The sequence below is a fragment of the Neolamprologus brichardi genome, chromosome 11, assembly GCF_056152115.1.
Source record: "Neolamprologus brichardi isolate AB-2024 chromosome 11, ASM5615211v1, whole genome shotgun sequence".
In the NCBI taxonomy this organism is placed as follows: Eukaryota; Metazoa; Chordata; class Actinopteri; order Cichliformes; family Cichlidae; genus Neolamprologus; species Neolamprologus brichardi.
The window spans coordinates 17,825,235-17,876,792 of record NC_142114.1 but is presented as its reverse complement, the minus strand read 5'-3'; the positions used below and the strand labels follow the sequence as shown (position 1 = coordinate 17,876,792).

The window sequence follows — 51,558 nt, the reverse complement described above, 5'->3', positions numbered from 1 at the left end:
AGGATAGGCGAGGAGGTAAATTTGTGCTTTACATCGGGCCTTTGGTGTGCTCAGCCAACATCCCATTCAAGCAACTTTAAATTAAACATCTCTAGTTCACTGGCGGGTTTCTCCTCTGGTTCCTCCTCCTAACCCGTTGACACCGGCAGCTATTATGACAACCACAAAGGCACAGGCAGATCCCCCCCTAACCCAGCCCTGCTTTGCGGCCCACACGCTAATGCATAACAGCCTGAGCTCACAGTTATACCGGAGGCCAGGGAGAAATGTGTTACACAGACCACCGGCGTGTGCGTGTATGTCAAACGAGAATGATTGTGGACAGCTGGCCCGGGGGGCTCTATCTGATACACTAAGAACATTATCACTGGGTGGCGGGCAGTGTGAGAGATGCATACGTTGTCCCGGTCGCAGCGCGACCTGAGCACAGCGGACTAGTGGGGAGCCAGTTATACTATACCTGAGAACGGAGGGGGACAGGCTGAACGCCGGGAACAACACACACAAACACAGCAACAAGGAGGATCAAATGGAGCGGAGCATGCACAGGAGCGGCAACAGTGTACATTTGAGCAGAGGGCCTTGACTTTACGGATGCAACATGATCTAAACCTGTGCATAAAAGCTGTCATTGCAGAAAATGCAAATACAAACACAGCTTTAAGAACAAACACAGACATTTTTTGTTGTTTAAAACCCACAGCCTTTTATTATACTCAACATTTGGCAGTAATTAATATTGAAGTCTCTCCTGCCCCCTCCCCACCCTACATCACATCACCCCACATAGCACTTCAGCAGAGTTTGGCAGCAAAACGTCTCATTCTACAGGAAAACTATCCTCTTATAACAGTCCAATCTTTTCCTCTCCTAAGTTATGTTTCTTAATTATTAAAACTAAAACATAAGTGGAGTGAGCACGCTTCAGACCAGGGTCAACTCTGCTAAGACTGCCTCATACACAGGATCTTTAAAATCATCCCTTTACTGATAGTTAACAATCAATACTGTTTCAACCACTGTGTCCCTCACTGCAACACTGCTGTAACTAAAACAAACTTTGCCTGGTCAGTTTTCTTTTCTTTCTGGGAACCATAAATTCTGGAGCAGCTTTGAGAAATACTTTGTTTGGAGGCGTGCCAGAGACTTATAATATGCTATGAAAGCAGCACCATGGTCATAAACTTATCCAACACATCATCCTCAGCTGGCACAGGCTTTTTTTAAATGGAAGACACTTTTTTATGTGTTGTGCATCGATTATAGTAAAATACAATGGCGAGACTGACTAAATATGCAGCTCCTATGCAGGAACAAACACTACAAGTAAAATGTGTAAAGGTTCATACTGTCTGTAAGTGACCCTACATGTAGCACCAGACTGCACTCCACCACCCTGACAGAGAAATTTACTAAATATCAGTAAATGTCATCATTAATTTAAAGTGAGAAAATAAACTTCATACTAAAGCTGCCCTGTAGGTGTTGTTCTTTTCGTAAGGCAAACTATGTGAGGAAAAAAAAAAAATCATATATTCTAATTTAATAGTTCAAAAACTCTACTGTTTAATTTTAAACATAGCTGTAACCATGGCTGCCATGACAATAAAGCTCTTCTTCAACTGAAGGAGATGTTAATATTGATGAAATCGAGATGCTGAAATGCATTTTGCTGCGCTGCCCCCTGCCTGTCACTATGTTAATAACAAGAAATGTTCATAACATTTAACATACATTATGTACAAATATAAGAATGGGCCTTACAATCCTTATAAAAAGAATTCCATACAAAATAAAGCCACAAAAATAGATCTGTGTACAAAATACATTTTAAAAAGAGGCTTGTGAAAGCTCAAAGTAGCTGTGCAGTTTGACTGCAAAGGATTAACATCTAAACCCTCTAACTGGCATAGACACAGACACACAAATATATACATGAGCACATTGTATGCCAATAGGTTGCCCATTTCCATGTACATGTAGATTAACAGAAGCTCGCTCCTTTTTTCTTTCCAAGATTTGTGTATGTGTGTGTGTGCTTGTGAATGTCTAGTGGTTTGAATGGACAAATCAAAACCACTAGACATTTGGATGTCAAGTTGTAACAGGGGGGAATGTGTGAGTGTGTGGTGTGCAATAAACAGCTGTGATGCCCTTACTCCAGGCTTCAATACAAGGAATGATCTGTGTGTGTTAATGTGCATATTAATACTGGGGCTGGTGCTTGGGGAAAAAGTAGAGGTCTTTGCACAATGAGCTGGTGAACTCTGACATTTCTTTGCAGCGGTGGTGGGCAGTACCTGGGGCGTAGCCCTCCCTCTCCTTAATACGACTGTTCACCTGGGAGAAAAAGAAAAAAAGACATGTTGGTTTCAAAAATGTATTATATATCAAAATAGCAGTTTGTAATCTGCAACTGCAGTCTGAAAAAACATGTTTACCTGCACCAATATGTCCGCAAGGTGGGTGTCTCTGGCGTGGAGGCGGAGTGCTGAATTGAGTTCCTGGATAAACCAGGATCCTCTCTTAGTGTTTCGCATGGCTGCTGTGCCTTGAGGAGGAAAAGATCAAACAGCAGAAGTGTAATACATCAAGATGAGACACATAAAGACAGAGCAAAGGTGTTGTCTGGTAGAGCTTTACATAATAAAGCTTTACATAATAAAGCTTTACATAATAAGAATCAATTTCAGAACCACTTTTGATTCGCTTGTGCACAAAAAACCCCTCTCAAGCAGACATTTTAATTGCACTGCACAAAAAGCAGAAATAATGATTAGGGCCAAAGATAATTAAAAAAAAAAAGAATTACAAAACCATTACTGCTGATCTCGATGGCCTCATTAGTTTTCCTCTTACACCAGTGTTTCAGTTAATGAATAAAATATCATAAATAAACCCACCCCAGAATAACAAATTAGATAAACTTACAAATTCTCTGACCTTTGAGAGACGCAAAGCCACAGATCATGTCCGACCGCTGGGGAAGTTTAATCCTGGGTCTTCCTGTGTCCCCCCTCTGTCTGGAGTCTGCATCCCCCTGTCCCTCCCTGCCAGCATCCCGCTGTTCACAGCTTGGTGAGCACGTCCTCTTTGGCCCGTCTATCTGCTCCACGCCACAGTCCATCTCCTCTGGAAGACAAGTAAGTTTCAATTAGGTCCAAAAAGATCTAGCAGCGATATTAGTGCAATAACTGGGTTGGATTACTGCAGTTTTTAGTTATTTGTCTCAAATATTCTTTAATAATGAATGCAACTGTCCACCAAAGGGGCAAAGCATTTTATTGACACTATAGGCCAGTGAAAACAAACCAAAGCAGAAGAGATTAAAACTGAAAGATTAAAAAAATGCATGTGTGATTCAACGCTGCACTGTAACACCACCTGAGCAGACATAGATGGAGCAATGAAGCTGTGCCTGCTCAGTTAGCATGCTTCTCAAGCTGTTGCCCTAGTCTTAAAAAAGCTAAACAGCTTGAACTCAATGGGTTTCCTGCAGCTCTTTGATAAACTCAAGTATTATTCCAAATTAATTCTGGAAAAGGTCTGAAAGCGAAGCTATCACTGGCATTTAGCATGAGCCCTGGTTGAAATGTTTTTCTCAACTTCTGAACGGCAAAAAACGAAGAAATCTTGCACTGAAATTTACATAGCACTTTTCTAGTCCTCCTGACTGCCCCCAAAGCACTCTACACCACAAGCCACATTCACACAGCACTACGCCGCAGGCACTTTGAAGCCTTTAGCTATCCATCCATCCATTTCTTTAACCGTTTAAAGGACTCAGGGTCACAGGAGAGCTAAATCCTATCCCGGCTAACATTGAGTGAGGAGTGGGTTACACCCTGGACAGGTCTCCAGGCTATCACAGAGACATTCACACCGGCGGCCAACTGAGAATCACAAATTCCACTAACATGCATGCCCTAGACTGGTGGAGGATCCCGGGTTACTTGGAGGGAAAACCATGCAGGCACACAGAGAACATGTATATTCCACAAAACAAGGACCCTCTTGCGATGACCTCACAGTGTTAACCACTGTGTTGCAAACAACACTTACTTATTTTTCTTTCTTACTAAGAAAAACTGGCAGTATACAAATGTGTCCATGAACACTCTAAATAAGCAATATCTGAATTTCACTGCAGCTATTTCCAGAGTTGCTAAGCACATCTAATAGCCTTTCAGCAGCACACCTGTGTTGGGCTCTGTGTGCAGCGAGGGAGTGTGGGAAGTAATTAGGTTTGCTCCTGAGGGGTCTAAGGATCTGTCATGAGCATCACTGGGTGTGCAGTCAGGCCATAACCTCCGTCACAGACACAGAACAACTGACTTGGAGCTTGTTAAGCCACAGATTCATTTTATTTTTATTGTGCTGAATTTGTTTGAAGTTTCATCAAAATATTATAAAGAAGATGAAAACTGACACAAAACTGAGATTTTGGCACAATCCACAGCTGGAACTGTAGAGTAAATGGGCGATTCTGAAACTGCCACCCACTGTGATTCTCTCAGTGGGCAAGACAATGACAGCAGACGACATCTGGCCATGTGAAGGGGAAGATTGGTACCACTATTTCATAATGCTGCATGGCTCTAAGAGATTTTACCCAGGTGGTTTCTCAGAACTGTGGACAGTGCAGTCCCCAGAACATGTTTACCGTATAATTATTTTTTATTGCTGTGCTGCACAATCTCATTCATCTTACCTCCTCTGCAGGCCTGGATGAAAAACATCTTTGGTTTGTTTTGTAGAAGTGGACAGTGTGCATTGTCAAAGGCCTCAAACACCCAGTCCAACTGAAAATGACCAAGTTAAACACAATTAGCATTAAATGTCAGAAAAAAGCAGTTGAATCTTTGTTATTGAATGACATACCATACATCTACACAGTAAAGTGTCAGACAAACTGACCTGGAGGAGTTTGCCATCTGTACCGTACACTGCCCCTTCCACTCCGTGGGAGAGCAGACACACCACACAGCTGTCCACTGTCCGGTGCTCTGGCCGTCTGGAAAAGTTCTCAATGCAGGTCCTCATACCCTACACAAGAATACGAACAAGAACAAGCATCAGCATATGTGGTCAAAGTCAGCGTTAACACAAACGCAACAATCTTTCAGTCCAAATTTCACAGAAGCTGTATTCAAACATTTTCATTCTCACTAATGGAAACACTCAACTTAGGGTCTGACTTAAGTGTGCAGGATGACACCCCCTCACTAGCAATGGATTCATTAGACCATGATGTGCAGTAAACAATCAGGTTCAAGGCAGGATATGTGCATCTGGACTTAAATTAATTAAACGTGAAGTGTGTTTACTTTGCGACAAACCTCCCACCTTCCTCAGACAGCAGTGAAAGTGGGCTAACCAGAACAAATCCTACATTAAAAAAACCTTTCTACACCATATCCCCAGTCTTTCTTAACTTAAACATTTCAGACAAGTGACTTTCTCCAAACTGTGTCAAGTGAAGAGGTTGCTGAGGTGCTTATCTAACATCTTCTTTTGTTTGGCCCAAACTTCCTTTCTTTAGGTTTATCAATAAATAAGATAAAAGTGTCACATTTCAAACATCCTGCAAAATCCATCATTTTACCTGAGCAGTGAGGTCTCTGTGCACAGCAACAATGTAATCCAGCTCTGTAAAAACCTTCCTGAGGACCTCATCATCCACCTCGCCGCCTTTTCTAGGGTCAAGGTCAGGGGCAGCACAAGGGTCAAAGGTCACATTACTGATCACCAAGCCAAAACCACGAGGCGATGACCTCAACCTGTAAGACTGAATAAGAATGGATTGACCTATATAAGAAAATTCATACACAATAAGGTTTTTTGTTTGAATCCGTTTAAAACAAAAAACCTTAACAAAGTGACAAAACCCAAAGATTAAATTTGTAATTTTTATGCTTGTTACATAAACATAGCTAAATGCTGAAGACGTGCTTTTTTAGGCGGTCGCAGTAAATCCAAACAAAACTGAGCCCCTTCGCATGGGCTCAACTGACCCGCTGATGGGAAAACAAAATCGTACCTGCTGGCAGCGGGAGAGGTAAAAGTCAGGCGTGCAGGGTAGGACCGGAGTGTTGATGGGACTGTCAGCATCCAGACTAAACTCCATGGATTCTGCAGCACATACACACAAACAATCACAAACTAATACAAACTGAACTATTCTTAGTCCTCATCACTGAATGGAGTTGTCTAACAGCAGAGTATCATGTTGTTAATGAGTCATTCTTGGGGTGTGGTGCCTGCAGGTAGAGACAGTAGGTACCTGCTAGAAAAACAACATTTCTACACTTTTCTCTATGATGTGTGTTTATAACAGTTCAAATAATCAAAGGCCAAAAGTGGTCAGTGGCTACAGAATGGTTTTTTTTTGTGACATATATATATTAAATTGTCTTAAAAATGAACAACACATAAAGCCTTTTGTTGAGAAACAACTTCATGTCTCCAGGGAAACAAGACTGACAACAACATTACACACACTGAAACCCATTTTGAAATGAACGCATAGACGCTCTGCAGCACCGCTCACCATGTGTCCTTGCTCTCTTGGCTGCAATTTCCTCCTGAGTTGGAAGTGGAAGAGAAGAGTCCGTAGACCTCTGAAATTTTAAATGATACACAAATTATTAAAGACAGACTGTACAAAAAAGATAATGAAGGATTTTGTTCTATACTGTGGAAGCAGCTGTTGTTTTTGTGGGAATATGACATCTGCAGTCCTAGATTAAATATTTGGGAAACTCCTGCCTGCCTTCTACTTCAGGTGGGCCATCTGGATATATATAATGAGATGGATGCATTTTGTGATTCTCACATCTGTCTGCATATCTGCTCCTCGTTTCTTTGTCCTCAGTCTCTGTTTGTTCCTGTCCTCAGCCCTGACTGGGGGTAAGTCTCTGACTGATGACTCTGAGCCAGGCCAGCTATCTGATGCCTGGACTGGGAATGATGAGGTGCTGCTCACCTCATACATTTCCTCTCTGTCTTCTGAAGATGCCTGCCAAACGTCATGTTACTGAAGCTTACAATTCCCAAAATATTACTCTATATAATGTTAGCATTTATAATTAAAGAAAAATCTATTAAAGAGGCATGAAAGGCATTCAATGATGTAAAGTTTTCTACTTCAAAAACGCCAAGAGTGACATTGCCTTCAATAATCATAGGCAAGCTCACCTCTCTCTTCTTTTTTGTTCTTTCCATAACCAGCTGCCCTGCCTTCTCCTGTGGCTCCTCCTCAGGCTGAAAACTCTGTGAGCAGAAAGCAGTCTAAGAACTGCACTAAATCTGCTGTGTATACTGCTGCTGTGTGACATGTGTATGGTTGATGTCAAGTACACACTCACATCTGTGTGTGTCTCTCTGCCATCTTTCTCTGGTGATTTTATGAGCAGGTCGTAGAGGTGTTTCTGATCAGTTTCTTGAAGAGCTGAGCAGAAACTGCTGAAGGCTCTGGGTCCACGTTTTGGTAAGAGTAGAAGCAAACGCCAGCTGCGTTTCTGAGACGTTTGCTCTGCCTGGAGTAGAAGAGATCACATCGGAAACATAAAATTTACTAACAATGAATTAATTAAAAAGTACATTTGGTTTTACTTTTTTTTCACCTTATAAACATTATAACATTTGATTGTGATTTCATCCAGACACCTTAAACTTTAGATGTGTAAAGGTGGTCCTCAGACAGGACAGTCAGAAGTAAAGATTTCAACCTTGAGGGATTAAATCAAAACTCTCACAAATGCCTTTTCCACCAAATATAAGCCTGTTCTATGTGGATGCCTTTTGAGGAACAGTCGACAATTTGAAAGGTTACTATGCTGTAATTATTAGAAGTTGCAGTAAAATCATGGCAGACACAAATTATTTATTATAATAATAATAATAATAATTATTATTATTATTACGGCATCTCCTCTGACATTAGCCTGGCAATTTGTGGTGCTGTGCCAGTGCCAGCTTTCTGGCATTAGTTCTAGATTGGTAACCAGCATTGTGCCGGTGGAAAAGGGATATTAATGTCTCTGAAGGACGTTGCCCTGTGGTTCCCAGCTGGGTTTCTCTGGTAAACCTCTAAAATAGTGAGATCCCTAAGTCTTTGGATAGTGAGACACTAGACTCTCCAGTCTAGACTTTCAGTTTAAATGCATAAGGTTTAGCAAAAGTATTTTGTTAATAATTTAGGAAAGCAGCCATTTCTTGCATTGTTACACATCTTTCACATGCTTGAAGTATTTAGAACAGGTGTGGCATGTTCCCTAATTATTTCAATTACCAAATCAAAATAATAAAAAGCATGTAGAGATTTTAAGTGCTGACTTTGCAGTTAGTCTATATATGCATCCAATGATAAATAAATATGAAGGCTTTTATTAGGCTGTAAAAACATTACATAGCTATTAAAAAAGCTAGCAGAATAACAGAATTAAAATGTGTTCCATTTTCATAATTATATTTTCCATTTCCGTGAGTCCGCTCAGGTCTGAGCAAAGTAAATTTTGTCATCAGATGGGGAGCGTGAGTGGCCACGTGGACAGCCACGTGCCTGACTGCATTATGTGACTATGCAGAATCATCTGAGGAGAATTTACATTACAGTGAACCAACTATGTAAATACCTGAGGTGACAGACTTTAAAGAAGAATAAGAGTATACAGTTAGATTATACTTACATTATATAGACATTATATATATTATATATAGACATTATACAGAAAACCCAACTGTGGGACAAAAACTTCTCTGGGACAGATAAACTAGTGTACCTAAATCACAGCACAGAAGATGAAGGCCTCATTCAAAGCACAACTACTCATCACTGAAGAGGCAGTGTTGATAATTTGCTGTGATAATAGATGTAGAAGGATCCATCAATCACATCATGACTGCTTTATTTCTAATCAAAAGCGTTAGCATGCTGAAAGAAAAATATTATACTATACTATAAACTATATAACTGTCTAACTTTATGGATTTGACTGTGAGAGATATTTTTAATTGTAGAATTAATCATCTACTTTATTAACTACCTATCTAACTCATGTTTTCTCTGCCACTGGAGCCTATACTAGCTGCCAGAGTGCAGAAATGGTGGTAGTTCCTGTAAAACTGCAGGAAACATTTCTGTAGTCACCTTTTACTTAACAGCTATTTCCTGGGAGGATTAGAGGTTCTGACTCCCACATACATTTAAACCACAAGCTAAAAACTGACCATAACCTTCAGCAAAGTTGCTGACAGCCAACTAAAATTCAGTTAACTTCAATTTAAGCAAACTGGAGGAAACTTAAAGTCCCATAACTGTTAAGAATCAGCTGCCTCACTGTTAATATAGTAGTTATTATCCACATACCATAATGCTCTCTGCCATGCTCTCCGTGAGGATGTCGCCTGCCTGCAGAAACTGAATGAGCAGCTCATCCACCACCAGCTGTCTGCACAGGATAGCCGAGTTTCTTCGGAGAGCCTGTCTGTCCCGCTCCATCATGCCACACTCCAACATTTTTCCCCTCAAAAACTGTATCCAGAGCAGGTAACAAGATACACGAACATTGTGAACAATACAAGCATATGGACGGTTTTGTCCAACACTGGGAACAGTCACTTTATTAGCTTGGTTCCTCAGTTACACCCTTATAACAAAATACAACACAAGCGATAACGTTACCATGAGGCACTCTTTGAGCCAGCAATAATAAACCAGTAACAACAGAAGCTGAACAATACAATGGTAAACTCAGTAAAGTATCTACCAAATAATAAGATAAAGAGGAAAATAATGGAAGTATAATATTAGCTATGTAAGTTTACTATGCTGAGTTACAATAAAAGAGAAGTTACGCTAATCTAAATGGTGTTGGCTGATGGTGATAAACGCTAGCTAACTAGCTAGCTAACTTCGACTTTCTCTGCACTGAAGTGGGTTTAATATGACTCCCCGCATTCCCACTACTTACCTCTCTTCTGTTCCTGCAATAGACTATCAACACACCCTAAAAATGAGCAAAATGTCTCCGTAAGTCCCTTTACTAAACGCAAATTAACAACATCCCGTCTACACGCCACAGACGAACTTCCGCGGGGTAAACAGACCATCAGACTCTTCGAGTTGGATTCTGACCAATGAGAGCGGTGTACAGTTTGAGTGGCGTTTTAGTGAACCAATCGTTTCTTCTTTTCTTCTTAATGGCATTTTAACCGTACAGTAAACTGCTGTGTGAACAACAGAAATAAGGGTATTTTGAATTTGAATCTCATTTCAGTTAATAAGTAACCAATTGATAAGAAGGCAGGCACAAAGGCCTCTCGAATAGAGAGCTATTTAAAAAGGAGTAGTGTAAAGACACTTAAAGGTCACATATTTGCAGTAGGGTTGCTGTACACTCTCTATATGCTCATGTAAAGCTGAGGAGCACGAGCCAAAGAATTTCATTATGGATAAATGTGGCTACACTGTTTATCTGTACATGACAATAAAACTTGAAACTTGGGTTTAATATTTGAGTTTGTAAATGAGCAATTGCAGGATAAGGTGTAATGTAAGGTCCTGCCTCCAGTTACAATCTGATATTTAAAACAACCTGATGGCAATTTTTAGTATAAAGGGGAAAAACAAGCTCCATTGATATTTAACAAATGTTAAAATACCAATAAAGATAAGAAATAATGAATTTATCCCAGATTTGGGAAATTATTTTGTTATAACAGTTCAGTTATTACAGTTCTGTTCTTTTTCAAACAAACAAACAAAAATACAAAACTTTCTTCTAGCCACAACAAGAGGAACAGGAAATTTTGAAATATGATAAGGAAATTGAGACACGTTTGCAGTGAGGGGGAACAAAATAAGTGTGGGACACACTAATGATAAAAGGTAGAGTGGACTTTAATCATACAGGGTGACAAAATGTGGTATGAAATTATCAGTCCGTAAGAGGAGGTGATTTGCTGCCTGTCCAGGAAGTGGTGCAGAAGGTGGTCATGATTGATAACAGTTTGCTCAGTGACTTCCACCACAGCTTCAGAACTGTCCAGTTCAGTGGAGGTGCATCTTTTTCTGTCAGTCATATCCCTTATACTTGAGTACTCTATGCTTTTTACTCCACTATGATTACTTGATAGCTAAACCTATCTGTTTAGCTGTTTAAATATATAAAATTGACATTTTAAACAGAGCATTCTTGTATACATTGCAAAGTTTGTGTGCGAAAGGAAGCCACCTGTTTTCCTTTTTAAATTATTCTTTAATGTTTGCCATTGCAGTTCCTTCAAAGAGATATTTCACTTAAATGTCATAGCTTTATTTGAGCTGGTGATTGAAATTTAGAAAGTTGGTCCATCTGCTCATGAAAAAGCAATACTCAGAATAAAGTTTACAATTTTGAATCCAAATTGTTGTACCAGAGGTTTCTTTTCTTCTTTCCCAGTTCAGTAATAATCTTACAAGCACCAACGTTGAGAACCATGAACTAAAATAACTGTAAATACGAAAATAATTAGTGCAACAAAACCATACTAAATAAATCATTTTAATGAATAAAATATGACAAATCACATAAAACCAATGGAGGAACATTTCTGACACAATTTATTCTTACTGGGTGTATTTTACAATAAGGTATCAGAGTTACACACACATTATGACAAACACAGAGACAGACAGCAACCATTAATGCATTAGAACCAACAGGTGAGTGCTTTGCATTGCATGTATTCCTGCCTTTCTGTTTTTCTCGCATTCTTACTTCCTTTTCCATCCCTCTCTCTCTCTGTCACTCCCTCCTTCAACCTCCCCTGCTGTCTATCTCCTCACCCTCACTGTGTGACCTGTCAATAATTGATGATTCTCACTGACTCAAAGGGTAGCAGGTCCGGGAGAAAATGTCTCACTCATTTCTTTATTTATTTACACGCCTATCTTTAAGCTCAGCCGGTCTGTGAAACCACCACAAGCGTTCACTCGGGATCGATAGCGCGAAGCAGCGTGGAGCACCTGACCGTGTCCATCTTACAGTTAGCGGCGGCGGCGGCTGCACCTGTGACCACGAGCGGGTTAATGCTGCCTGTCTGGCTGACAGCAGGACAGAGGCAGGAAAGGGAAGCTTAAATGAGTGAATGGCAGGGGGCAGAGGAGGAGGAAGAGGAGTGACAGAATGATAGAGTGAATTAATTCAACCTTAGCCAGCCCTGATTGACTCAGCACCAAACTGGCATGTACAAACATTCACAGTGACACCAAAGGCATGGAGAGAGAAAAGAGGAATGATATGTCCTACTCTAGAAAGAGAAGTTTCACTTTTGGGGCATATGGCAGGTAAGTAAAGACACTGTTAGTCTTAAATTAGGACTGGCATTGTGCACAAAACAAGTCCTTGGAGCAGCGGCACAACCTGAACAAACGGCACTTCTTTTAGATTTAAGTCATCTTGTCTGTTTATGCAGAAGTTGCTGAAAAGCTCTTACTTCCTTGTTTACAGTGTGGATAGATTCACATGTGGGGATGAGACGGGGTGAGGCTTTATTTTCCTCTCTGCTGCAGCTTTTTTGAGTTAACATGTTAACCTTTCCTGTATAATGTAAGGAGTTACTAACTGTGCTGTCTTGCTGTGTAAACCAACCTGTTGCTGCAGACCTGAATTCGTGCAGGACAAAAGTCTGGACACCCTGGATTCTCCTACCAGTGAGCGCAAGCCTTTCCGTTCTTCCAGCAGCAACCAGAAGGTGACATCCTTATCATTTTTAGTGTGTACTTTCTCGCTTTAATTTTAATTCACTCTAAGGGATGAATATCCATGTTCTACATTTCTAGAAGTCCGTTTAGAGAAAGACTGAAATATGAGTCGTGTTCCTCTTCCTCACCCGTGCTTCTGCTTTCCTTTCTCTCTACTTGAATTTCACCTTCTTCTTTTTTTTTAATGTTAGGAATCAGAGCTGTTTGAAATCATTGAGAAGCTGCAGGTGAGTTACAGTGTCAATCATTTTGTGCAGTGTGTGCATCCATCAACGCCTGAGCAGCAGATGTTTGTAATCACTAAAGCTCTTGTCCATCAGGGCAGCAGGATCGATGAGCAACGGTGTGAATTCCCCCTTCCTCTCAAGGTTTCTCTACTTGATAGTAATAATAAAAAAGTGACTCAGGCTCTGTACTGATGATAACAGGTGTTTCCCCAAACAAACATCAGCCCAATCAGATTCTTCTTTTTTGTGTCTATCAGTCTCCACTTTCTACAACTGGGAGAGAGCTGCCGCTTATCCTTCCTTCGAAACTGGGAGGCTACTGGATAGACCCCCCTCTGGACAGACTGGTAGATGTGAGTCCCACCTCTTCCCATTATGCCATTGACCCAGAGAGCTATGACATCATGGAGAGAGATGGTGAGGCCAAAATCTATCACGAGTTCTTCCGCTCACGAGTAAGTAGACTTTAACTGTGAAATCTATAGGAATATTCTTTCTGCACTGATATTAATGTTTTTGACCCTTTTGCCACGCAGTACCATCACTCTTTCACAGCAGTGGATCCAACTTTGGGCTCGCTGGTTCTCTCTGTGTGTTTGGAGGAAGAGGAGAATAGGCTCAGGGTGATTCTAAGGTGGAGATCTTTGGCTATTTTGGCTTACTGTGAGACATCTTTTATTCTAAGCTACAATGCAGCCAAAAATGTTTAACAGAAAATTGTGCTTCTCTGTAAGTGCCCCCTCAGCTCCAAAATGTCTTTCTCCTAGGGTTATTGTGTAAACTTTCAGATTCATATGCTGAAAGAGGAATATTTATCTGACTTAAATCTGATGTGAAGGTGTCATGGTACAAGCAGAATTTCATTTTAGAAATCAATCCTGGTTTAATATGCAACTTTTACAAGCGTAACAAGGTCATTTAAAACTTCCCGTGTGCATGCTGTGCATCACAAAAGATCTTAAAGTATCTCTGAAAGGAATCTTTAAGGTGTCTTTGTTATAGTTTATATGTAGAGCGTGGTTGATCGATTATTACAAGAAACTGCATCACAGAAAAGAAGACATAATGATTGTGCTTTATGTCTCACAGGATGAAGGAGTGTTCTCTGCATGGAGTCTTCTCTGTGTCTCTTTTCCCCACCCTGCCATCTGCAGTTGAATTAGCAAAGGTATCAAACTTCTTACTGTATCATACCTATATTTCTATTTGGCAAAATAGTAACCACAAATGAAAAACTATTATTTCAAGTAAAAGCATTAATTGTGCACATTCTGTGTATTTAAAGTACTTAAAAGCTTACATATGTGTTTGATTATTTTTATGGATGCACTGACATCATAATAGCTAAACGATGAGCGGCTAAGGCTAACTACTTTATAGACTGTTTATTGCCGTACTTATGTGAAAAATAAAGTTTTTACTGGACTCTATGTTGTTCTGTGAAAAATTAAGCACACCCTCAATGCTTCCATAGGAATTAAGACAGTAAGTAGCAGCTAGATGCTAAAACAAACATCCGCAAGTCTGACTTCCACCATAAAACCATAACTTCTGGCAGTTTTCAGGTGTGTGTGTTAACACAATTACACACTGTTCCAGTAATGGACATGCCAGCAAATTCACCCCAAGGTCAGATTGTGCAATGCTTGTAGAAAAAAACCCAAGAGTTATAGCTCAAACTCTGCAGCCCTCAGTTAGCACATCAACTGTTAAGGTTCATGACAGCACAATTAGATAATGACTGAACAAGTATGGTTCATTTGAAGCATTGCCAGGAGAAAGCCTCTTCTCTCTAAAATGAACATAACAGCATGACTTAGGTTTGCAAAGCTACAGCTGTGTAAATCACAAGATTTGTGGAACAATATCTTCTGGACCGATGAGACGAAAATGAAGATATTTGATCACAGTGTACAGTCCAATGTTTGGCAGAATCCAAACACAACATATTACCTAAAACACCTCATGCACACTGTTAAGCACAGTGGCGGTGGGGTAATAGTTTTGCTTGTTTTGCAGCTTCATGCAGTGATTAAGTTGACAATGAACCCCTCTGTATGTAAAGGAGAATCAAACGGGCGGCCATCTGTCTGGTTGGCCAGTTAAAGCTACTGCAGAGCCATGCAACAAGACAATCATTTCAAACAAAGCAGCAAACCTGAGACAGAAAAAAAAGAATAAAGGTGTTTCAGTGGCCCAGTCCAAAGTCTAGATTTCAAACTAATGAAATGCTGTTGTGGGAGTTAAAGAGAGCTGTGCGTAAAGGAATGTCTCCAAGCATCCAAGAACTGAAGCAATGAAGTGAGAGTCTGATAAAGTCATACAGAAACTTCAAATCACATCAAGTTGCTGCTGCTAATGTGGTTCTACGAGCTACTGAGCACTTTTTGCAGTACTGCAGATGGTGACTGTAGCACTTTTTAATCTTGCAGTTTTTCTAAAAGAGTAATATATATGTAAAAAAAAATGCAGCAGAGTAAAAAGTATTGTTTCAGTAGAAAACGGAGAAATAAACCAAAAGAAATGCTCAAGGTACTCCAAAATCAAACCTCAGTACATGAATAAATGTTCTCACTTTCAAGCACTGAATACGTGACAAGCGCTTGTAATTATTCCTCACATTCTTTCTAGATGCTTTGTGACCGAGTGACTGCCTCAAAGTTTGACGTGGTCTGCTACCTGAAGGTAATATGCTCTGAAATGACTTGAAAAATTGACACATATTTCACATACGTCACAGAAGGAATGCCACAGGTGTCACCAAAAACAATAAGAATGGCTCAGTTAAACACAAACGGGTGTCCCAAACAGTGTGACAGTGAGCAGAAAGGTAATACAAAGAACCTGATGTGGTTTTTCTCCCTGTGCCTTTCCTACTGTGACATGTCAGCATGTTTTCTGTGAAGCTCTTCGCTCTTCAACTCTCTCTTCTTCCTCTCTCAGGCTCCAGAACTTATAACCACATTTGATGAACACAGAGTTTCTCCTAATTTCAAGTTTGGTGTTTTGTGCCAAAAGGACAGGCAGGTAAGAACTGATGCTTTACTTCAAAATGCCATGCATTTTTTATAAAAATGGCTAAAATATGGCACCATATCATAACCAATCCCTCTCAGAGAAATCCATTTCTCTGTAGCTCACTGAGGAAGACATACTGGGTAACAATGAGGAAAGTGAGGAGTTTAAAGAGTTCCTGTCTATTCTGGGAGAGACGGTTCAGCTGCAAGGATTCACGGGGTAAAGTATGCTGACAATGTGAAGAAGTGACACAAGAAATGTGGAAAATCACATGGTTTCTTCTCTCCTCGCTCTTTTTCTCAGCTTTAGAGGAGGACTGGATGTGTGTCATGGTCAGACAGGAAGTGAAGCAGTCTACACTTCCTTTCGTGGGAGAGAAATCATGTTTCATGTCGCAACTAAACTGCCTTACACAGAGGGTGACCCACAGCAGGTCATCAATCGCATCATCCTCAGTCTGTTTGTGCTGATGATTCACAGGAGAGTCTCTCTGAGGATATTATGTGTAGTTAGGTTTATGTGGGGAGGGATGAATCAACTTTTTGTTAGACACTAACCAACATTTTTCTCATCACCCTGCACAGCTACAAAGAAAAAGGCACATCGGTAATGACATCGTAGCTTTGGTCTGCCAGGAGGGCCAAACCCCCTTTCTGTCTGATGTTATCAAGTCTCACTTCCTTCACTGTTTTATTGTCGTGCGGAGGATTCAGAAGCAAGAGGAAACAGGTGGAGCAGCATATCAGGTAAGTGGGCAAAATACATCCCCATCAATGCAAATTGAATATTTGTAAAGGAATATAGCAGCTGGGTGGCCCGGTGATGTAGTGGTTGTGTGGTAGTGCTGGTGTCTTACAGCATTAACACTGACATTTTTGCAAAGCCATTGTTGTTACTTATATGCTGCCATATAGATACAAATATCCATTCATCCATCCATTTTGTCCCACTCATCTGGGCTGTGTTGTTGGAGCTGTACCCTAACCAGAGAATTCCAGACCTCCCTCTCATCCAGAGGTACACTGAAGGGAGGTATCCAAATTAGATGCCTTGACCACCTCAGTGCGGAAGAACAGCATTGCTGCTTTCAATCCGTCCTGAACGACTGAACGACTGGGCTATATTTGTTAGGAGCTTTTGATCCTGACTGAGTCTTTCTAGGGAATTTTTTTCTTGTTGGGGAACCAGACAAAGAGCATTTTACACAACCCTGATGAAGAAAAAATCATCAGGTACCAGAATACTATGTACCTTGGGAGGAAGCTCAAAGGAGCTAGCCTGATGACCAGGCTTTATCCCACAGGGCCCACTCCGACACTCAGACACAGCCTGAACAGGCAACATGGGCTGGCTGACCACCTGCAGGAGGCACTGTAGAGTACAGGTTTAATGACTGCTGGGTGGCAGTCAGGGGCAAATGCCCTGGCAGTTTGAAAACCAGCTGATGAGACTAGCTGTTGATTCAAATATATCTGTGATAAACTGACATCATGCAACAATCTCTGTTAATCTCTGCCATTTTTGCCTTCTGCAGGTGTCTGTCACGGCAAGAGAAGATGTTCCTCCCTTTGGTCCAGTGCTTCCAGATCCCCCTGTCTTTACAGATGTAAGAAAAAACAGAGCTTTCTGTGTCAGTATACTTTGTTTATGTGTTTATTTATTCTTTAATGTAACAGCTGTAGCCAATTCATATATTTTTTTTAGGTATATTGTACTTTATTTGCTTTGTCAGTAATATTCATTTGATGTCCACTGTGATTTTCTCCCAGAAATGTCAGTGGACGTCAAGTGTTTAATAGCTTTTGTAGCCCTACAGAGATGGTGTGGTTGCTTCATCTCCGGATGGCAGAGCTTGCTACAGAAATGAAATCTTCCTAATTTTTTTCCTACTTGCTTGGTACTGAGGGGCCCATTGCATGCTATGAAAAGATTTACTTAAAAATTTGAGGTCTCACAAGATATTTAGAAATAGGAGTCATGCTACGTAAGTTGAGAGTAAGTGGCCAAAAGATCTACAACAATTTGTGACGCATGAAAAAGTTAAGAAGAGTTCATCCTTGTATCAACAATTCAGGCTGATTGAGCTGATATGAAGGCAGCAGTAACTCAATAACCACTAGTTCAAAACATGGAGGTCCAACCTGGCAGTGGCAAAGTGGCCCTAAAGTGTATACTTGCTCTCCAGACTAGGGCTCTAGTGGACAAACCTTCTTCACTGGAGACATGTCAGTTTGACTCATCACAGTGGGCACAGGTGTAAATAGTAAAATGATGGCTGAAAGTGGTTTCAGAATTCTGGTATTTTGTGGTTCATTGCCACACTGTCATGGCTTATTGAGACACTAAAACAGAGCTTGTGTTACTAGTAACTCCTGCACCTTTCTTACGGGTCTAAATATGTGCTCTAAAAAGACACAGCTTAACATGTCAGTCTAACCTTTGTCTTGCCTTGCTTTGCTCCTTTGGACGTCACTGACCATTCAGACTGCTTGAATGCGAACACACCTTGATTTAATTAGTGAAAGGTTGCTTCTGCTCCACCTGCTCTCTGTGTCAGTCCTTTATTTAAGGGAGCTCAGTATAATCAGTGTGTGAAATATCTCACAAGGTTTGTCTTCCTTTGTCCTTCCTTTAGCATTCAAAGTTCAGAGAGTTTCTGCTGGCTAAACTCATTAACGCTGAGATATCCTGCTATAAGGCTGAGCAGTTCAGCAGACTGGAGGTAGATGGAGGAACACTTTTCCCTAATGCGCTTCATTATTGAATATCTGTGTTTTTTATTCTTCTGACTTTGACCTCTGCCCTTTTCATTTTCCCCTCCTTCACTCTTACAAAGCTCCGCACTCGTTCATCACTCCTTGAGAACTTGCAGGCTGAACTCTTCACCCGTTCCCAGTGCATGATGGGGGATCAATCACTGATTGCTGTCCCCACTTCAGAGGGCCTGCGGGGGCCATCTGAAGGAAGTGGGGGATTTATTGAAAACTTTAAGGTGAATGTTTGTATTTCTCTGAAATACTTGCATGTTTGAATTTACAATTTTAACTCTAAGCATCTTACCTCTGTCTCCTGTACCAGAGAGCCATCAGAGTGCGGAGCCATTCTTTTGAGAATCTGGGGGTCCCCAGGAAGAATGCTAGCAGCACATCGCAGAAGGCTAAGGTAAAAAAGAAAAAAAGAAAGAAAAAGCTTGCTGTGCAATGGAAACTGTTTGAATAAAGTCATAAGATTATTCATACTAAATGCACTGATGTTCTCCTCTACCTTCCTTGACAGACAGAGAAAGATGGAGATAGGTGAGACTCATAAAAATATTCTAAAAAATTCAAATGTTCAATTGTGTATGAGCTGAGGAAGTAAAACAAATCACTTTTTGTTCTTTTTAGTGACAAATCTTCAGGACCTCTGCCTGCTCCCACTGACAGTTTGGGGGCAGCTGAACTCAAAGATCAAACAAGTCCTCAAGAGGAGATATAAAAGCAAAAACGTACTTGTAGATTTTAGACATGAATATAGACATTGCTGGCCTGTATGGTTAGACTTTAAAATCCTGGTGGATGACCTGTATGTAAATAGACTGTAAAAGTAAATAGTTCTGAATGCATAAAATATAATTATATGACTGTTATAGGAGTGATATTCTAGATTCATGAGAATCGTTAAATTTAAATGTTTTGACTTAAAACAGATGACAAGAGTTTAAATGATAAGACAATATCAGGTTTATGCCAGAGACTGAATTTGCAGGAAGGCAACACGATATAATGAATTAAATTAAAACTGAACATAAAATGTAGAAAATAAATGGTTTGTTTTAAAGACCAATAAAACATAATTTGAAAAATCAGTTACTATTGTCAGGTGTTGGCTGTGTGCAGGTCTGGAGGACCCACAGTGCAGACTCCGGAGACAAAATGTGAACTCAAAAACAGCTTGAACAGAAAAACCATACAAAACCTAAACTGGGCAAAATCCTTGGTTATTTTTGATGTCTTAAATATACAAATCAACCAACATAAAGCACAAATACAGCATCTGGATAGCACCAACCTTTTAAATATTGTAAAAAAAATTGATAAACAAGACAGTAATAATATTTGTATACTATGTGACTACAGTGACTACAGATTAACTTAAATTTTGTAATGATGTGAGAGAGTAAAACCTCAAAAACCTGTGTGTGATTCATGTGTGTAGGAGGTGGACCGCTCACACCAAATCGTCACTTGACTGTGGTGGTTGTGGATAAAAGCAACACATGCACAAAAAAGGGTTTCTAAACTGATTTTAACAAAGTGTGGCAAGAACACTGGAATAACAATGAAATGAAGCAACAAAATAAAGGGACGTGCTGTTCTGTCCTGGAGTGATGATGCAGGTAAGGAGGCAGAAGGAGGTGAACCGTTACTGCATAATATATAAGATTGTTTGATTCGAATAAGATATGCAAGAGTCCGTCAAATAAAACTGCACTAAATAGGTCATCACTTAGTGTATGCACGCGCTGTACTCAGCCAGAAAGAAGAATATGTGATGAGATGCAAGATTAGCAGTACAGGAAGTATTCAGATCTCTTACATATGCAGAAAATACTCATTTTTATGCATAAGTAAAAAAAAGTATTTCAGCTATAGTGCACTATATGGCATAACTATTACATGCTTATGCTTTAATTCAGTGATGTAAAACTCGTTTTATATTGTGGGCCACATACAGCCCACTTTGATCTTGAGTGAGCTGGACGTGTGAAATTCCCCTTGCTGTCAGTGTAAAGAAGTTTAACTATATATTCAATCCATTATAAATCAGAATATAAGTAAAAAGTGCGTTTTCAACACTAACCCTCATTTCTTCTAAATAGTAAAGAAATGCTGCTGCAGTAAATGAACTGTCATCATGACTTTTTTGGCTTAAACTGCCCGTCTGTAAAGTTCTGTAATTAGACGTTTTTTTAATTATAAAAGACAAAGTTTATTCATAGCAAAAAAAAACAAAACAAAAAACCCGGACATTTTTATAGTAGATATATATTAGATAGTGGAAAACTGGCACTTTTCTGTCATTTATTAAATATCTATTACCTTATTCCTTTGTTGTCGCATGAATAGCTATGGAAGAGGTGTTTATCAGTAGGAAAAGGTGTAAAACTTGTGAAAATACAAAAAAAGTCAAAAATGTATGTCCTCCTTCAGATTTTCTAAAGCAGTACAATCGGCCGGTTTGGAGTCTTTGCCAGGCCCCCGAGCCTTATGTTTCACACCCGTGCTTTGGCGCTTAGGTTTGTAATCATCATGGTTGTCTTTAGGGTTATCAGAGAGTGAACTACTGCTCGAAGTCGGTAGGTTGCAGTAATGCACATGTAGGCTGTCTTGCCTGCTGGCATTCAAGAAGAAGAAGCCCGTGCGGAAGGCTCTTGGCTGTTCTGTACCACCTGATTTGTAGCTTTTAGAGCAGGTAGGCGAAATCATTTTGGTCCCCCTTGTGGTCAGACACTGCTACTGAGCTTTTTCGTTATTTATCTAGCTCAGGCTAACTCCTGCTATCGTTTTTTAACTCCGTCTTTACACCATTTAATATAGCATCGGTTGTAGCCAACTGTTAAAAATAACGAGTGGTTTCTGCTCGCGGTCTTTGCTGCGATCAGTTTTATTTCTGCTAAGCCCGGGCAGCTCTGCTTCAGGTTAGTTGAACTTTGTTACAGTGAACATTGCTCAGAGGCTGCCTCCAAAAACTAAACTCACTCCTTGTGAATTATTCACACGCTGCCGTTACGGGTTTTTTTGCTCTTCATTTAAAGCTCTCGCTAACAACTGAAAGAGCGGCTGCTGACCCCAGGATGACCTCCAGAAAAGTTGTGGAGTTGTTCTACGATGTAGTTTCTCCGTATTCATGGCTTGGTTTCGAGGTTTGTGCCGTCTTGGTGTGCACCACAGCATCAGATCGGTTTGTTTAGGAGATGCGCAAATATCTCATGTGTTTGCAGGTTATGTGCCGCTACAGAAACGTTTGGAACATCGACCTCAAACTGCGCCCTGCGTTTCTGGGTGGCATCATGCACGGAGCGGGTCAGTAAAGATCAGTCAGGCACCTGTTAACCTGCTGCAGGACACGCTGCACGGTCAAATCCGGGTGCGCACTGACTCTGTTTGCTCTCACATTTCTCTTTCTTGACAGGCAACAAGCCTCCTGGTTTGGTTCCTAACAAGTTCATGTACATGACAAAAGATCTCAACCGCTTGGCAGGATACTTCAATGTCCCCTTGCAGTCGCCTGCTGACCCCTTTGAGGCCATGTTCGAGAAAGGTACAAGCAGAATCAGTTCTATAATGTCTATTGATTAGACTATTAGACCCCAAGCTATTTGACCCCTAAAGACATTTTAACTAAAGCAATGGTACTTGATTTTGACAGAAGTTCCACATTTAAAGAAAAACATAAGTGCCTACTACTTTTTATTGTTTTTTTTAAGGGGGGGGGAAACATGCAACTAAAACAGATTATCTTCAGATATGGGAAAACTCTACTATTCTTAACTTGATAATGTCATAGTCATGACTTGTGACATGGTGTTAAAGCAACACAAAGCAAATTTAATTTAATACTTCAAAACACTTGGCTGTGGCAAAACAAGCTGTAAGCACAACACAATATACACTTGACACTTTATTAGCTACACCTCACCCGCGTTTGCTTTGAGAACTGCCTTAATTCATAAGAATTCCTCAAAGATTTTGGTCCATGTTGATCACACAGCTGCTGCACATCCATGATGCGAGTCTCCAGTTACACAACATCTTAAATGTGCTCTATTGGATGATGTCTGATGACATTTCAAGAAACCAGACGAAACCAGCTCTGGCAGCAAGAAGATATTTCCCCCCAGAGAACTACCGCTGTCATATTTTCTCGTTTTTGGACCATTCTCTGTAAATCCCAGAAGATCAGCAGTTTGTGAAATACTCAGACCAGTCTGGGACCAAAAACCATGCCACGTTTTAAGTCACTTAAATCACCTTACTTCCCTATTCAAATGCTCAGTGTGAACTTCAGCAAGTTGCCTTAATCATGTCCACGTGTCTAAATGCATTGACTTTCTGCCATGTGATTGGCTGAATCGATATTTGCAATGAATGTGTGTACCTAAGAAAGTTTACTTCCCTTTCTATAGAGAGCCAACAATTCCAGATACTATTGTATGGTTCATAAGAAACCCTCCTTCAAATTTTTTTAATGATTTTCACCAGAGATCGAATAAAGAACTGCAGATTAAGAGATTTACTCAGATATTAGGCTTGAGATGTGACATCTCATGATTTTGTCAATAGTGGTTCAGGTAACAGATGCGTGTTAGCACTTTTTGCAAATACACAGCAACAGTATCATGCATTTGATATGAATGAAAGTCCAATATTGACTCTTTAAAAATCTGTTTGCTGATGTTTGCCTTTGTTGACCTGTTAGTTGCCATCTTTAGCTACAGTCTGTTGCTGTGCAGGTAGCGTGGTCCGCTCATCTGAGCGTTTTTATCCAGAAATTATTGTCTGATGAAACTAAAGGTGAGATAAAGGACAGCAAATCAAATGTTTAGAGTCGTCATGTAAATCTGAGTCAATGAGCTGAAAGACGGCTAGAACAAAACTGCAGTGGAGGTGGTTGCTTTGGCTTGCAGATCATCCGGTTTGATATACACAGAGCTAGCCTTGTGGATGCTTCCAGCAGCCTGACAAGAAATAATGTAAGTGTAAGGATTGGTAACAGGTTTTTGGTAAAGTACTACATTATTAATGAGCAAAGCTATTAAGACAGTTTCAGGTGCTCTTTTCTTCTTCTTCTAGGCAGCTTGGCTGCAATGCGATTTGTGGCAGCAGTGCAAGAAAAAGAAAAGGATGGAGAGAAGGTGGTGAATGTGTCCCGTGAGCTGTGGAGAAGAATCTGGAGTGAAGACAAAGACATCACTGAACCTGCGTCGCTGTCTGAGGTGCAGACTCTTTAACATCCTGGCTCCATTTAAAACAAAATTAAGAAGCACAATTTAATTTTGAGACTTTTTGTGTTTTTGCAGGCAGCAGTGAAAGCTGGATTGTCTGAAAGTGAGATAAAAGAACTGTTGGCCATGTCCACCTCAACGCAGGTCAAAGAGAAGCTTAAAAGCACAACACAGGCAGCACTTGATTATGGGGTCAGTTGTCCTTCAGCTCCTCTTGTAGATCTAGCAAAGTGAAAAACAAACAAACCATCAGCTATAACCCAAATCTCTCCTCCTAAATCCTTGTCAGGCTTTTGGTTTCCCCATGATTGTGTGTCATGTTGATGGAAAGCCAGAGATGTTCTTTGGATCTGACAGATTTGAGCTCATGGCCCACTGCATCGGTGAGAATACGATTCTACCATCTCTACAAATTTACTATCAAACTGGCTCAAGTAAATGGAATAAAATGACACCTTAACTTGTAGTCAGTGAAAGACTTTGCATACTTTTGGCTCTTTTAGTAATTATTTTTAGCCGAATATTGAATTGATATTAAGGAATCAATTGTCACTTATTTTTTGAACTTGTTGCTCTCTGTTTTTATTGTAAATCACCTATGATTTCAAAATGACTCACTCACTCTGGAGAAAGACACGCATCTCTCCAGGCTACTTTTCCTTTTTATTGTTGTCAGTTTCTTATTCAGTCACATTTTGTTCTCTGTTTCAGGAGAGAAATGGCTGGGACCTCAACCCAGCAAATCAGCTGCCAAGCTGTAAAATGAAACCTGTTTTCATCTAAAGACGATTTGCTCACAGTTTTGATTTGTCATTAATTTCCATCTTTCATTTTTCTGAAATTAAATTCCCAGTTTTCCAAGTTGTGAAAGGCTCCATCAGTGGCAGAAACAAGTTTCCAAACTGGTACTGTTGAAATATGCGTATACATATGACTTTTTTTTTTAATGTTAGTCATAAAAAACCCTAATAACAACAACAATAACAAATGTGGGTGTAGATTTGGTCACATGATGTGTGTCTACCAAGATCAACCAGTGTTCACAGACCTCAGTGCTCACATTTTGAAGACATATTATGTAATCTACTGCTAGTATTGTGATTAATGCATCATACAATTGTGCTGCTAATTATGTGCCAAATAAAAGCCTTTGAAATACAAGAAAAGTATTTTTGGCAGCTTGTACTAAACCTTATTATTATTATTATTATTATTACAGTAATATTCATGGTCCCAGCTGATACTTTTTTTTTCTCTGCCAGTGCTGACATTTGTGATTTTTAAATGTCTTCTAACTGCCAGCTGGTCAGTTGGCTCATTATTTCCATTCATGACTGAAATATTGACCCGTTTTCTTCCACTTCACCAATTCAGAGTTGCAGGGGGGCCGGTACATCCTGGACAAATATATCATCCTCAGGATGATATCTAAAATATATATCATCCTGAGTGTTAATATATTGTTAAGTGCTAATTTGGTTAAACCAGGAGGAGTCATAGTGTATGAGCCCGTACATCTTAGTTTAATCTGGGCTGAAGCAGTAAAACTATGGTAATGATAGCCTCGCCTCTGTCAGTGCGCCCCAGGGCAGCTGTGGCTACAATGTAGCTTGTCATCGCCAGTGTGTGAATGGGTGAATGACTGAATGTAGTGTGAAGCACTTTGGGGTCCTTAGGGACTAGAAAAGTGCTATACAAATGCAGGCCATTTACCATAAAAAACACCCCTCTAAAATGTTCATAGTTAACATATTTAAAAAACAATAATAACGAGTCAATATTCATTAAATGTACATTACAATTTACATTTAAGAGTGTATCTTTCAAGGCACCAAAACCATATGTAAAGCTTTTGTAACAGAGCAAAAGTGTTTTATGCCTTTATGATCTCGTCTAAATATAAAAATACTTCTCATATATTTTCTTTCCTGTTTAGTAGTCCTGGCATCAAATTACAACACCATAAAAAGGCTTTTCATTTAAATTATTAACAACTAATGACTTTACAGTAATTTGAACTGGAATATCTGATGGGCCGTTTCTGGCCCTTGTGCCACAGGTTTGAAACACCTTTCCTGGCGGAAAGTTCAGACGTTCTTAGAAAGACGAGATGAGATTTTTGTCACCTCTCTGAGAACTACTACGTCATTATTAATTAATCCATCGCTCCCACCCATCATTCACAGCAAGCAGGTTTTGAATTTCAACCCTTTCACAGGCAGGCAAGCAGAGGCCTTTATATCCTCCCTCAGCTGAACTGCATTCAGGCATTAATGTTAGAGAGGATGTGGCTTTTTGTTTGTTTTAGGTTTGTGTGAGATTAATGACCTGTTGTGGGCGTAAATATCCTCTCTTTTCCTGGTCTGGGTAAGGACGGGATGTGGAAATGGATAAATGCATTAAATGTTTGTTATGTCACAAATGTATGATGCCACAACATAAAGTGGAAAGAAAGACGCTACAGTATACTGAAATACTTTGCACACTTGCTGTTGTGCAAATAGCTGAAATCACTTCGACAGCACTGGCACAGTGTCTACAGTGCCGTGCCCCTTTGATTGTATGCCTCGCCTCAAACGGCAGGGCAGCTTGGCTGTTAAACTCCTGAATAAAATCAAATGATTAATGCATAAAGTTCAGTTCAATTCATTTTTAATTATATAACACCAAATCACAACAACAGTCGCCTCAAAGTGCTTTAAATCATAAGGTAGAGACCCTATAATAACAGAGAAAACCCCCTACAATCAAGCGACTCCCCTACGGACGAGCACTTGGCAACAGTTGGAAGGATAAACTCCCCTTTAACAGGAAGAATCTGCTGTGATCAGTTGGGAGTTTAAGTGCTGAAGATGGGACAAAAGACACACTGAGTAGAGAGCCAGCGATTAATGTGTGGTGTGTGAGCACATAGTGTATCGTAAAGTAACACAAGTCTGTGTGTGTTCAGCATTTCTAATGTTTAGCTTGAACTACGTGTTTTTTTGACAATAACGGTAATATTGTAAACATCAAGTATTGCTGTCATATGAATAATTACTTGTAAATATACTGTAAGTAACCGTGTCTTTGTACAGTGAAGGTTACAGACTCTCCTTCCACCCCCTACATTAAAATTTTAGGTGTAAATATTTTGCACTAAACACAAAACAGAATCTGTTATGTGGTTGCTGTGAATTCTTTGGACAAAGATAATCTTTTCACTAAATACTCCAGAGATGGCAGAACTTGCTATACCAGTTCTGAGCAAAAGACTACCAAACACGTTTAACAAAGGCCCAGCGACTGAAACAAAATTACAACGAGCAACAGTACCGGTTTCCTTACACAAAGACGAGGAAGGCAAGGGTCACAAGTTGCTGCTGTACTTCAGGGAAAAGCACATTACAGAATGTGGTAGAGCACATCAGCACACGCTGAGGAGGAGGGAGGTGGAAAGGAGGAAGAAGGAAGGAGTAAATAGGAGAAGGATATGGTGAAGCAGGTGAGGGTGGAGTTAAGAAAACACAGAAGGCTGAACGAAGACTAGCAGAGAGCACATTGATCCCCTGAGCCTGACAAATCACCTGAGAACAACAAGACAATGAAGCTCTGAACAGCCCAGCTGAGCCCGGACTCGTTCAGCAGGGAAGATGTATGAAAAGTGCCTGACCGCAGTAACAGGATTTCACTTTTGATTATTTCTCGTTTGGCTGTTAAAAGTAAACTGCAGGTGGTGAGGTAAGGCCTTGACCCCTATTTTTCTTCTGTCTGTTTGTAACACATGACCTGTCCTTGTGGCAGCATGTAGGAAGAGTGAGCTGATTAATGCACGCTATGTTAACTTTATGAAAGCAGCTGTAGTGTGGTTGGAGCCTTTTAGTGATTTTTATGACATAATGTATTATTTTTAGTCTGGGTGAATGAGCCGGTGCTGTTTTGCCAATCATGTTTGGCCTTTGGGCGTGTAGTGCATCACTGGAACTAATGTGATGAAAAAATGCAGGTAAACAGGTTTGGAGCTCTTGGCTGTGACGTAAAAGCGTACTCATGAAGATGAGCTTCTATGAATTTAGACATAGATCATTAGGACTGCTTTGTTAGGCTTTTTCTGATATACATCTTTGATTAAAGTAGTCCAAAAGCCTCCGTGACAAAAATAAAGGTGTTAGACTTTAACTCTACTACAAACTAGTTTATGTTTATGACTAGTTTGTAGCAGGAGGGAAATGCTCCGTATACCTCACAGACAGCAATACGACATTGTGAGGTATACGGAGGGAAATGCTCCGTATACCTCACAGACAGCAATACGACATTTGACATTTCTGGTCTCAGTTACCTGTTTGCTCAGATGCCTCCTCGTACTGATTACCTGTAAGAGTCACATTACAATACATAAACAACAGGCCTGTCAGGCAATACATTTTAATTTGACTACTTCCTCCATAACAAAGAAATCAATGGTTTTCCTACTGAGAAAATATCTGGACAACTTTTAAGTGTATGAAAGCACTAAAAACCTCCTCAGTATGAAGTCTGGTTGTGTGAGCTTCTTACATCTCTTCATCTCTTTTTATTTTCTTTTAAATATGTGACAGGATGTCTTCAGACTTTCAGTGCAAAACTGGAGACGTTATCTGTGGTAAGTTTCGTGGCTACTTCTGCTCACTAAACAGGTCTGACCATTTATGGGGCTTGACGAGCCTAACCCTTGTTAGAGAGACGTCTTCTGTCTTTGCCTGAAGATAGAAGATAAACTCTGCACATCAGCTGAGCAAAAATATTAGCATAGACTGCATAACCATATCTGCCACTTTAAGTACTTTGACTCTAAAGACGGACGTTTCCTTGTGTACATTCCCTGTTTGCAGATATCCGAGTGTACGAACAGGAGGTGATCGTCGTGCCCGTCTTCCTGCTGGCCAGCTTTCTGATAACTCTGGTCTTCATTTTACTGCTGCGCTTCTGCCCAGAGAAGGTCGATCGTATCCGTCCAAAGTCAAAGGTCACTACCAGGAGGATACTGCATGGCATTGACGGTAAGAACACAAAAAAGAATGAAGTCGACTGTTGTTGTGATTTGGGGCTGCATAAATAAAATTGAATTGAATGTTTTTTGTGATATTGGTAGTTTAAGTCAAATTTGTGGCCTGTATTTGCTTGTTCATGAAACAACATTATATAAAATTTAATCTAAATGAACAAAAATAATACAATAATAATATTTTGAGCTTTTGTGTCCTTTTAATTTTGCTCACTGCTGTGAGACGTGCAAATTTTAATTGTTTTTCTGGAACTGTTTAATTTATTTAACTCATATAAGCAAACACAAACATTTAATAAATGGTTTGTAACACATTGTAATGTTGTGTTAGGCAGATGTAACTTCAGGTGAAGGAGTTTACAAATACTGTGCATTAATAAGTACTGAAAAAAATCCTTATATAAGCAACTACTATAATTTTATGTGTTCAAAAGCACATGCATGTTTCTACTTCTCAACTTTTTTATAAATGTTAAATAACATGACTTGAAATAGTGTCTGGGTTATGGTCTCATTTACTCCCTGTGTTTTCATACAAGCCTCTATTCTCTCTGCAGCTCCATCAGGTATCAATGTTCTGGAGCATGAAAGCATTGCTTTGGACATGCCCAATTCCTACTCCACCTTCCGGTCCCCGCACACCTACCTCAATAAAGCATTTTCCAATTCTGTGGAGACACTCCCTCAACATCCCAGCCCACCGCCACAGGAGACTTTCAAGCCCACTTTCACTCTCCCGCCGCAGCCCAGAGAGCTGCCCCGCCAGAGGCTCCCAGAGTCCTTCAACCTGGTCACGCCTCTCTCTGGCACCTTCTCCCTGCGCACAGACTCCTCCGTGTCCATCTACAGGGCCCGTATGGAAAACAGGAATGTGGTACTGCGAGTGCTAAATGGTATGATTTTCACCGAGGTTTGTCTGTGAGTTTTGCAGATCTCATTTGGTTTTCAGTGCAAGATTCAGCATTTACTTTTTCTCTCGTTGGCAGACTCGGCTAATGCCACAGAAAGGCACAACTTCCTGGGCTTTGCTTCCTTCCTGGCCCAGCTCGGACCACATCCCTTCCTGCCTGAGCTCCTAGGTGTGGTGTCACTGCGAGCTCCCCTGGTTACAGTTGTGGAAGAACTGGAAAACAGAGACCTGCTCAGCTTCTTGTGGAGATGCAGAGAGGTAGGGAGATACATTTTTAATGAGCTTCAAAGATGCAGCGTGTGCTACACTGATTCTCCTTCAAGCAACAAATCAAAGTCAAAGTATGATAAAATCTAAATGTAAATCTCCAAATCGAGATGTAAAAGAAGAATTATTTAGACGTTTTTGTGACTGCCTTTCCAGGACAATGGGGATCCGCCATGTGAAATGACAGAGAAACGAATCTTTACCATGGCAAACCAGGTGGCCAGTGCACTGGTTAGTATACAAATATACTGTATTTTCATTGGCTCTTTTTTAATGCTTGAGGGCAGTCTTTTAATATTTATAGGAACTGCACATGCTCATCTGGTTAATCTTGACTTCGCTGTCATGTTGCCCGATCAGGCGTTCCTTCACAGTAAAGATCTTCTCCATGGAAACATCCGTGCCCGTAGTGTACTGATCAGTAAGATGTTCACAGCCAAGCTTTGGGGCCTGCATGGAGTCTATACACGAAAGAACCAAGGAGCCACGCAGAGGGAGGATCCGAGCATGAAGAAATGGCAGGCACCAGAGGTGCTAGCCAAGAGGCCTGCCAGTGAGAAAAGCGACGTGTGAGTTCTTGTTAGATCTCATTTGAGCCTAATTTTATGTGTCACGTGTATAAAAGATGTCTTGGTGTTTTGTTTACCTTAATATCCTCTGATAGAGATGTTGCTACATGAAATGTGTCTATAAGCTTGTTATTAAACTCCTGGAAGAAAGACAGTAACATCAGTTGCTTTTGTCTGTCCCTTTTTAGCTGGTCCTTTGGTATCTTATTGTATGAAATGACAACTTTGGGTAAGTTCAATTCTTACTTTTTAGAATATACTCGTAACTTTAAAAAGTATTAATGAATACATCTTTCAAGAGTTGAATAATAGAACAATTTGAATTAGCTGTTAGACATGTCTCTGTACTTTTTACTCACTTTACTCTGGGTTCCTGTGTGCAGATGGACTCAGTGTTTTCAAAACAATACATTTGTGTGACAGTAATTTTGGATTTTAAAAGGATTTTTGTGCCAGTGTTGATCCTTAATCTGTAAATTATTTAATTCGATAGAGTTACCTAAGAAAGTCATGCAAACCTTTATAATTTTAACATTGCAAAGTAACACTTGTGTACTTATTTCTATGCAGTCACATGAAACTTTGCTCAGTTCAGATTAATTTATCCACTGCTCTTCTAAAGTCTTACCACAGCATTTCAGTCAGATTGGGGTCATTTGAGCAATTCTGTTGTTTTAGTTATCAGATTGATGGCCTCATATTTGACTCTAGAATACTTTGGTATACAGAGGACTTCACCGTTAACTCAGTGTTTGATTTTACCAAACATCTCCACTTTAGTCTCTTTTGTCCAAAGGACATTGCTCCAGAAGTCTTGTGGTTTCTTCAAATGCAGCTTTGCAAATCTAAGTCATGCTGCCGTGTTCTTTTCAGAGAGAAGAGCTTCTGTCCTGGCAAGCCTTCCAAACAAGTCATACTTGTTCAGTCTTTTTCTAATTGTACTGTCATTAACTTCACAAGCTTCTCTGAGCATTGCACAGTCTGGCCTCAGTGACTCCTGGCAGCTGTCTTGAATGTTTTCCATGTGAATCTTTCTCACTGTAACATCGCGGACTTCAAATTGTTTGAAAATAGCCTTTCAATTCCTCCAAGATTGATGGACAGCACCAGTTTCTTCTTTTAGATCATTAATGGTATCTTTTCCCAGACTGCTACTTACCATCTTAATTCCTATGGAAAGAGTAAGGGTGGACTTGGTTTTTTTCACAGGATTGCATCAAAGAGTTTTCACATTTATACGCTATATTGTATCTACTAATTTCTCTTGTGTTTGTCCAGGTGAAGCTCCGTTTGCAGAGATCCCGGCTAATGAGCTTCTGCAGTTTCATCAGCGAGGAAAAAATCTTAAAAAACCATCTAACTGCTCCAACGCACTGTGAGTGTCCACTGCATACTCCAGAAACGCCAAACATGAAGCGCTACACTTCCTCTCGTTAATCACTGCAAAAGTCAGATAAATTTCTTCATCTGTTCTTCGCACAGGTACACAATCATTAAAGGTTGCTGCCAGTGGAAGGATCAAGAAAGACCCACTCTGGCTGAAGTGAGCAAGAAGCTGGCTTCAGGAGAGAAGGCGGCCTCTGACAAGGTCATCAAGGCATCTGGGACAGTTGACATTGAGCAATACCTTAAAGAAGCTGGATATGGCGAAGCCAACAGCTACACTGTTTTCTGATTGCAGCTATCCTCAGCAAAAGCACTTTTACAAAACAAAAAAATGATGTTCAGATGCAATACAATAGCTCAAAACTCTGGGTATGATCACTCTGGGAATTGAAATTGCTCCTTTTTCCTTCTTTCAACAGTTAACTTTGGGAAACATTAGGTTGTTTTTTTTCTTTCTTTTTTTTTCCAAATTTCATTCATGTGTCTTGCCTTTCCAATATCTCTAATGTTCAGTTGGTGAAATAAAACCTCCGACTCGACATTTGGACCCGTAAACCTGACCGACGTACAGCTTCAACCTGAACCTGTGCTACATACTGTCCATACATGATGGTTTGCTAATTTTGTTTGAAGATGCCAATGTATGTTCCAATATATATATTTGCCACATTTTTCATGATTTCGTATCAGACGTAAGTGTGGAAATGAAGGACCCATCAATGTAATTTTGCCATTATTTCCATTGTAAATTATGTTTACTGATCAAGTTCAGTTTATGTGAACATGAAAATCTCTGTTTACATGAACTCAAATGTGAATAAAATAAAGATGACCTTATTTTTCATGCGGCTTTCATTGAGTGGAGGAGATAAAAACAAAAACACACAAAGCTCCAGTAACAGGTACTTTTTATTGGTAGTACTGCATACACGCACAGAGAGCGCTTCCAGTCGTTGAAAGAGCAAACCATGAGGAAAACCTATTTTCAGGTAGTTAGGTTGATTAAAGCCACTAAAACTACAGTATCCATGAAAAAATAATTTTGTTTGTAGTATAAAATGGAAAAGATACAAAACTAAACTTTCAATAACTGTTTTAATAACCTAATCAAAAAAGCCCAGGCTTTCTGAGTGTCCTTTCCGTGATATGATTGGAGCCTGGATGGAACATCTATGGCAAACTATAAGCGTAACTACAAAAAGAACGGAAATATCAACGTAATGGACTGTTGCTAATCACGTCGCTAAAGTTAAAGCACCGATCGAAATACAACAAGAAGGCAAGGTTCTTTTTTTTTTTTTGCACCCAAGTGGTGAACTGTCCTAGCACCGATGTCGCTATGCTGTCTGATTTGCAGTTTCTCCTTCCACGCGTAAAAACGCCTCTACTCACAGTGACAGAAAAAAAAAACAAAAGAAAAACACTACTGACATGTATACTGGACTTCTCACGAACCACTCACACATATGCATTCATGTCTTCTGCACATTCAGTGTCCTGAAAGTAAGCTCTCCATCTTCTTGTCTCTACAAGACCGATGGAGCATCTTCATTAATCCCAAAGTTCTCAGTCTTTTTTTTTTTTTTTTTTTTTTTTTAAGAGTCCAAGTGTTGATTTCAGTGAGAAGTTGGCTATGAGAACACAATCCTGGAGTCCTTCAGGCAGCATTACTCACGCAGGCTGTTGATGGAGGCACAGATCTTGAGAGCGGGACCCAGCTTGATGTTCATGGTGGAGATGAGATGGTCCTCACGCAAAAGCAGCAGCGCCTGCCCGTCTATTTCCTGAGACTGAAACTGGGCAGCCAGCTCCTCACAACCTGATCGACCAAGAGACTCAGTTAATGCAGGAGACAATAAAGAGAAACAACATGTGACGAGTGAACTGTAATCAGATGGACCACCAACCTTGAAGTGAGGAGATAAACCTGTAGACTTCGTCCACACTCCACTGGGAAGGAGTCGAAGACAGGAAGCCAGCCCCCTCTAGTGGAAGACTTCCAGGAGCTGAGCTGTCAGACTGAAGAGCGCTGTGCTCGGCTCTTGAGCAGGAGCGGGAAGAACTCGGAGACAGTGAAGGAGAATCGTCTTCTTCGCCATCGCTGGATACTTCATCTGAACGACTGGACTCGGAGTTAAACTGCACCCAAAACAGCAGAAATTGAACTACAATCAGCAGCATTTTTATACTATTATTATGTTGCAGGACAAAAAAGGAAAAAGGATTTCCAAAAACAGCTGGGAATGTTAGTTTTCAAAAATAATGGCCTTGATTTTTATTTTGTTTTTAAGACTGTTAACAACAGAAAACACACGAGACATCCTTTAAAACCTACAGGTGTTACCTTGACAGGTAGATGCTTGGTTGATATTTTATTAGAGGTGATATTAGAACTGCTCCTGCGAGTAGAGCCCCTACGCCTAGCAGTGCTCTCTGTGGGTGCTGGATTTGGTGCCAGCCCTGCAGCTGTTCTCCCTCTGCTGGATTTGTAGTGCTGGCTGCAGCTTACATTATACCTGCGAATGAAAAGCAAAGTCAGCACTGAGAGAGACATTCTTGTTTGTTTGCCTCCCCTGAGTAAATTTCCAGTGTTACTATTGTCTAAAAAGGGGGTCAAACTTAGTTTCACATTTAACGAAATGGGTAAAATGAAAATCACATTAAGGATCAGATGTCTTCAGCACACATATCTTGCTTAGTCTTCTCAAATAAAGCCTTTAACCAATTATCAGCAAATCGATAAACATATTGTTTAGCCATCATTCTGTCAAGAAACATGTTTTCAGATAAGAGTAGGCCACCGTGGCGCCAACTCACAACAGCCTGAGTATAAAAGCTACTGCCTGAATTAAAAAAAGAAAAAAGCTTCCTGATGTTAAAGCAGAATATTTTTGTTCTTGCACAGCATTTCTCACAAGCCCGAACACGAAACAGCTTTATCTGTGCCATAGTGGCAAATTGGAAACTCCATTCAAAGCCCCATCAATTTGAGATTTAGCTGAAAAAACATTTCAAAGATGTATATCACTTTCTACTACACTTTCTCAAGCTTTTGTTCTCTGGCTCTGTATCTCTGCAGCTATGTAGATTCAAAATTACAATGCTAATTACAGGATTTTTAAAATGGCAGAGACTGTCTCTGACAAAGGGCTACGTGAGCCCTAGATAAAGAAGTACTTCCACCTCCTTTGAATCTGTCTACTTTCATTATTTGCTTTAATCGGTCGTGCCACCCTGTTAGCTAGTGTGTTAGCTTCAAACTTCAGTGTAAGTGGGTAAATCTGCTTATTTTAGCCCTTAGACAAGACCTGCAGATCACAGCTTCAACTAGGCAGGCCAGAACATAGTAAGAAACTTGCTCTCTTTTTAAAGCATTTTTAAAGCAAATAAATGCAAAAATACCCTCCAAATAATTCAAACTCACTGTAAGCACATTGTTTCTTTGCTTTGAATTTCACTCTTCAGAGCTTGTAGGTTCTAACCCAGTGGTTCCCAAACTGTTTTTGCTAGGCCACCCTTTGTTTTACAAGAAACATCTTCGATACATTTTTAAAAAAATGCCCGTCTGTGCAAAATGGGTTTAAAAACATAAACAACTGTGGGTTACTGTTTGTCCGTGATTTGAACAGGGGGAACAAATTATGGCAGGATCAGCCTGATATTATTTGTATCCCACTGTAACTTTACTGTATAAAGAGCTAACATCTCCAAAATGTCAGGAGTAGTTAGTTATTATAAGAAGTGTGTGTGAACTTAAAATCAAGAATGTGGGATACTGTTTGTCCGTGATTTGGAAAGCCCAGCGCGTGCTCCCGATGCGGGAAAAACCAATTCTGCAAGGGAGACCTACCTTGGCACTTGTGCAGGTAAAGGGAAGATATGTTTCACCATATTTTCTAGTCTTTGGCTTTGAAGGAAGTTGGTTTGGAAACATATTTGGCGATGCTTCATCTTCTGCTTTGCGTTTGTGTGGGAGCCCCGTCAAAAACCTCTCCATTATGCTACCAGTGTCCAAGCAGTCTTTTTTTTCCCTCATATCGTGCCACCCCCTGCAATGGCTCTGTGCCCCCCCTAGGGGGCGGGCCCCACACTTTGGGAACCTCTGTTCTAACCAAATACTGCAGTCAGTGGCTTAAACTGCAAAGGCTTTAGCTGTTTTCCTAATAAGATATGAATGTCCTTTGAACTCTGAGCTTTTATGGCTAATTAAGAAGGAACAAAACAACACATAATGTGTATGTAAGCTGAAACAGAAACAAAACTGTACCTTTTGGCGCAAGTATTAGTACAGAACCTCTTTGATCCTCTGAACTGGCTGGCTGGAGCAAGGTTCCCACAGTATTCACACTTCAACACTGAGTAGGGAAAGAAAGACTTTACACTACTGACCATAAACACAGCTTAAAGCTACCATACTTAATGAATAATAAACCACCACTTACATGGAGGTCCATTTTCTGTGCAGCCAACCAGGGCAAAATCTCCGTCTTTGGGAAGCCGAGCAACCTGTCACATCAAGATAGTAAGACACTTTTTTTTTCTCATGGTAACCTTCACATTTATTATCTGACTCTGTGCGTGTATTATCACACTTACAGGGAAGGGCTCAGCTCCCTCCTGAATCACAAAGCCCTCGATAACATGAGTGAGAACTTGTGGTTTGACGACAGCCTGGGGAACAGGTGCTCTGTCTTTGTCCCCGTGCCCTACTCTTGACAATGGGAGAGGCAAAGAAAGCGTGGGAGGAGATGAGAAGGCAGCTTCTGAAGGAGGAGCTGGTGAATCATGAAAAAGAAAAAATAATGAGTTTACAGTGAGAATTTTGAAGACGTTCTACAAACGTTTTATGCATGAATTAGAGACGACAAGCTGACGTACCCGAGTCCTTTGTAGGTGCAGGAGATAAAGGAGGAGCCGAGTCTTTCATGGGTGCTGAGTCTGAAGATTCTGTCATCTCATTCAGGCCATCACAGTCATATTTCCTCTTGAGAGAGCCAAGAGGAGCTTTTGTCTAACAGCATGTGGGGGGAAAAAAAGCCCTGTTACAATCCCTTGTACAAAGACGTCTCTCCCTACACCTAACCCAAGCAGTAAATCCTTTGATCTTACCATAGTACTGTTGCCGGAGGCCGTGCCAACATTCCCACCAGATGGACTTTCCTGGGCTGTGCTATTTCGTGCCTGTGCCAGGGCCACAGCTTGCATATTTCCTGCTAAGCCCTGCCTGGCTCCCACAAGCTGGACAGGGATGTGAGGAGGGTTGTGACCTGCAGCAGTGGACTGATTATTGCTAGGTGGAGCTGGGAGAATGGGCGGTGGGTGTCGAGGGGGCAGCTGCAACGGTAAACGATGTCCCTGAGCTGTCTTGGGCTGTATTGGAACAGGACCTTTGTCTACATTAGTGCTGGACTGTTGCAGGGGTTGCACCACCAGAGTTTGAGTGTTAACATTCGCCTTTGGTGCCACTGAGCCAATAGGGTAGCCCTGGGTGGAGGTAGGAACATTTGACGTGGGTACTAGGATCACCGGTGCAGCAGAGGGGGTCAGGAGGAGTTGGGAGAGAGGGAGTCCAGGAGAGGAAGTGGATGAAGAAGTTACAGAAGAAGCAGGAGTTACAGTCATGGCAGCCTGATTTCCAGTCTTTACAGTCAGTGGATTTGTGGCAGACTGTGGTGTAAAGCTGCTCTTGGCAATTTGTTGTTGCTGTTGTGGTTGCACTTGTTGCTGCTGAACTGTCTGTGGGAAACTCTGTTGTTGTTGCTGCTGCTGACCAAGAGGAAAGCCAGAAGCATCTTTCCTTTCTGGAAGCTCAGATTTAACAGCAACTGCTTTGGTTGTGGAAGCACAGTGTAAGGCAAGGTTCTGCACCTGAGAGATGAAGAAAGGAGCAGGGTGTGATCAAATTTAAATAGTTCTTCCTTCACAACCATTTCTTCAAGATTACATGATTAGAGCATTTGGTAAAAGCACACAAACCTGATCATTGTCAGACTGGGTGCTAGCACCGGTAGAAGCAACTTCGTGCTGTTGCTGCTGCTGCTGCTGCTGGGGCTGAGTTTGAGCAACTGCTGCAACAGTAGCAGTTGCTGGGCCACCAGGCATGAAGATGAGCTGAGAACGGTTGACCTATGTGGGAAACAGCAGACATGGTCAACCTTTATTTCTCTTAATGACTGCATGAAAGATTGAATGATTTCCCTGCATTTTCTCTGGATTGTCTGTCAGTGTGAATTTTACACAAAGGTTTCCAACCGTTCTTACTATATCATAACAATATGTTACATAAATTAATTCAAAGTATATGCATTTAATAGATTAAACATAGATATTGTGGATAATCAGTTTTAACCCACTCTAAGATACATCTGTCCCGGTCCTGCTGAGTTTCCACCCAGCAGCACTGACTGGTTGATAGCAGTCTTGGTTGCAGAGGTGGCCGGACCATGAGGACGAGGGCTGGACATAGTCCCTCCCGCAGAGGTGGTGCTTAGATTGACCTGGAAGGCACACACATATTTATATTTTAACTCAAACTTTAAGAGAGCCAAGGCTGAGGTGTTTTGAACATGTACAGAGGACTGATAGTGGATATATTGGACAAAGAATACTGAATATAGAGCTGGTAGGTAAGAAGAATAGAGGAAAATCAGAGAGAAGGTTCATGGATGTAGTGAAGGAGGACATGCAGATTGTTGGTGTTACAAAAGAGGAAGCAAGGGATAAACTGTGATGAACATAAATGATCCGTTGTGGCAACCCCTAAAGGGTGCAGCTGAAAGAAGACTCAAATCTTTCTAATTATCTGTAAGATATAATTAAATAATAATTTACAAAAACTTACAGTGGTGGGCACTTGGGAGATGCTGTTACTTGGAGTATTGGACTGGCGACTAGCAGCAAGTGTGGCCTGTTTTAAAGAGACATGAAAAGGTTTGATTGGGACATGTCTGCTTGTTTTTATTTTTGTCTTTTTCTTGTTGTTGTGCATGTATATTCTTGTCATACCTGTTGCACAGCAGCTAAGTTGTGGAACTGAGCACTATTTGCGATCTGCTGCTGCAGCATGAGCTGCTGGAAGTACTGAGCAGCATTAGGCTGTCTTTGCAGAGCTTGCAGAGCCTAAAAAAACATACATAAATACATACTTATTTGGCTAATACCAATTCAAAAGTTTGTTTTTCATTTTTTAATTTAAATGGTACTGTTATTGTGACATGTAAGGCATTCAATTTGTTAACATTTGGACACAATCACTCACCTGTACAGCCTGTCTCTCATACAGAGACATGCGGGCTATCTGTGGTGCATGAGAATTGCCACTTGTCTGAGAATTTCCATTGTTGGTGCCTGTATTTTGGTCTTCACCTGCATCCATGTTTACTGCTCAAAACGAAAAGGCCAGTCATCAGAAGTAGCTGTGTCAACAGTTTTAACTATAAACGATCTATATGGTGTATTCGCTACTTCTCACTGTGGGCACAGAGAGAAATAAAGAAAAAAATTAATAGGCGACAAATGAAATGATTAGTCATTAAATATAAACAAAGGCGGATTATTAAACGTCCTTTGTTGGACTGCACCCTCAAAGTTTCCAATTGATTTTTTATGTTTTTAAAGTGCAGCAGATTATTCTCTCTTGTGGGCATATCACGAGTTTTTACTATCGTGGCAAGCAGGAGCATTGTGGTATTTTCTACAGCAGGCCTGTTGTCAAGATGATTGATGGGTAGGAAAGAAAGACCAACATGGAGGAAAAGTTGAAAATAGCAAAGGAAGCTAGCTATCCAGCGATAGCTAACTACAAAGGATTACACAGGTTTAACGATCTCTCGACACTAGTACAGTATACCATAGTTTAAAAAAATGCATTCCCGTGTGCAGCAAAACTCCGAATGCATATATAGAAAATGAAAGTAGATGAGTCGTTTGTTTGACGCAAACACCTAACTAAAAAACATAAACAGAGGCTAACTAATTAGCAATGCTATCTGTTTTCTGCAGAGAGAAAGCAAGCAGCTAGCTGACTATTACTGCTGCTACATGTCAGAGCTTAATGCCTTTCGGTGTCCGTTTGTGTCTACCTCTTCTTGGCTTTCCGTCGTTTTCACAGTTCAATTGAGTTATTTTTCGGATATTGGTTGTAGCTACCAACAACGACAGGGATTTCTAGGTTTTTTGCCTCCAACAAAACCCCGCCCCTCACAAAGCAGTTCTTTTCCCCTTCTTCTTCTTTTTTGGATACTCTGGAAGACTGTAAACCATTGTTAACAGACGGACGGAGCCACCTACTGTTTCAGTGTGTAAACTGCATCGAAATCTATTTGTGTACTTTGGCAAACAAACTGGGATTTATGCAATTCGTTTTTATATAATGTTTTTAAAAAACTTACAGAGAGCTAACCTTTGTAATGAATATAAGTACTTTTGATAACTACAGTTTTCTGCAAAAGACACTCCTCATTTCTTTATATTTTCTAGGAGTCATACACTAACCTTTTAGTGATTCCAGCATAAAAAGACGCCTAGCCTAAATCTTCACAATGTTCCCAAAAACACTGTCAGTACAGTGAAAACATACCTGGATAGAAACATACAATGGAACACTATCAGTCATGGATTGGCCTCCCCATAGCCTGGACCTCAATTTTACTGAAGGAGTGCGGGATCATTTTGACAACGGAGCAAAAATTACCCAACACCTAAAGAAGAGTTTTGAATGTCTTCAAGAAGCCTGGAGGACTATTCCTGAAGGCTACATAAAATTACAAGAAAGCTGCTAAAAGATGTGTGCTCAAGAATAAACATTGGTCATGTCTGAGCCTCTTTCTCCATGTTAGTTAACAACAGTTTATCACTATAAGCGCTTAATTGCACCTAATTTAATACAAGGTTTATGACTATTCTAGTTTATGAATGCATTTGTTTATATAATCCATTATTTCTAATATAACCTAATTTATTCCATCAAATCCTAAAAGATGAGTGCACATAGGTTTATGGAGTTATCACAGCATAAACTAGTTTTATAATTTCTTTTTAATAGAATCAGAAAAAAAAACAAAGATTTGTGACTTGTGTAAATTTTTAGCCAAACATAACATTAATCCTATGAAACCTCAGACCAGTGAACTAAGCAAAGAAAATTCAGTGTTAACACAAAAGCGAAAAAGACCAAATATCAGTGCTCACAGTGAATACAAGTAGCATAACTCAATGATAATTAACAGAAAAATAACGTTCACGTCCTGTTCAAAAAAAAGCCTGGTTCAGTCCTTAGCAGCACTGATGTTTAAGTTTATGTAAAAATATTATAAATCCCATTAATGTCAAGTTTAAAAGTTTAACATTTTTACAACTAGAGTACTGAAAATGAAGTACCCTCATTGCTGCCGTATGTATCTCCTATTGCAGCCTGAACATGAGTCTATAGTAGTAAGGTGGGTACACGTAGCACTGTTTCTGCGCTTTGGATCAATTTCACCACATCAAGAAGCAGGTCAGTGTTTAAGCACTATAATGTTCATTATTAAACTGTTTTGTGATTATTAAAATGTAAATATTCCTTTATATTTGATTATTTCATGAAAAAGCACAGAAGACAATTTCTGAATAAGTATAAATAGCAGAATTCAGATATAATTGCCTTCAAATTCGCATCACTAGAGGCAACATTTAAATGACAAAATATACATTAAGTGAATTTAATTTTGAATTTTAGTTGGATCCTTTGCTCCTCACCACAAATTTCGTTGGTATTGCGTCAGCACCACTGACCTCTGACAAAAATTAAACCGTGGAGCTCAGATTTCAGTCAAGCGGCCGACCTTCTGACTGGGATCTTAGCGCCAAGCTTCTCTGCAACATGTGAGAAAGGACGACGCCCAGCTAAAAATCAAATTGAGTTCAACTTTGGTTTGTTTGCACTGATTTCTAAATGTGTGGTAAGGCTGTAAGTACAGTCCCTGTACTTAACCATTTACATTCACATGTTACAAACCTGACTTTTTAACCTAAACAATAACTGTTTAAACTGCACACACATTTATTTGTATGCCTGTGAACATTAAGCAAGCTCAAACCAAATAAACACAGAGGGGTGTACTATGAAGCCAGATTAATGGGTTAGCGAGGTATGTTGGGCTTTCATTCACTCTCTTTTTAGCATCTTAACTACTGTCATACACGTAGCCTGGTCCTGCGCAGGCTTTCGGTTTGTAATCGAACTGAAGAGCCACATTTTCACCGATTCTCTTATTTACAGTACGCTTTAGCTGCAATACAGATTCTCTGCTGTAGGAATGTCATTTATCCAGAATATAAAACCTGTTGAGACACTTCTAAAACAGCACTGCAGATTCTAACTGGAATATTCAATTTTTCTTTTATAAATGTCTTTATTTTTGGTCCTAATCTGCTAGAATTCCACCTACTGGAACAAAGTTTAGAACTGTTACACCAAGAATTCTGAATCAATAAAAGTAATTTATCTTACAAGTGACGACAAACTGAAGTGATGCTTTCTTTAGGCTGTGGGAGTGTGTTAAAGTTTAAGAGCTGTAATTTGTCACGTTAGAAATCAACAGCAGAGGTGAAATAAATATATTATGAGGTAAACTATTTAATTTACTGATAAGTGTGCGTGTAATGATCGTGACTTCACAAGATTAAAGATTTTCTGCAGCATTACTCTCGTTTCCTTTGCAGCTGCAGTGTTGCATGTTATTTATAGATCTGTATCACTGGATTAGACGGAGCTCAAATGATCGATTTTGTAAAGTGAAAGAGTTAAATGACACATCTAAAACTGCACAGAGCATGAAGCAGAAAGCCTGAGTTAATGAAGAAAACTGATAACCACCATTGTAACCCTTATCCCTTATCGGGGCTTCTAGGTTTTTATCAAGCCAGCTAACACAACCCCACCAATTATATTGAATTTGCTTTTCAGTACACCCCTCTGCTCGTGACAAACCAACAACATCTGAGAAAAAAAATAAAGCATTCGTTTAGCAGAAAAGAACTGTACACAATGTGGCATTTAGCTGACACAAGATAGAAATATGATTCTTCAAATTCTCCCTTTTCTGCCAGATTTTCACAGAAGAGTCTTTATTGTGAAATAGCTTTCTTGGAGGAATCACTCATTTGTCTGACATCAAACAACTGTTTGAAACGTACGGTGTAAAAAGTGTGGACAGGATCATCAGCCCTATGAGTAACATGCCCTCCTGTGTGACAGGGAGATGAAGTCTGGAATAAACACAGAATTAGCAGGTACTGACGTAATTCACTCACAACCCACCCCTCCCACAAGAAAACAGACTTGTGTCTACAAGCAGCCTGATAAGCTGTAACCGATTAAACTGCATCACACGGTGAAGATTTTAGTCCCAACATACTAAGGTCACATAGGCAGCAAGTGGTCATCTCTCTCCTCTGGCTCTTCCTGTAAATTGTCTGTAGCCACTCCCCTGTAAGCTGGCGATTCCTCTCGCTTGCGCGACCGGCACACAAAGTCACATCCATCCTGTAAGCACAGTGAAGAAAAAAACAAAAACAATTGTCCTTATTTATTTATTTTTATTTCATCAGAGTCTGACCTTTCACTGACGGTGTTCATCAATTAGATTTAGCTTACCGCTGCCAGGTTTCCAAACTCCACCCAAAAAGCATAATTGGGGAATTGCTCCACCCCTTTAGCTCCAACGATCACCCGCTGGTAGAGGAAACCTCCAACAAGGTAAACAGCCAGAAGAGAGAAACCACTGAAATGTGAGAGGTTATGATTATTGATCGTCTGTAATATTACAAGCTCTCACATTCATTAAATTAACAGATGACTTTACATACATGATGAGAATAATGGAGCCAGTGCTGAGCTTGGACTCAATTACTGGACACACTGAACTGGCGTCCAACTCAAACAGATAGAAACAGTCTTCTTCCTTTTCCCTGTCCTCCAGACCCACCTCCAGCTTACTCTGGGAGAGAGAGTGAAACACAGGTGTATACAAAGTGTCTTTGTGCAACTTTCTAAACATGCAACATGTGTATAACAGGTTTTTATTTCAATAATTCTACTGTTTAATACAAATAGGCTCATTCTGTGTTCCACTGTATTAAACGTCTTCGTCACTCTACTGTAAATATCCTTGCTTGGTTTCAGGTGTCTGGAAAGCCTTGAGCTTCACGGAAACATTATTCAGAGCGCCCTCATGGATCAAATTTCATTTTCACAGACCTGATGCAACATGCCACCACGGCTGCAGCTGACTGCTTTTTGTTTCTGTTTTTTTCCTCAAACTCAAATCTGCTCAGCTAGAAGCTTTGCACATTTCATTTACCACTTTTACATTCCTGTCGCAAGAGATCATAATGATGGCTTTCCTTTCTTCCTTATTGCAGTGTGTATCGTATTTTTCACCGTTTGTGTAGATCAGCATCACCCAGTCACCTGAAAGGACACGTTTGATAAGATTTAGATTTATACTCCTCAGAATTTGCCTCAGGCTAAGATGCAATTAATTATGAATTATTTATTAGTTTCCAATACAGTTAGGATTCATGCACATGCCCTTACGGTCATGTCTGAACTAATAAGAGAATGTTTTTAGTATTTTGCATAGTTTTACTTCCTCCAATGGCCTGTGTATGCGTGTATTTGCCAATCACTGTTGTCTTCGGTATTTTCTTGTCCACTTGAATAACCCCAGCATTGGGAGCACCCCCTGCATCCCCACATAGCTGGAACACATATGTGTAGCTCTCGTTCGAAGCCTTGTCCTCAGCTGTAAAGCTGTCAAAAAAGAACAAATCCCAGAAAGAAATTAAATAAACAGATATAGATTCTTCCTTTAACATAAAATTATATTATTAAACATGCTCCCAGTGACTACTGGGAGCATGTTACAACAGGGATTCCAACAAGTCACAACAGGGATTCCAAAAACATCTCATCTCCTAACAAGCACTGAATACGCTGGTACACAAGTGAATCATTCCTTACTTCTTTCCTACGAGCGGCTCTAGTCGCTCCAGAACTTTCTGCTGTAATGGACTGTGAGATATCAGTTTGCAGTCTTTGGTGCTCTTCACACTATACACCCCACTCACAGAGAGGACCAGATGAAATGCCACGATCCACACGAGGAACGAGATTCCTCTGCAGCTACTGAACACCTGGAACAGATGTTAGATGATAAAGAAAAAACAATCAAAACGGGCAATTCTCAAATGTGATTGCTTGCTATTTCTTTCATGTTAGTAGGATTACGTTTATTGTGAGACCATACAAACTGTTTAATGCAAGACTGTTTCAAACCATTTACATTACAGTAATATAAACGGTGGCATTATTGAAATACTTGCGGTCAACCATACAAATGCAGTGGAGATGAGCATCAGGGGTAATTTGTAACTGAAGGATAGCAGCAAGATTGAATGGGAAGGCTTACATGATTATAGTGAGATGGTAGAGGAGACAGTGGGTCTAAAATAGCAGGCACACAGGAGGTAGCAGAGCTGAAGATGCTAAGATCTTCAGTCAGAGTGATCAGAAGGGACAGGATTAGAAATGAGTACATCCGAGGGACAGCGGACGTTGAGCGGTCTAGAAAGAAAGTTTGAAAGGCAAGGTTGTGATGTGCAGAGGAGGGATTTTAGATTCATATGGAGCTGCCAGCCAGGAGAAAAGAGGAAAATCACAGGGTAGATTCATGCATGTCGTGAAGGAGGACATGCATGTGACAGAAGATAAAGGTAGCTTAAGCTGAAAGCAGATGTGCTGTGGTGACCCCTAAAGGGAGCAACCAAATAAGAAGCAGAAACAACTGCAGTGTGGTAGCTATCCCTTTAAGAGCTGAAACGAGTTATTGGGTAATGTCATAGTCATATGACGGAAAACTAGAAAAAAAACTATATTTTAAAAAAATTTAAAAACAAATATTTACTCATTTAATTTGAATATTCATCATCTGTTATATTCAGCTGAATTCCTTTGGGATTTAAGACTGATATCTAGAAAAAAGAAATCTAAATATTTAGTTATAGCAGCACTTTTTTGATAATCGTCTGACACTTCAAAACACAATGAACCTGTTATGTTAGTTTAATGTGTACATTAAAATAAATCTGTGGCAATTCTCATGCTTTTGACACCTTGTTACAGGTTGCAGGTTTTTGCATTAACACAAAGTACCTCAGTTATCGGGTACTTACATTTAGTGCATTATTCCACAAACTGCGTTTTTTAACACCGCAGTATATAAAATCATAAAAATAGGTGAAAACAAGGGAATACTCAAAACTTCAGTGGTTAAACTTTGAATATGAAGCACCTTTCACATGCTTCCTGAACAAAGAGAGGGGAGTAAAGAGACGCCCACTTTCCTATTCATTTAAAATGGGGGGGAAAATTTTAAAGACATAAAACATAGCACTAAACTAAAAGACAATAACGATATAGGAAATTCAGTTGTGAAAGGAGATGTTTGCAAGTCTTTCCTGAAAAGAAAGTATGCATCCAAAATGTCTGCTTCTATTTGCACGAGGCAATAAGTTTTACTGATGAGGAAACATCTCTGACAAAGATGCTACTTTGGCCTGGATTGCACACCTACCTTCATGATTTCCGTCACTGCGAACCAGCGGGGAAATCTTCTTTGTGAGAAATCTAACAGTTTATCATACAAGCTGACAGTTTAAACAGTTGCTCTGAGCTTCCTCACGCTAACGTCGCTTCCTGGTTGACTCAATTAGCAACTAGCCGACTCTTTAGATATGCGCATAAAACAAACTTCATCTGCGCGGAGTCTGTTTTATATTATTATTTTTAATCAACGTTTTTTTTCCCCCCCTTTTAATTCTGCCCTGAAGAGATAACACGCTTTCCCTTCAACTGTGCCCAAGAGGCTAACAGGCTAGAGATAGCGGTGAAGGAGTGCGGAAGTGAAACCAAACAGAGCAACACGCGCATGTGACAGTCCAAATGAAACTCGGCCAATGAAAGGCGGCTGAGGCCACGCACACCCGCGTCAGCTGACAGGGGAGCAAGCGTCACAGAAAGGTTTACTAAGTCACAGCGTCACCATTCATGGTATTTCTGTCAGGCAAAAAAATTAATACATGCAATAATAAATAAAATAAATACGTAAGTAAATAAACAAGATAAACAAAAAATTAATAATAAATACATAATACATATAAATACAACAAAATAAATACATAACTAATACATAAAATAAAACTAAAATAAATAAAATAAAATAAAGTAGGCAAATGAATAAACGCGCTTGATGGTATAATGTGGAATTTTATGCGCTCTGCCAAACAGAATCAAACAACTATTATTCAAACAACAAACTAAATCCTGTAAATTTAATTGATCACTGATATAAATAACAAATATTATCTTTATAACTACATAGTGGAAATTCTTGTTTGTTCAAACAATGTCACATGTGACATTCTTTGGAGTTATTTTCATGATTTAGATCTAAAAACATATTTTGGTAAAGAAATCATAATTAAAGAACATTACTTATTAATAATAATAATAAGTCATAATACACAATACTGTCTTGTGCTTCATTTACCTGACAATCTAATGAGATGAATTTATATAAATACATGTTTTTCAAATTTGCTAAATGTAGTAAAAATTACATTAAAATCGACATTGCTTTAATTTAAAATAAGCTAAATAAAATTTGACTAAATATAAAAAATAATTTCAGTTAAGTGAAAAAAAGGCAAGGCTTTAGCAAAAAACTAAAAAAGTAATGTAAATGATAATGTGATATCTTAAATAAACTAAAAATGTAGAGGCAAATAAATGCAGTTGAATTCATTTGTATTTACACAGCACCAAATCACAACAACCCTTCGCTCAAGGTGCTTAGATGTCCTTATAATTTTAGTATTTAGTCAGGTGGTGAAGGTGTTCACTGTGACTCAGACTCTACATGATTGCCAGTCAGCTGCCGACAAAAAATTTCCGAGCAATAAAAATTTGACTTAAAAGCAAATCTGCTCTAGAAATAAACTGAAACAGAAAGGCAAAATGAAAGAGAAAATAAAACCTATTGAGAGAATTACTGTAAGACTGTACATTACTGTACATTACTGTAAAATATGTGTGTCACACCTATTTGGACAAGTAGAAGAAAGATTGCTTCATTGGTGCTGATGTATACAAGTGCCAGCTATCTTTTCAAAAATACACATTTCACCTTCTTGGCTGGAAAACAAAACTACCTTCTGGGGAATGAGCATGCATAAATGGAATTAAAACAACTTTGTCTATCTAAAAAGGGTGTTATGAGCTTGGCGCATGGTATAATACCTAATGAATATTGCACTGAAGTTGGATGAAAATATCAGTTCCTCGCCTGCAAAATTTTGGTTACTATAGACATCTGCTGTTGGAAATCAAACATCCAAATATTTATAGTTCAAGCAAGCCATCATTCTGTGTTAGCCTGAGCTACATTCCTGAGAATTCATATTCAAAGACATGAATATGTCAGATATTTACCCTAAAAGTTTTGAAGGACCTAGCTCAAGACATTTATCCCAGATGCCTTGATTCTGATGTTTTAGACATTCTTTCAGCTCTGTTTGAAAAAGAGATCAATAAAATGATTGAACATCAAGAAAATTCATCAGAAAACTTGTATCTGTTATCTCATTGTTTTAATTACCCAGGGATCGTGACTATAGGTGCACCTCCCAAGAAAAGTAACTACATGTCAGGTTAGCACAGTCTACAGATGTTGTCATTGGCCTGTTCGGCACATTCCTCCTGTTGATTTCCCAGTAATGAACATGGCTGCATTGTAACACTAAACAAACCCAAAAAACCTATGCAACAGTGTGTACTGGAGGTTTGAGGCCGCTCTGGTAAAAAACAATCATAAAACCTCACACAACCTGTCAACCACAGTGGTTGACCGATGATGATTTGGGTTTATTTTGCAGCCATAGAACCTGAGCACCTTGCAGTCACTGAGTCGACGAGGAACTCCTTTGTATACCAAAGCATTCTTGAGTCAAGTACAAAGGCAACTGTTCAAAAGCTTAATCTTGGCCAGAATTGGGTCATACAACAGGGCAATGATCCCAGTTCTGAAAAAGAAATGAATCAAGGTGTTGCAATGGTCCAGTCAATAGATCTGTCTGACCTTAATAGAGCTGTGCATAAAGAAATGCCTGCAAACCTCAATGAACTGAAGCACCATTGTAAAGTTGTGGCAAAATTTCTGTGCAACTAAATGATAGACTCATAAAGTCATACAGAAAACAATTATTTTAAGTTATTGACACTAAAGGTGCTTCTACAAGCGACTGAATCATGGGGTGTAGTTTCTCACAAGATGCTTTTGCATTTTGTTAAATAAAGATGGGGGAATATGTCATATGTTGCTGTTAATGTCAGGTTGTATTTAGAGAATTTGAGAACATGCTAACGAACAGGTAATTTTTTATATGTTGTGATAAGTAAAACCTTAGAGCTGAAAGAGAGTGTACTTTCACTTTCACATGTCAGAATGTTTACTTGTGGATGACTGGTAGACCACCAACACAGATTTCCATTTCAAGAGTCATGGCATAACTGAGGTTACTGAAATATGATCATTACTCAGTGTTTTGAAAGGCAGATTAACCCCCACACTACTCTAGCGTAAACTAAACAATAGCCTCTAAAATTACCATGAACTTGAGTCAACACTTTTTTGAAACACTCTATAACCACAAAATAATATTTATCGCAAGAGTATGACTTATTAGAGAGCTGGTTTGTCAACATGGCACGGCATTAGTTCAAGTTCATTTAGTAACAGTGGTCAAGTATGGACTTGCTCAGCTTTCGTACAATGTGATATATATATACATATACACACACACACACATACATATATATATATACATACATATATACATACATATATATATATATACGTACCGTCTTTTTTTATACCATTTTCGTGTAAATATCAGAAAGTTGACTTTGTTCATCTGGATGTAGCATTTTCAGATTAACAGAATCAACTTTCTGGGATTTCCTTACCTGGATGATTGAGCATTTATCGAGATCCTTTTTTAAAATGTCATTTTTAGCTCATCAGGTTGAAACACTTGTTGAGATCTTCGCGAGGCGGCCCTTCACAGTTGCTACTCTTCCTGCAGTATTGGTAAGATTTTAGTGAACCTTTCACACAATATATCACCTAATGGACTTACATCTAAATTAAGGTCAAGAGCGTATCAGTTGTTTTATGAATATGCTTCCACTTTCATAAAAATCACTACTTCTCTTAGATTATTGGTCAGATTTTAATGACATGAGATTAATACATCTCGGATATGACTGTTTTTGAGGGTCTTTGAGTTTTCAGTGGATCCTTATTAGCTTGTGCAATGCAGTCAATCCCAGACAAGGAATCCTATAATTTGCTTTCTGTGGACCATGAGCTGGATGGACTAGTCTTTCCATTCAGGTTTTTTGCCTTAAAGAACTCTGTCTTACTATTTAGTTTGTTCATTCTCTGTTGTATCAGCCACCCTGAACTACTGATAGAAGGCAGGATGAATCCATGCCTTCATGTTGTTTACAGCATGTTGAATGTCACAGTAGAAATTGAGAGTCGTCAGACTAGGAAACATTTCTCCAAGCTTATGTTGTCCCAACGGGAATTGACCCGTTCTTAGCTGACAGGAGTGGCACTCGGTGTGGTCTTCAGCTATTTTAGTCCATCTGCTTTATGGGTTGTGTATTCTGAAATCCTCTTGAGCTTTCCTTTATGATTATAAGTGGTTATTTGAGTTACTGTTGTCCCTAGCTGTCTGACCATTCTCCTCTGACACCAATATTTTCACCCAGAGAAGTGTCGCTCTGTGGATTTTTTCTCTTTTTGAGACCATTCTCTGTAAACTCTAAAGACGTTGGTGTGCGAAAATCCAAGTAGACCAGCAGCTTCTGAAATATTCAGACCAGCCTGTCTGGTCCTAACAACCATCCAACATTCAAAGTCACTTAAATCAACCATCTTCCTCATTCTGATGCTCAGTTTGAACTTCAGGTTGTCAGCATTTCTACATGCCTAAATGCAATGAAATGAATGTTCACTGGTGAGAAGCTGAGCAGGCATGCCTAATATAATAGGTATGCACAAATCTGTTTATAAGATTGGGGAAACCTGCAATCAGCTGAGACTGAAGAAGTCACTTGGATAAGTGACGAAACGTTTCTCCCACTGAAAATGCCACGTCCAGATGAACAGAATCTACTTTTGAACACAAATCTGACAGGGATAAAATCTTCTCAAACGACAAAGTGCTGAACAAGTCATTTAAACAAGGTGCGGCCATGTATATAAAATCATCTGACAGATTTTAAAGTAAACGGATTTCCTTGTTGTTA

General features: G+C 39.8%; 6 protein-coding genes across 13 annotated transcripts; 3 read left to right on the top strand and 3 right to left on the bottom strand.

Moving 5' to 3' along the window:
• Positions 1 to 689: 689 nt before the first annotated feature.
• Positions 690 to 10,117, bottom strand: casp2 (caspase 2, apoptosis-related cysteine peptidase). Of its 6 annotated transcripts, none has more exons than XM_006802900.3 (13): positions 9,975 to 10,117; positions 9,371 to 9,535; positions 7,368 to 7,538; positions 7,198 to 7,272; positions 6,836 to 7,018; positions 6,551 to 6,620; positions 6,041 to 6,132; positions 5,606 to 5,788; positions 4,918 to 5,046; positions 4,712 to 4,802; positions 2,932 to 3,132; positions 2,442 to 2,551; positions 690 to 2,340 (listed from the first exon to the last, which is right to left on the bottom strand). In XM_006802900.3, the coding sequence occupies exons 2-13, from the start codon at positions 9,518 to 9,520 to the stop codon at positions 2,206 to 2,208; spliced, it is 1,590 nt and encodes a 529-aa protein (XP_006802963.1). In that variant the 5' UTR covers positions 9,521 to 9,535; positions 9,975 to 10,117; the 3' UTR covers positions 690 to 2,205. The 6 variants fall into 6 exon arrangements, with proteins under 6 accessions (XP_006802963.1, XP_006802964.1, XP_006802965.1 ...); XM_006802901.3 differs by having other exon boundaries at positions 2,944 to 3,132; XM_006802902.3 differs by lacking the exon at positions 6,836 to 7,018.
• A 2,110-nt stretch (positions 10,118 to 12,227) lies between these two features.
• Positions 12,228 to 19,507, top strand: rap1gapl (RAP1 GTPase activating protein-like). 2 transcript variants are annotated; one of them, XM_006802905.3, is made up of 19 exons: positions 12,228 to 12,331; positions 12,495 to 12,527; positions 12,648 to 12,738; positions 12,940 to 12,975; positions 13,069 to 13,116; positions 13,233 to 13,430; positions 13,512 to 13,609; positions 14,065 to 14,143; positions 15,607 to 15,660; positions 15,919 to 16,002; positions 16,112 to 16,212; positions 16,297 to 16,426; positions 16,578 to 16,739; positions 17,528 to 17,599; positions 18,629 to 18,715; positions 18,830 to 18,985; positions 19,072 to 19,155; positions 19,270 to 19,289; positions 19,380 to 19,507. In XM_006802905.3, exons 1-19 carry the CDS (start codon positions 12,261 to 12,263, stop codon positions 19,468 to 19,470), a joined length of 1,695 nt encoding a protein of 564 aa, XP_006802968.1. In that variant the 5' UTR covers positions 12,228 to 12,260; the 3' UTR covers positions 19,471 to 19,507. The 2 variants fall into 2 exon arrangements, with proteins under 2 accessions (XP_006802968.1, XP_087703909.1); XM_087847783.1 differs by having other exon boundaries at positions 12,940 to 13,116.
• Positions 19,508 to 21,368: 1,861 nt separating this feature from the next.
• LOC102797097 (glutathione S-transferase kappa 1-like) lies at positions 21,369 to 25,149 on the top strand. 2 transcript variants are annotated; one of them, XM_006802907.3, is made up of 8 exons: positions 21,369 to 21,447; positions 21,791 to 21,898; positions 21,977 to 22,058; positions 22,168 to 22,296; positions 23,829 to 23,971; positions 24,056 to 24,172; positions 24,270 to 24,363; positions 24,692 to 25,149. In XM_006802907.3, exons 2-8 carry the CDS (start codon positions 21,830 to 21,832, stop codon positions 24,739 to 24,741), a joined length of 684 nt encoding a protein of 227 aa, XP_006802970.2. In that variant the 5' UTR covers positions 21,369 to 21,447; positions 21,791 to 21,829; the 3' UTR covers positions 24,742 to 25,149. The 2 variants fall into 2 exon arrangements, with proteins under 2 accessions (XP_006802970.2, XP_006802969.2); XM_006802906.2 differs by lacking the exon at positions 21,369 to 21,447 and adding an exon at positions 21,457 to 21,673.
• Positions 25,150 to 27,360: 2,211 nt separating this feature from the next.
• styk1b (STY kinase 1b) lies at positions 27,361 to 32,892 on the top strand. Its single transcript, XM_006802908.3, has 10 exons — positions 27,361 to 27,700; positions 28,561 to 28,604; positions 28,834 to 29,001; positions 29,564 to 29,899; positions 29,993 to 30,174; positions 30,340 to 30,414; positions 30,544 to 30,752; positions 30,941 to 30,981; positions 32,031 to 32,127; positions 32,235 to 32,892. Exons 2-10 carry the CDS (start codon positions 28,562 to 28,564, stop codon positions 32,425 to 32,427), a joined length of 1,344 nt encoding a protein of 447 aa, XP_006802971.1. The 5' UTR covers positions 27,361 to 27,700; position 28,561; the 3' UTR covers positions 32,428 to 32,892.
• A 137-nt stretch (positions 32,893 to 33,029) lies between these two features.
• Positions 33,030 to 40,359, bottom strand: phc1 (polyhomeotic homolog 1). The gene is made up of 14 exons (XM_006802909.3): positions 40,220 to 40,359; positions 39,397 to 39,518; positions 39,144 to 39,257; positions 38,980 to 39,045; positions 38,492 to 38,635; positions 38,115 to 38,264; positions 37,248 to 38,006; positions 37,017 to 37,149; positions 36,735 to 36,913; positions 36,581 to 36,644; positions 36,406 to 36,493; positions 34,483 to 34,654; positions 34,046 to 34,277; positions 33,030 to 33,957 (listed from the first exon to the last, which is right to left on the bottom strand). The coding sequence occupies exons 2-14, from the start codon at positions 39,511 to 39,513 to the stop codon at positions 33,806 to 33,808; spliced, it is 2,370 nt and encodes a 789-aa protein (XP_006802972.1). The 5' UTR covers positions 39,514 to 39,518; positions 40,220 to 40,359; the 3' UTR covers positions 33,030 to 33,805.
• Positions 40,360 to 41,156: 797 nt separating this feature from the next.
• Positions 41,157 to 46,992, bottom strand: m6pr (mannose-6-phosphate receptor (cation dependent)). The gene is made up of 7 exons (XM_006802910.3): positions 46,757 to 46,992; positions 45,145 to 45,317; positions 44,771 to 44,934; positions 44,483 to 44,592; positions 43,989 to 44,119; positions 43,777 to 43,903; positions 41,157 to 43,665 (listed from the first exon to the last, which is right to left on the bottom strand). The coding sequence occupies exons 1-7, from the start codon at positions 46,760 to 46,762 to the stop codon at positions 43,543 to 43,545; spliced, it is 834 nt and encodes a 277-aa protein (XP_006802973.1). The 5' UTR covers positions 46,763 to 46,992; the 3' UTR covers positions 41,157 to 43,542.
• Positions 46,993 to 51,558: the final 4,566 nt, after the last annotated feature.

Coding starts and splice junctions, on each gene's coding strand:
- casp2 (XM_006802900.3), bottom strand. CDS start 9,520: ATGTTGGAGTGTGGCATGATGGAGCGGGACAGACAGGCTCTCCGAAGA. Junction 7,019..7,197: donor GAACAAAAAAGAAGAGAGAG/GTGAGCTTGCCT, acceptor GACGTTTGGCAG/GCATCTTCAGAAGACAGAGA. Junction 5,047..5,605: donor ACAGAGACCTCACTGCTCAG/GTAAAATGATGG, acceptor ATTCTTGTGTAG/GGTATGAGGACCTGCATTGA.
- rap1gapl (XM_087847783.1), top strand. CDS start 12,261: ATGGAGAGAGAAAAGAGGAATGATATGTCCTACTCTAGAAAGAGAAGT. Junction 13,610..14,064: donor AGGCTCAGGGTGATTCTAAG/GTGGAGATCTTT, acceptor TATGTCTCACAG/GATGAAGGAGTGTTCTCTGC. Junction 16,740..17,527: donor CAGGTGGAGCAGCATATCAG/GTAAGTGGGCAA, acceptor TGCCTTCTGCAG/GTGTCTGTCACGGCAAGAGA.
- LOC102797097 (XM_006802907.3), top strand. CDS start 21,830: ATGACCTCCAGAAAAGTTGTGGAGTTGTTCTACGATGTAGTTTCTCCG. Junction 22,059..22,167: donor TGGCATCATGCACGGAGCGG/GTCAGTAAAGAT, acceptor CTTTCTTGACAG/GCAACAAGCCTCCTGGTTTG. Junction 23,972..24,055: donor AACCTGCGTCGCTGTCTGAG/GTGCAGACTCTT, acceptor GTGTTTTTGCAG/GCAGCAGTGAAAGCTGGATT.
- styk1b (XM_006802908.3), top strand. CDS start 28,562: ATGTCTTCAGACTTTCAGTGCAAAACTGGAGACGTTATCTGTG. Junction 28,605..28,833: donor AACTGGAGACGTTATCTGTG/GTAAGTTTCGTG, acceptor CCCTGTTTGCAG/ATATCCGAGTGTACGAACAG. Junction 30,982..32,030: donor GTATGAAATGACAACTTTGG/GTAAGTTCAATT, acceptor GTGTTTGTCCAG/GTGAAGCTCCGTTTGCAGAG.
- phc1 (XM_006802909.3), bottom strand. CDS start 39,513: ATGGATGCAGGTGAAGACCAAAATACAGGCACCAACAATGGAAATTCT. Junction 38,265..38,491: donor CGGGACAGATGTATCTTAGA/GTGGGTTAAAAC, acceptor TTTCCCACATAG/GTCAACCGTTCTCAGCTCAT. Junction 36,645..36,734: donor AGGGAGCTGAGCCCTTCCCT/GTAAGTGTGATA, acceptor TTGATGTGACAG/GTTGCTCGGCTTCCCAAAGA.
- m6pr (XM_006802910.3), bottom strand. Junction 44,593..44,770: donor TACACAGGCCATTGGAGGAA/GTAAAACTATGC, acceptor GTGTCCTTTCAG/GTGACTGGGTGATGCTGATC. Junction 43,666..43,776: donor AGTTTGGAAACCTGGCAGCG/GTAAGCTAAATC, acceptor CTGTGCTTACAG/GATGGATGTGACTTTGTGTG.